Here is a 72,089-nt window from a genome sequence, read left to right on the forward strand (position 1 = left end):
CTGTTCGCTAGATCAAAATAATGCAAAATAGATGGGGATGAATGATCAATAAGAGAATAAGATTAGCACATCAGTACTTGGATCTGATATTCTAAAGAACTCTTCACAGGAGCCAAGCATCAAGCCACAAAGCAACTTGTATAAACTATAGTTAGCACCCATGAAAAATGTTATATTAAAGAAACTATATAGAAATTGATGAAACATCTCCCTGATTTTAAAAACATGGATTTCATTTATTTATTTGAATTTGTTAACTGATATATAGCACTGATTTCAAATGACCCATATGAATCTCAGCCTGGGGAAAAGTGCAGCAATAAAATTAATTTATACGATAATGTATACAACATGGTTATAGTAATTCAACAAGATAGCTAAGCATCCATTGTGAGCCATTGCTTACATTGTACAGCTGACTGAGTTAGAATGAGCTTATGGTTTATGGAGAAGTTGCAGAAATTATATACAAGAGTGTCATATGTTAACTGTTAGAGGGTTAGGTTATTAGACAGTGATAAAACATGACATGATTAAGTAAGGTGACCAGAAGCATAACATTTGCATTTACCCTTGATATTATTTTTCACTATGCTTTAAGGATTTGGCTGATCAATGTATCTACTAGCAGGGCCTTCTTTATGTAAGACAGCTGTTATTTGTGTAGCTGCTTTTTATGAGTGGATTTAAAACGTTTATTCCAGAGCACTTAGATGTAATATTGTTTTTTTGTACTTGTCTGCCAATTATGCCCTCTGTTCTTTTAAACAAATTACAATTTACTCTCCCAAAGAACTTCTCAGATTATTAAACACATCTTTGACTTTAAATTGTTTGAAGACAGTATGTCGCCATTACGTATGTAATGCAGAGTAGAGTGCAGTTGATATTTTCGACTTATTTGCCTCTTATCTTGCTTCATTTTCTGGTTTATGCTCATTACATTACTGGAGGCATCGGTTCCTAAATCAATGTATTCTGTTCTCAGAATATGAACAGCTGTACTATGTGGAGGTAGACATGAAGGATTTCTCAGGATACATGTCTGAGGCTGGTATGAACCTAGTCTTGAGAAGTATTCTGCCATCACCAAAAATGATGCTGTAGTATGAAACAAACAACGGGCTTAGTTCTTGGTGTCATTCAAAGTGGGTGCTAAATATACCCACAAGGGAAGAGATGACAGACAGTGACAAATACTTTGCCAAGGATATTGGCTAATTGCTTGTCTACTCCTATAGTGCCTTTTTTAGGTAATGTCAGTCTTCTAAAGCCTAAAGCATAACTAAACAGAATCTGGATAACATTAATGTATTGCTGCTCAATGTTAGGAGCCTCAACAAAAAAATCCTCTGCCTACAAGCACTCCTTGCCCTGAAAAGTAAATATACATGGATCCCCATGGATACCTGGTTCAAGACTATTGAAAGCACTCCATCAGCACAGGATTTCAATTTCTGTCACACATTTAGGCCCACCACATTAGATGAAGGCATTAAAGTTGTCAGTGTCTCCATATTCTTAAAAAACACTCTACAATACAATGCTTGGACCTGTCCTTGCCAAACGTAACACTCACCCCATCACCACCTCCCCCCACCACTTCATCTCTACCTTTCCTTAAACACCCCACCAACCTTCCTACTTCAACTCACAACTCTCTAAACACCACAGGCTAACACATATACCCTTCCTCCTATCTATTGCACTTCACTCAAACCTATCAATCTCTTCTAATATTATTCATATAAAGTATTTAATCCATTTCCCCACTAATCCCTACCAGATATTCTGTTTTAATTATTTCTTTGTGTAATATATACTTATAAAATATATACTCTTTAAATTGATGCATTGAAATATTGTATTCCCTAAACTATCTGATCGTATCTTGAAACAATGTCAGCATCATTTCTTGTATCTAATGCATTGTATCATTATACTGTATTATATGATAATGTTTGTACTGGAGCTTTTCTCCCCAGACCTCCAGTGAAAATGGGTCTCTTGACCCAGTTGGACATCCCTGGTTACCAAATGTCAATAAATAAATAAATAACGATCTCGAGACTTGTTAGACAGGATATTGAACTGAAACTCCTTCATGTCCAACTTACTGTTAACAAAACTGCTCATTATATCATAGTCAACTGGGTTCATATTAGAACGACGAAACACATTTTGTCAAATGCGTTTTTGTCGACACATGTAGGGCAAACAGGAAAAACAGCGAAGCGGCTGTTCAGTGAATATTTTCCCTGGGAAAGAAGTCGCTTGACTGCTTCATTGCTTTGTCTATTCTGGAGTGTAGTGTGGTCCCTTGTCCGGTATAGCTCCCGAGCGTGATTGTGCAACAGTTACTGAACTTAGGGTTAGGGTGCGGGTTAAGGTAAGTGCATATGTATGAAAGTGTTTAATGTTTTTTATTTTGCATTAGATGTATGGTTGAGTTACGTGTGTGTGTGTGTGTTTTAGCTGTTTACTTTTGTTTTGGGGGTAGGATTAGGGTTAAGGTAAGTGTGTATGTAACTGTTTATGTAAATGTGCAAGAGTTACTGACCTTAGGGTTAGGGTGCGGGTTACGGTAAATGCATATGTTTTAAAATGTTTACTGCTTTTTTTTTGTTAGATGTATGGTTGGATTATGTGGATATGTGTATTTAGTTGTTTTGTGTGGAGTCTGCATGTCCTCCCCACAGCTGAGTGGCCTCAGAAAGACATGCATGAATGGGCGTGCTTTCGATGAAGGTTGGGTATTTGGCTGTTAACCCGGCACCATAAAAATCTCCTGCCAATCATTAGCGGACCGGAGTTCCGCTGTGGTGACCCCTAACCGGGAAAAGTCGAAAAGACAAACAACTGTTTTTTTTGAGGGGTATAATTAGGGTTAGGGTATGTGTGCATGTCATTGGAAGTGTTTAATGTTTTTTTTTTTTGGGGGGGGGGGGTTGGAGCAGCAATTTCTTTCCCTAGGAAAGAAATCACTGTTCTGTGGTTTCGACATTTTCAGCATTCTCTGAATATGTGTCAGTGTAACACTGTTCACTGTTTTCAGCGTTCGGTGTTATAATATGAATGCAGTTAACTATAGGCCTCCTTCTATGTCCCTCTCAGTCTATGCCTCTTACCTAACTAGTGTGGAGTTTTATGTATTATGCCAAACACCAATCTCCTAGGAGATGTCAAATATCTCTCATTAAACTGGCAGATGTATATATCTTCAAACATGTATGCCCAGAGGATTTCTGGACTTCATCAATACAAACTTACTGTATCAATTACTCTGCACCACTACTCAGGCTTGATGAAATCCTGGACTTGATTCTTACCAATAAGGGGTAGGTTTGCTCCTAACCAGTTGTAACTTTTTCCCTGTTCAAATCAGACTACAAGTCACTCAAATTCAGCAAAAGACTGAAGAGTGAAACATTTCCAGTACCTTAGCATTCAAAGATTAAGCAAAGGCAAATTTACTAAAACTGAGTGATGAACTGGTTAAATTCAAGCACCCAGTGTTTATGTGGCATCCTTCACTGCCATATTCTATGCACTTGTAGGTAGCTGCATAGGCTCATCTGTCTACCTCAGAAAGAAATATTTAGCCAAATTCAAAAGTATCCACTATGGTGGAAGCCAAATATAAACATGCTCTATAGCAACAACAACAATAATAATAATAATAATAATAATAATAATAATAATAATAATAATAATAATACTCATTGCATGCAAAAATAATTCTAACTGTCAAGATGCCAAAATGTTCTTGATACTCTTCTGTATGCACCCCCCTTCTCTCTAATGTTAACAAGACTGTCATGAATAAACTCTCAATCTGTTATAACCACATTGCCAGGTTTGCCACTGGGCTGCCTTTTAGGACACATCACTCCATCAATCTAATCCAGCTTGGATGGCTTGAACTACCCAGTCTAATACTATATAACCAATTGGTTATGGCCCATAAAATCATATATAACCCTAACAATACCTCTGCACTTAAATATCTTGTCACCCTCTATAATAATCCTAGACCTCTGCACTCCTCCAACAGACTCCTTATTCAGATATGTAAAACTAATAACTCAGCTGGTGACTCACTCTTCGTAAATTCTGTAGGTAGATCGTGGAACTCTCTACCAGTTGATATCACCTTACTCTCTTCACTTGGTCAGTTCAAAACTCGGCTCAAACACCACCTGGGAACAAACTGGCTATGTCACTGTATCAAGCCTGGTTAACCTGTCTCTGGAATGTGTAAATCTGCTAGGTAGCCTACTATGTAATTTTATCTGATTTTCTCACTGAATAATACTACCTGACGATTTGTTATAATGTTTGCCCTTCTAATCACTGAAAATATTCTATATGTAATTTGTATTGTCTGCCCATCTAATCTCTGTAAATAATATATTTGTTATTTATTTGTAATATGTGACATGTTATGATGATTTGTTATTCCATGGAGCTTTTCTCCCCGGGTCTCCACTGAAAATGGACATGCATCCAGTCAGACTATACCGGTCAACAAATGTAAAATAAAATAAAATAAACAAATTAACTAAACAAGGAATTTCAGACCCTGATCAAATTAATCAAAGCCAGGCATGAGGTAAAAATAGCCACTTAGGTGAAGGATAACTGCAACATCTTCTTTAATTATGTTACAAATCTCAGAAACAATGCCCAGCACTTTGTAGCGCTACTAGTAAATGATATCACACACTGAGACATGAAGGACATAAACAATCTACTAGCAGACACATTTAACTCAATCTTTATCTCCTCTCCCCTTCAATATTCTCAAATAACATACCCACATGACACCCCCAAGTTCCCGAAGAACAACTTCTCAAGGCACCATCTAAGGCCAAGAACACTATATCTATGGGGCCAAATAACAAACCTGCTGGTCAGTCTGAAATATGGCCTGTGTAATTCCCTACAGAAGATATTAAATATCATCCTCAAAACAGACTTCAAGCTAAATGAATGGAGGACAGCAAAAGTCATTCACTTGCACAATTGTGGGGCTTCAGTGGACCCAGGTAATTATATAAGTCTGGCCAGTATCATCTGTAAGGTCATGTAAAAAATCATTATGGAGTTAATAAGGACATAGGTGACTCCCAGACTCTTGACCCAACTCAGTTCAGATTGGTCAAGGACAGCTCAACTTCTGCAAAGATGTAACTGAAGCAATGGACATGGGTAAAATATTGCAAACCACATATCTAGAACTTGCAATGGTGTTCAGCACCATTCCACACTTGGGTATCATAGAAAAAATTCTCCCAACTAGATGTCTCTCCATCCATAATCAATGTATAGCAAATGACCCACAAAACCCAGAAATTGAGGGTGGGTGGCTCTACCTACTAAAAAAGACCACTCATCTTTGGCATTTACTTCTCAGGGGTCAAAGTTAACGTTAACGGTTTGTGACTGACCAACTTTGCAGATGACTGCAATCTTGGTGCCATCATAAACACTCCAAAGGACATTAAGATCATCCCAGAGAGTTTGTACTGAGCACATAGCTGCTTTCAAAACCATGGCCTAAATTTAAATGCCAAGAAGTATATAATCATATCCTTTGGTGAGCATGACTCCCCTTTTAACTAGCACATTGACGATGCATCTCTGAAAATTGATCCCATAGTTAGTGATCTGGGTACCTATAGGGATAATGAACTGTTCTTGGATCGCCATGCATCACCATGCATTCACTGCTGTAAGGAATACATTTTTTCATTGCACAGCTTATATTTAAAGGTATTAGATCCAGGTCCTGAGATGTAATCATTCCACTATAATCGGCATCATTAGGCCAGTTATTGAATATAATGCCCCTCTAAATATGTTCCTATCCAAACATCTGTCACAACTATAATGACCACAATGCTTTCTCACTAAAAAGTAAAATATCTTTTGCCAAACTTCCAAACTCTGTCTAAAAGCCCAACTCAAAAATGAATGGCTTTGCTCCGGCTTTACACCGGGAAATTATCTATTGTTCTACTTGAAGCTCAGATCTACTTTTGACCCCTTATCCATGAAAACATTCCTATCAAATACCTTTTACTGATCTACAGACAATCTGTTTTCTTCATAATTCTACTAACTCTCCTTAAACTCTAATATAGCCACATAAACACTCAACCCTGTGCTTCATATTTCAATGAAAACTCTATATAAGAACCTCCATCTGTTACTAATACTTACTTAAGACCATGCTAGATAAAGTTTGGTTATTGTGTCACTGTATTTAGCATATCTCTCTTCTCAAAATACTTAGACATCATGTCTATCTTCACTAGTATATCTGAAACGAAATACCCCCGTAACAATATTAGACTTCCATATCAGCAACTTATTTCTTTCTATCCTACCTACCATACTGCTTCTCAGTTATGTAAATATTCGACTCTATGTACCCACTTTTTATGTACTTTTGTAAATATTTGACTCTATGCATTAGCTTTTGAAATGTAATTTTGTATTTACTGTTAGAAATATAAATTATCTATGTATTACAATGTGAAATGTGATATATACTTGGAGCGTTTCACCCAGGGCCTCTGCTGAAAATGGGTCCATACCCAGACAGACTATCCCAGTAAACAAATTTCCAATAAATAAATACATAAATAAAAATGCCTAAATCATAAAACCTATGCACACCATCTCAAAGTTTAAACAAACCCTATTCCTTCACACCTATTTCACATTTAGAAGTCTAGTGGTATCATAAACACCCACTGATGTGATTCCAATCTCTTTAGAAAATATGTATTAAAGAGAATACTGCTTCGATGGCATTGTATTCCTCAGCACATAAAGGAAAGTACTTCCCTTATTCTATTCAAATGCAGTTTGAATAAATTCATATTTAACTACAAATTCACCCACGGTTTAACATACCTCTCTGCCATGAAAGGAGAAATATACAAATGTCCTAATAGATTCTTATTCAGCCCATTTCTGAGTTGTTCATATGCAAAACATAAGGGCAAAAATGCTATAAAAATGTAAAGCTAGATTTCTTGAGGTCATCACAGATCAGTAGTCAAATGACCTATGAGATTACAAATCCATATTTTACCACTACAGGTCAAGCAAATTACTACTTTGTCTGCCTTTAGGACTAGTCTTAATAACTGGAAGGGTAGATGTAAATTTATACCACGCTTATCACCTATGCTCTACTTGATCTGAAGCACTATTAAAAGCTCATAAAGAGTGGCAACAACCTTAGGTGTGTTTCCTTAAAGATGTATATGGCTATACATCTTATGGTACCTGTAATGACTTGGTTAGTATTGTGCTTATGTTCCTAATTTATTTATTTGTTTACTTTCTTACTTGTTTAATATTTGTTTACTGGGAAAGTCTGACTGGGACAGAGACCATTTTCAGGGGAGGCCCAGGGAGAAACACTCAAGACGTATGCCTTTGGAATATTGTGTTTATTTTTGGATTTATGCTTTTTAAAGTGTCAAATGTGTTAAAAATGATATTAAGATTTGAACTGATCCTATGGAGTGTCATATGTTAATTACATTAATTAATGAATTAAAGGCTGCTATTATTTTCCCAGAGGAAGTTAAAAATAACATCTAGACATTGATAGTACATGCTAGTAAACTGAAAGAGTCAGAAGATACTTAGTTACAACATAAAATGGGGAGGTAACTTTATTCACTAAAGAAATGTTGGTGGGAATGCTTTTCAGTCTATTCAGTAATATGTTTGCAAATGGACCTTGGGAAATGATCATGCTTCTTCAGGTCCCTGTATCCTAAGATGTGTGTATGATCCTAATCATGATAGCTCCAAAATTTTTTAAATTTTTTTTATGGTTTTCTAATTCAGTGACAGTGATTTAAAAGTTACTTATTGGAATGATGTTAGATCCCCCTTTGGGATAGGTCAGAATCAATAAATAAGAAGCATATTGAGACCTACCTCAGAATGGGGGAATTTTATGAAGAATCAGGGTCTACTGAATGTGTTGAGATGTTTGCAGGTGGACAACTCCAGTAATACCTTTTAAATTAATTTCCTAAACAACTGTTATATAGTAAATTATTTTCTGAGAGTTTTCTGCATTTTAGCAATTTATTTTCAGACAGCAGAATATCCTTCCACCATTCCCTGCTCTCTCACACAGAGCCTGTGACAACCAAGCTCTCTGTTATTTTGGATGGTATAGGCAACTGTCAAGAATGTGAAGGGTGGGGCCACTGATTTTTCTGGGAGAATAGACATAATGGTGAACTGTTTAGATTCTTTCTGTTCCCCCCCATAGGTGAGAAAGTCTAAAAACAGAATGTCAAGTTTGTTGTAATGCTCCCAAAACCAAAGGTTACTGTAAAATACTAAACTCATTAGGGATCTGGTGTTTCAACTTGGCAGGTTTAATGACAAATAAATGCATTTCAAATTTGGAGATGAACAATATATAGCAGTGTACAATAGAAAGACAATCTCTGTCAGTGGATAAGAAATCTAAGGCAGTAATGTACATGAAAAATGTTTCATTACATTTCAAGGTGGGTAAGCATGGATAAGGAAAACCTTTGCCTCATATGCTAATGTGTTGGCAAACAGTAGAACTACTGATGCTGTCCATATGAATGAGATATCTTTAGTGAAAACAGTTGACATTCATGCTTTCTTTGGGGCTTCTATATCATATTAAAATATAATACAGAGCTTTCTAAAGGCATTGAAATGAAACCCTAATTAGTACATTTGTCAAACTCATTAATCTCCCCAGTGTACCAAAATACATATGTATTTATCTAAGCTCCTCTTTCTCAGGAAAATGAAATGTATCCTATTGCATTGTAATGCCTTGTCTGAGTTGCACCAGCTATTATTCTGATTTGTTTGTTATCCTGTTTTGAGTGCTGCTCTGGGATAAAACAAGCAAGACAGATATGTCATAGTCTGTTAAACAGTCCCTGATCATTAGCTTGTCAATATGTGGCAAAGTCATTTTGTAATTAAACGCACAGACCAAAGTCTTTAGTTAAGTGTGAAATAAAAGTGTATGCTAACATATAGGATAGCTGTTCCATCTCCTGTTGGAAAAAAGTGGTGGACATAGATCAAAATACTTCATTACAGGCAGGAGATAACCACCTGTGTGCATTACTCAGTATATTTCAGGAAGCCTAGACAATCTGCTGTCTGTTAATGGTAGTGCTGGCTGTCTTCAAGAAAGACTTTAGTTCAGTTGTGTCATGATACTTGGGGTGTGTGAGTGCCAGTCTGTGTTAATATCCACAGTGCAATAATTTAACTGCCTATTAACTAACACTGATACCTCATTATCCATATTTGCTTATCAGAGGTAAAAGGCATAGATGTTTTTTATTCCCATTGCTGTTTCTTTTGACAGATGAACTTCTGACCAGGTTGCCAGAACCATTGAAAGACTTGTAGAATTCATACTGGGCAGTACTGTCAGAGATTTAATATAGACTTGCAGAACTAGAACATGTAGGGGTAAAATTGTCAAAGTGTTATTGTAAACTTGCAGAACTAGAACATGTAGGGGTAAAATTGTCAAAGTGTTATTGTAGACTTACTGAACTAGAAAATGTAGGGGTAACATTGTCAAAGTTTTATTGCAATCTTGCAGAACTGGAACATACTGGGTAAAACAGCTGGCAAATCTATGATTTTTACTGCAATCCCAGTTAAAGAATTGACAGTAATATTTGAAGTTCAGACTATGCTATTTGTGTAGTCTGATTTGCGTGTAAATGCTTCCAAAAAAGAGTTGTCCCTGTGCACACTGTGGCCTAGAATCTCAGTGAGCATGAATAATATCCTAGTGCTTTTAACATTGGCCACCCAATATATGTATGTGTACACCTGCCTCCTTCTATAATGCAATGATAACATTAAACCACTGTTTCCAACCACTGTAGGAGAATATCTCTGTGTTTGTACTCAAGGAGAATTTTCAGCAATTACAATTTCAACACTGTTCATATCGGGGTGCACTATCTGACTAGACACATTCATCTACCTTGCTAGTGCAAGTGGCTGTGGAAGATGTACAGAACAACTCATCAATTTATTTTGGAAGGTAAGAGAGCAAAATTCACAAACAGTTAAGGTCAAACTACATCAACTGAAGGAGGGGGTTACTATCCAGTGACTTTTATCACTTTGGCAAGCCTCATATCCTGAAAACATTCATGACTGCTAACTGTGCTATCACATCCACAAGTCCAGTTGTCAGTCTCCTTGATAGAGGTTGTTTCTTATCATGCCATGACATGGTTTACCAATAACTTGAAATGTTAATTTCTCCAAGTTTTTTGGGTTCCTAATACCATGATGAGAATGGCCCCCAGTCCTAAGTCAAAGTATGATTACATTTCATAAAATTAGTGTTGTTTCAATTTTTGATGTTAGCCAGAAGTGCTCTTCACAGTGCCCACAATATGCCCAGTACTAACACTTTCTGCAATTCATATGGAATTATATGTATGAGTAACTTATCTAAGTATTATTGCAAATTCTTTTTTATAAAATCCATTGCTCTTACTGTTATTGAAACTGTCTGGGTATCCCTCTACCACACTGTTCTCATTTATGCTATTAAATCTTGGTATTTTATGACTTTGTGTCTCTCTGTACATAAGACACTGTAGTCATTGGGTGTAGCAATTTCAATGATCAATGCTACTTTTGCCTTCTTTTCATGGACTACTATATCTGGTTTTCTAGCATCTATTTTTGAACTTATGATAATGGATGATCCCATGTGATATAAACTTCATCACTTTCTATAATGTTTTGTGACTCATGTTTCCAATGTTTTTCAGCTACTTCAATATTAAAATTTTTGCACAATCTCCAATGCAACGGTCTTGCCCGATTATTATGCCTTTGAATATACAGTCTTTCTGCCATTAGTATATCACAACAAGCAACAAGATGTGCACTCATTTCCAATTCTGTTTTACAAAACCTACATCTGTCTGTTTCTCCCACATGTTCAATGGACTTTGTAAACCAACATGAACATATTCTACAGTCTTGGGCCACCAATATTAACCTTTTGTCTTTCGGTTTAAATTCACCTCTCCTTAACCATTTTTGCACTCGATCCTGCTCGACATGAGGTTGATCCAAGACTTTTCTAAAATTGCAACTATATTTATGCATTTTCAACTTTTCTTGCCTTCTCATCTGATCTTTCACCTTATATTCTTTCTTTTGTTTTTTTTGTCACATTCAGTTGCTGCCTGATTTTTATCTACTTCTGGTTTGATTTCCATTCCCACTTGACACAGATATACTTCTGCTAAACTAAGCAGGGAAGTCATCTTAGAATTATTCACCTCATGTTTTGAAACTTTAAACTATGCTTGGGTCTTGTGAGGTCAGCAGATATGTATGCAGTCCTATGACTGCAGATGTATACATGTAATCAGTTTCGAGGAGGCCCAATCCTCCTTCAGAATGGGGAATATATAGTCTTGTATGCACTGAGTTTTATAAATCATTTGATGAGTATGAAGCATCCTTCTTGTTTTCCTTTCCAACTGATGCAACACCTGTTAGGGCCAGTCAATCAATTTAAAACTGTAAGTTAGGACAGGAAGAGCAAATTGGTGTATAGTTTTGACTTTGTTCCTAGATGTCAATGCTGTTTTCAATATTAATTTTGATCTTCTAAAATATTCTTTATTTACATTTGTCCATGTTTTATTTTTGTCCTTTATCAAATTTTAAATATTTATACTCTCTGTCTTGCTCAGTTTCTTTTATATCACATTCCTGTCCCAGGCTGTTTTCTTGGTGCTACAGCTTTCCTGCATTAAAAGTTGCTTTTGCACATTTATCAAGATCAAATGCCATTCTATTATCTGAAAAAGTTTTGACCACTTGTAGTTTATCTTTCAGTTCCTTATCTAATGAATTATGCAGTTTTAAATCATCCAGAAAAAAATATGCAAAGTCTTTATACTTTGGTTTTTGGGAGCCAAATAGTATCCATTACCTAATCTGTTAAGCAGATAGCTTAATGGGTTAAAGGCAAGGCAAAAGAGCAGCGGTGACAAAGAATCACCCTGGGATATCCCCTTTTGAATTGTTATCCCTGGAATAATAATTTGTCCTTTCTCAAGGCTTAACTGCAATGTGACTTTCCCCTGTTTCAGGGTTGCTGTAATATTATTGATCAGTGTACAGTATATCTTATACGTTTTTAAGCACTCCTTTATCCATGAATGTGGGATGCTGTCAAATGCTTCTTTGTAGTCTATCCATGCCATACTTAGATTATTCCCCTTTTACAGTTCTACATTATGACTTTATTTAACAACAAATGATCCTTTGTTCCATATGACTCTCTTTTGTTACCCTTTTGCACTATTGCCATAATTGAGTTTTCTTCAAATGACTGTAAATTCTGCCAACATCAATTCCAGTGTATAGTTTATATGTCATGTGAAGGTGAGTTGTTGGTCTATAATTTTTAGGGTAGCTCGCAGGTTTGCTCTTAAGTAGGAATATTGTTTTTCTGGTTATTAACCAAGTTGGCATCTGTTCTGGGTATGCATATAAATAGTTCTTACTCATGACTAAATCTTTATGCAAACAAGTTATGTACTGTATCTGGGCCTGGGGTTTTCCCTTTAGGAGCTTTTCTTAACTTTGTTAAAATCTCTGTCACCATTAATGCATCCCATTCTGTATTCTGTACATTTGAACTTCTTATTCTTTTTTTTACTTCTTCTATCCATTCTGCATCAATTTTATGTTCCACATGATCTTTATAATTTTTTTTTCCAAAATGTATCTATTTCTTCTTTTTTTGGTGGCATTTCAATTCCTTTTGCTTTTTTTTTTTGCTAAGTCTCTATAAAACATTTTTGGTCATTAATAAATTGCTTATTTTGTACTTTTCCTTTATATTTATCTGCATATCTTTTAAGTTTTTCAGACTGTGCTGATATTTTTAGTTTATTACATGCATGGTAGATCCTGATCTGTTCTGATACTGCTCATTGTTTTTATCGTGTCTATCTTTCTGAGTATTTCTGCTTATCTGTTACCTCTTCTTTACTCTTCTAACAGTGACACTTCTTGTCTTAATTGCTTTATAGTTTTCTTTATTTGATACTTCCATGATGGCATTTGATTTCTCTCCTTCTTTTTTCTTTCGTCCCTATGTTTTTGTGGTAAGACATTATCTGTTATTAATTTAGCTACACAACAATATATCCTATTTACTTCTGTTATATTTCATGAATTTCTATGAACAATCCTAATTTCTGGGTTCATTTGTTTTATCAAACTTCTAATTTTTTTGAGTTTTATTGACTTTCTGCAGTCTATTTCTTTCATTGATCTTAATATGTCTGTCCATCTCTATTAGATCAAGCAACTCTTCTCTTAGATTATTTTCTTCTAAACTGAGGGCATATTCTTTGTTCTCCCTTTCCTGTGGGCATTCTACAGAAAGTTCCTGAGCATCTTCTTGTGCCACATTCTGTTCAGTTTCATCCTGTGTCATCCATTGCTCTTTCATATGGAAACTCACTGACCTATCACTCCTCAACATCAACTGCATCAGAACTACTACAGTTTCCTGTTCATTCCCTTTTTCTGCAACTCCAGCTGAACTTTTGTACAGGTTTACTATGGAATGATCCAAAGTATCTTGATATGGCAACTGACCAAATGATTCCTGCTCCACTGTTTACTTCTTAATTTGGGGAACCATTGCTCTATCCTGCTGTGGTGTTATCTGAGTTAGATTTCCTACATGAAATCCTTCACTTTGCAGGCAATCCATATCTTCAGTTTCAATTACTTTAACTTCTCCATTATTAGTTGTCTTTTCTACTTTTTCACTTTGTTTTTTTTTCTGTATTGTAACATTTTCCATATCTGGATGAGTTTGCCTGTGTCCAGAGGCTTGCAATGCACCTGAAGCAAAGCTTCACTTCACCGCAACTTCAAGCCTAAATTCCCTCCCTTTCAGTGAGGCAGCAGCCAGGAAAAGAACGGAGGGCAAACAGATAAAAAAAAAAAAAAAAAAAAAAAAACACCCAACATTCTGCCACAACAAGAGATAACACATTCTTCCAGCCTTCCCACCACTCACTCAGCAGATGTATAAACAAACTATTCTCTGCCAAAATATCCCAAATTGCAGTTTTATCCACCCCTTCCTCTGGATCCAGGCTAAAACACCAAATGTCTCCTCCTAATACACAAGCATCAGTAAACCTCGACCATAAGCCGCAACCCACAGCTTCCCAGAGATGAAAACGGCAACATACAACAGCTGCCAGACACAGCTGCATCCACACACACAATGTCAGGATTGATCAAACAGCACTCAAACCTATGATACCTGTCATAATTGATATTAACTATGTTTATAGAAAATAATAATGACATTTGTTCTAGCTGCCAGCCATGGCTGCATCCACGTACACCTTATCAGGATTGATCAAACAGCACTCGTAGCTGTGATACCTGCCATAATTAATATTAACTATATTTAGACAGAATAATGATGACATTTGTACTAAGAGCTTGCTACTATTATTTAACCAGGATATACATAACATTTCTAAATCATACCTTAACTGAAGAAGGCATTAGTCTCTATGACAGCATTTTTTTCCCAAAACATTCTACTGTTACTGCTATTATATATGATGTTCATTTGTTGCATTTGAGTCTGAACTCTGATGAAAGGTACCTTATTGAATTAGTTAATTAATTACTTAAATTATTACAAGTAAAAACAATGAAAAATTAACAAGATAAGTATTCATTGAGTTCAAGTAGGGGAATAGAAACCTTTATGTTTGTATTATATGATATATATGATATATATATATGATATATATGTTTGGCTTATATATAATGTAAATTCTAACCTATCTTTGTTGTGAAGAATTACTGGACTCTTTGAACATTCTGAATAAATTATTACTGTTTCTCAGTTGATTAAGAAACCCTCCTTTTTTTTAAAATAAAAACAGATGACAAGTGCTGTACCATATCATTTGATACTTTTTGAGAGAGATGTAGTTGTAAGAGTTATTTTTTGGGACAACTATCTTGGAATCAATTTGTTGTTTCTTCTTTCCAGCATCAGTCCAAGGATTTGTTTCTTTTATTCTTTTAAGAGTAAGGGCCATCCATTCCATTTCTTCTGGGACAGACACTATGTTGTTGTTTTTGATGAATATAGTAGCTTCTTCTAAGTCATTAAAGGTTCTCATCTCATTGGCAAAAGGTATTTTTATCTTGGCTGGAAAGGCCAGCTGTGCTTTAATGTTGTTTTGTTTAAACAGTTTTATTATTGGCCAGACTTTTTTTCCTTTGTTCTAGTATTCTGGACGAATAATCATTGTCAAACCTTATTAGGCTTTGATTGTATTTTAAGGGTGATTTTCTCCAAGCAGATTTTAATATTAGTTCCTTGTCCAGAAATGAAAGAAATTTTATAACTATGGATCTATATTTGTTGAGTTAGAAGCAAATTTCCTGTGTGCTGTATGTGCCCTTTCAATTCCAAATGAAAGTCTCTCTTTCAAGTCAAAAAATTCAGGAATCCAGGTTAAGAATGAAATAATGTCTTCTCTTTCAGTGTTTTCAGGCAGACCAAAGATCCTTATGTTGTTTCTCCTTTCCCTGTTTTCTAAGTCATCTAGTTTGTTAAGCAGCCATGTATTCTGTTTAAACAGAAATTCTTTTTGGAATTCTTCCTCTTTGAGTCTCCCTTAATGTATCATTTAGAGAAGTCTCTATATTTGTATTTTTGTATGGTGTTGCTGTAATAGTTCCTTAAGAGTATCAGTCTGTTTATGAGAATTTAATTTGAGGTTTTCTAAGTCAATTTTAAAGCCATCCAAATTCAAAGATAGTTCCTGTAAGGTAGATGTCATCAACTGCAGTTCTTTTTTCAAAGCAGCATCTGGATGAAACTTCCTTGAGTTGTTCATATTCAGTGACTCAATATATCTCCTAGTGACTTGACAGGAACATTTTTGTATATCGCCACCAACATTGATATTTACGTAGTTTTGTAGTTTATCTATAGATTTCTGATGTTTTAACCTTGAAAATAATAACATTTTCCTATATTATTATACTAGTTTATGGATCTCTCAAAATTCACTGCTCTCAGTTGGTCATCTAGGCTCCGTCCCTCGAGCTTTCTCTTGAAAGCAAGAAATACCTTTCTTAGTGCTTATTTACTGAGACATTCACAGAAATAAGAAATATTGTGCTCATTTGTATAATTAACAGTATTAATAACACTGAATCTCTTTGGGGTGGCCATGGTGGTGCAGCGGTCAGCATTGTCGCCTCACAGCAAGAGGTTCTCCGGTTCGATCTTTGGCTGGGGTGCCTTCTGTGCAGAGTCTGCTTGTCTTCCCTGTGGTCGTGTGGGTTTCCTCCGTGTGCTATGGTTTCTTCCCACATCCCAAAGACATGCTGCAGGCAGATTGGACACTCTAAATTGGCCCTAGGTGTGAGTGTGTCTGTGTGTGCCTTCTGTGGAAAGTTGGGTGCCGGGCTGGCAACTGGAAAATGTAAAACTCCACTGCCAATCATGAGCAGACAGGTGATCCACTGTGGCAACCCCTAACTGGGAAAAAACAAAAGAAGATTAACACTGAATCTCTTTCAATATGTACCACTTATAGTGCAAACACCAATGCCCCTTTATTTCAACATTTTAGTTATTTGATTTTGGAAGTATTAATATCGTATGGAATCACTTTATATATATATATATATATATATATATATATATATATATATATATATATATTGTGTGTGTGTGCATATACATCTCTCTCTCTCTCTCTCTCTCTCTACTCTCTAAATATAGATAGATAGATACACCAACATTTTTATATCCATCTGTATATCTATCTATCTATCTATCTATCTATCTATCTATCTATCTATCTATATTATTCATTCTTTTCTCATAGGCCACATAGATACTATACATAAATGCACACAAACACACACACACACACACACACACACACACACACACACACACACACACACACACACACACACATATTCTATGTATACCAATACACTGTGTTTTGCAGCACAATAAACCACTCCCTAGCCTGATAAAAAGTATATATATAGTTAGAAAGCTTGTGAGGAAACTACTATACTGTCATTTTTGTTTTACTTGGATCTCTTGTCTGTGTACTTAATAAAGGATTTTTGACTGGAAACAGACTGCCTACCCTGGTTGGATTACTTATGAATACTTACTAATTCTGCATATATATATTTTTTCAAATTATATATTTTTTATTATTTTTTTACTCTGGATGAGTTTAAGTTCACTACTTCTACTACCATTATCTGATCTGATTAATATATAGTGATTAACCATATATATATATATATATATATATATATATATATCTTGAAAATCTTCCACACAAAGAAGTTTGTTGCACTGTCCTGGTTTTGGAACCACAATACTTGTTTAGTGGGTTGTTTGAGACTTTGGGGATACTACGGAGATTACTTGTTTTTAAGTTTTAAATGAAGGCTACTACCCTCTTTGAAGAGAAAAATCCCTGTCAGACAACATGCATACTCCTTAACAAATAGTCAAGAAAATGATATCTCCTTGAGTATGCTCCTTTTCAAAACAGCTACAGGAGAATGCACCTTTTCTAGATTAGGTCCTCCCTGAAGTAGAGTTGAATTCTGGTCAAATGGGGACCTAGACAAGATAAAGAACAAGTCCCTTCCCTTCCCTCACTTAGCCATTCTAATGTCCCTTTACTTTGCTGCCTCTCCTTAATTACCACAAACACTGTTCAAACTTGATAATGTGCATGCATTTTTCTTCTTTAATTTTACAATGATTACAGATATTTGCATTTAATTTAAAACTTTTATTTCAAATTTTAAAGCACAGACACTGATTGTCATTTTGATAAACAAAACAAAACAGCCTCACATTGAAAACAGACTCAGCATGAGCAACCGTAAAATTCTTTGCCCTTGAAACGCACGTTCATTGAAAATGCATCTAGCCAGTAACAGATTGTGTAGGCCCCCTGCACATGTTTTTAGGATGATGCATAAACTCATGTGCTCTTTGATTCACCTTCCTGATTGTATTAAATTATATTCCCTGTTTAAAATAGCAACATTTAATAGAGTGTTTTTATTTTTTTAGTATTGAACATTTTTCCAGTAAGCAGTGAAACAAAATGTTTAAACCAATAATGACACAACTACCAATTTCAGAACATTTCAACCATAAAAGGATACTCAAACTGCTGTCATTATAATCCAGCAATATCGGTCAATATGTACAATCTCTGCAGAAGTAAAAGTAGAATGAATAATTCCACATTAAAGAGAAATATTACTAATAAAGAGGTTGCTACAGGCATATAACTTTGCATTGCAGTGCTTTATATACAAATCCAGTGCCTGCTGCCCTTGAATAAATTGTCTATGTTACATTAAAAAATGGTGTTCTAGTGATATTGTCATAGCATTTCCTGAACTAGACCAGCTATGCAGTATGGGAAATGGCTAGCAAATCACAACAAGTACATAGTTACTAGGCATCTACTCCAGGAGACCATTAAGTAGCTAACTCAAATTCACATTTGTTCTAAACACTGTTTGGTTAAATGACTTGCTCAGTTTCACAAAGCAGGTAAATGAAGGTGAGAAAGATTCAAACCATGCACCTTTGCCACAAAAAGTCAGTCATTAACAACTTGAAGCTTTAGTGCTCTTTGGTAACTGCCAGAGTAACAGTTTTTAACTAAACACTGAAGTTCTTTACAATCCAAAGACTGTATCACACTAATATGCAACAATAACTGCATAATGGACAGTTCTGATCATCACTTCAAATCCAGTCTGTACATTACGACAAATGTCAGTCCATCTGCATTTTCTGGAAGCTGTAAACAAGGCACTGCAAAAATATATTACTAAAATGCAGCATGTTTAGACTAGTAAAATGCAACATGTTTAGGCTATATTCCATAATCCAGGCCTATTAATGACTCAATAAATTCTTTAGTAGAATGAACCAAGAAAAAACAATTAAAGACAAAATAAATGTTGCCACTGATTTTGTTCAACAAACCACAGTTCATACAAAAACCTGAAATATTACTGCAGATAGCATACGATTTTTTTTTATTTGTGGAGGGGGGCTTACATGCCTGCATAGCACCTATATCTCATGTTTAATTCCCTATGTATTCTCTGAAATGCAGAATAGCTATCCCATCTGACATTGCTCAGTATAGGCCTGACCTACTTGAATGGCTAATAATACCATATTGTTGCAGTACATACCTCCAGAGTCAACAGATCCAGATTGTGGACAAATTATGCCCTCTGCAGGGTAATGAACCAGGTCCCTGCCAGCCATATCAATATCCTGTTACCTGGCTGCCTCTAAACAATTACCATAAACACTGTTCAAATTTGTCAGTGTACAAATTATCTTTTCTTTACTTTTGCAAACACCTCACAGATTTGGAGTTCATTTAAAACATTTTATTTTTTTCAAAAATTGACTGAAAAAAATAATGACAGCTATTTCCTAAACAAAACAAAACACTCTCATACTGAAAGCAAACTTAGCATGAAAATAGTAAACTTATTTTCCTTTGAAACTCATATTTAGTGAAAAATGCAACCATTTAAACCACAAGAAATATGTTGGGATTAATACGCAAAAACATTCTATGAAGAACTAATTCGTTTCTATGTGAAGAGCACAGGAATTCAAAAGACAAATGTATAATGCATTTGCTAACTTGAAACACCCCACTGAACACAAGGGTCCCTTTTCAGATGCAGACCAGGAGTACTGTCTGGGGAAGTAACTTGGCAGAGTCGCACAGAAGACAAATGAAGATTGAGGCATTCAAACCATGTATTACAGGAAGCCACTCATAGCTTTACACATTAAGTGCACTACAAGTCGATGTAGCCCAAACACTCTGCATTTTATACCTGTATGCCTGCAAAAGAACAAGTTAAATTAAAAAATGTATTCATAGTCGAAATATTAACATTGAACTCAGACCTCATGGTGTTCAGTTTATTCACAGCTAAATAATAGACACTGTCAACATTCAACAAAACATGGAAGTAAAGGATCACATCAAAATCAGTTCCTTCCTTTACTCTATAAGTACTCTGATTCATAGGTAGTTACTAGACTGGCACGTCAGGGGAAACAGTGAGGAGTCTATCCAAAATATCCAGTTGCCCAAAGCACTGTCTGTTTAAATGCCTTGTTCAATTACAGAGGATAATTATAAACTAAAGGCAGATAAGAGCAGAGTACTCTAAATTACTTAAAAAGTTAACAGAGTAACACATTTTTCATCAACATGTACTATTCATTTAACCCTTGTTAAGCAGGTTAGTCCCACTAGGCTAGTGGTCTCTTGTCAGGGGGGAGACCCAAGGTAGGATTCATACTACTAGGTGAAATTTGATTAGGGCATCAGAAAACTTTCACTATGCTTTTCAACAGGTGATGAAGGATCTTTTACATCCATCTAGCTAGCAACTACTCAAGATGATGGTAACTTGGTGTGGCATCTCAGCCAAAGGAAGACACACAATGGAGTACAACATCACCCTTATACTGCACTGCAGTGTCAGCAAGCAAACTACCTGGGTGGGAATAGAACCTATACCCTTCTGCACCAAAGCACTGCTGATATAAACTATGCAATGCAAACTATGAAACTCTGACTGGCACTAATAAACTGTAATTCTCAATAATTTACAAAAATCAATAAATAAATAAATAGATAAAATACACCAGGCAATTGATGTGAAGGAATAAGGTTCTTGACAAAATAATTAAGGGTCAGAGTTTATTTATTTATTTATTTATTTATTTGCAGTTGGTTTACCAGGATAGTCCATTGGGTCAAAAGAACCCGTTTTCAATGGAGTCCTGGGGAGAAAAGCTCCAAAAAAGCAATAACAAACTAGGTACAAACAGTGTCATGATAAATACAATAGTACAAGATACAGACATATGAGTTGAATCTTCAGGAAACAAACAAACAATACTCAAAATATTTAAAAAAAAAAATAAATTCAAACTTTAGGAATTCAAACAATACTATTTAGAGAAGAGTGATGTTGCTTTACCCATACAGAGTGGTTATTTTGTAAGGACAAAAGCTTATAAGGTACAATCAGGTAACATGAGTGTGAAGGGAGATGTAAATACCATATTTTTATGAGGGGTGGGAGCAAGAGCATTCCCATTTGGCCTTTTATGAGGGGTGGGAGCAAGAGCATTCCCACTGGGACCTTAGATACATATGAAGAGATTTTTTAAATATGTTATGATTGAGAGTAGTGAATTGATGGTGGAAGTGAGTTCCAGAGACGAGCTAGGTTAAAGGATAGTAAGTTTTGCCTGGAGGACGAGTTGGTTTGTGTACTTCTAATAGGTTTTGATTGTTAGACCTTAAAGCCCTATTGGGTAGGTGCATCCTGAAGGTGGAGGACAGGGAGGGACAGAGAGATGGGTTAAGAATGAGCTTGTGGGCTAAAGTTAACTGAGTGTAGTTGAGTTGATTAGGTAACTCAAGCCAGTTTAGTTTTTGGAGAGAGGTGCAGTGGTGGGTGGAGGACCTGTGACCGTTTGCGAACTTAGCGATTTTGTTATAGCATGAAGAAAGTTGTTTTTTTAGAGAGGACTGTAGATTTGTTAGCAAAGGAGCTCCATAGAGAAGGGAGGGGATAAGAAAAGAAGAGGAGAGAGTAATTTTAGAGGAGCATGTGAGGAATTGATTTTGACGATAGAGCATGCCTAGTTTTTGATGGGTTTTTTTGATATTTAGTTGTAGATGGGAGTTGAAGTTAAACTGGTTATCAATTTGGACACCAAGTAACTTGGTTTCAGTCACCAGTTCCAAGGATGAGTTATTTTCGCTAGTAATAGAGAATGTGTTCATATCGAAAGGGGTAGTTTTTGAGGGGGTAAATACCATAAGTTTAGTTTTGGAGGCATTGAGAGCTAGGTGGTTTATTTTCATCCAATGTTCAGTAATTGAAAAAGCTTCTTGTGTAAGCTTTTGGAGCATAGAGGAGATGTATCTGAGCAGATAATGGTAGAATCATCTGCATATTGGATGATGTTAGAGAATGGAATGGATTTTGGAAGTCATTTATAAATATATTGAAAAGAAGGGGACCAAGAATGGAGCCTTGGGGAACTCCGGTAGGGGTACTAAGAAAGGAGGAAGTGGCCTTTTTCCATTTTACAGCTTGGAATCTGTTTGATAAATAGCTAGAGAACCAGTTCATGGAGGAGGGAGAGAGGTGAAGTTGTGAAAGTTTAGTTAAGAGTAGGCTGTGTGAGATAGTATCAAGGCTTTAGAGAGGTCAAGTAGTAAGGTGGAAACAATTTGGCCAGAGTCACGTGCTTTATTAACAGTCTCTAGGTAGGAGAGTAGGGCTGTCATAGTGCTATGATTTGGTCTAAACCCGTGTTGAGTAGGGGTTAGAAGGTTATTATCTAAGAGATGTGGTAAGAGTTGGAGTTGGACACATTTTTCTAGGAGTTTAGAAATGGGGGACAGGATAGCAATGGGACGGAAATTGTTGACATTACAGTTGTTACCTCCTTTATGCAGAGGAATGATGAAGGCTTGTTTCCAGAGTTGGGGCACTGTACATTCATGGATGGAACGGTTTATTAGAATGCTTATAGGATAGGCAATTGCTTCAGCAGCTATACTTAGGAAGTAAGAGGGAATGTTATCAGGTGCATTTGTACATGGCTTCAATTTCTGAAGGAGTTTCTTTATAGTAGAAGTGGGTATTGGTTTTAGTGAAAATAGAGTTGAGTGTGAAGAAAGAGAGTTGGAGGAAGGTAAGGATGGTGTGGAAGTTGGGATAGGAGAAGAGCTGGAGGATAGACTGTGAGTAGATGGTAAGGGGGGAGGAGTGATAGTGGAAGGCTGAGAGTTTGCAGGAGAGTGTGGGGGTGAATTAGATGGTGAGGTGGGACTAAGGAAGGAGGAAGTTAGCTTGCTAATAGATTCAATGAAAAAGGAGTTGAATTGAGTAGCTAAGTCTAAATCAGGGACATTTGGGTCTGGGGTAGGGGTGTGTGGCTTACTGGGATTAAGGAGGGTAGAAATTCCTTTCCAAAACTTTTGAGGATTTGATTTATTATTGTTTTGGAGTGTAAAAAAGTATTTTTGTCTATCAGAGATAATAGACTTCTTTACTTTATTTCGAAGTGTTTTGTAATCAATATGGTGTTCAGGTGTTCAGGGTTTTGTTTTTCTGATATAGTCCCCAGGCTTTATCTCTGAGGCGCATGGTTGATAGTGTGTTTTTGGTAAGCCAGGGGGCAGAATTATTTCTTATTCTCTTTGTCTGCAGGGGGGCTTGGGAGTCTAGTATTTCTAAGAATGTTGAGTTAAAGTAAGTAACTGCATCATCTAAGGCTAATGTCCGTAGATTGTTCCAGTTTACTGCTTTTAGAGAATTTAAAAAGGTTGTTGAGTTAAAGTTTTTGTGGTTACGGGTAGTAATGTAATTGTGGGTGTGGTGTATCATACAGGGAAGTCGGTGAGTGAAGGTGGGCATGTGATCACCTAGAGGGTCGGGAAGAGTACCACTGTCTGAGAAATTATGGGGATGTGATACTAGAATCCAATCTAGAATGCTGCCACTAGAGAGTTTTTGATGGGTGTGTAACAGAGTTGATAAGCTGGGAAAAATTATATAGGTTGATGTTAAGGGGTAGTTGGTGACTGGATGGAGGCCCAGTTAATATTTACATCTCCTAAGATTATGGTTTCATTGCTGATGTTGTTGGAGAGCCAGGAGAGGATATCTTCAAGTGTGGAGATATTTTCTCCTGGGGGGATGTAAAGGATACTACACATATGTTTTTATGCTTATTAACTTGTAGGAGAGTTATGAGTAATTCAGCATTGTTAAATTGTGGGATAGGTTTGTTGTAGGGAGTAATTAGTAAGGAAGATGAGTAAAGGAGGGCTACTCCACCTCCTTTCTTGTGGGACCTGTCTTTTCTAAGAATTGAGTAGTTAGCTGGAACTATTTCAGAGTCTTTTATAGAGGGTTTTAGCCATGTTTCTGAGATAGCTAGGATGTCAGGTTTGTTATGCGTGAGCCAGGCATGGAGGGTTGCGACTTTGTTGACTATGCTTTGGGAGTTTATAGCAGTAAGTAATGTAGGTTTGTGTGTGGAGGTGGGGGTAGAGGGGCCTGGGTTGGGATGGATATCACCTGATAAAAGACTGGTAATCAGATGAAAGATAGGGTTGGAAAGGTAATGTAGTAGTTTGATACGAGGATTGTGTTTTATTGTGGTTAAAAAGGGGTTCTTGGTTGCTATGGGAATGAGGTTTTTCTGAGTGGTGAGCAGTTTGTATGAGAAGAATAGGAGATGTTTTATAGGGTAAAGATGGGGAGAAATAGAAGAGTGTGAATGTGTTAGAGGGAACTAAGAGGGTTAGTTAGGTGATAGAATTGTGTGTGGGGGGGGGTACAGGGTTGGGTGAGGTAGTGAAAATATGAAAGTTTAAGAAGTAGTAATAGTAAAATAGGGATGGATGAAGGTTTCAAGAGCATGTTGATTTTGGTTGTTTTGTTATATAGTATTGTAATGGTTCTGAATATGTTTATAGGAGTATTATGCAAGGTTAATATGGTAAAATTGTGAAAATAGTGGGGAGTATGGAGTATGTGGGGTGGAGGGTGTGGTAGTTGGAGAAGGTGTAGTGGAGCAAAGAGGTTCAAGTAGTAGAGTGAGAGTTTAAAGTTGTGGGTGAAACAATGAGGGAAAGAAGAGGGTGTGGAAAAAGAATGTAATAGGATGGAGTAGGGTGTGTCTAGGTTGTAGGTGGTTAATTGGTGTAGAGTGGAAGAGGGTGTGGTTACCAGAGGGATATAGGTAGAGGTGCTGGGGCGGTGGGATTTGGGGCAGGGTAGGGGAGCGGAGTGAGCCCGAAGGGCGAACGGAGCGGGAAGAAACAGAAGAAGATGAGAGCCAATCAGTGGAGCAAGGATTACAGAAGAGTAAGGTGAAGCAGGGTAAGTAGGGCTTCTGGATGTAGTATGTATATATGTATATAGTAGGTAGAGAAGGGTAGTAAGGTATAGGAGAGAGAGAGAGAGAGAAGTGAGAATAAAAACTGAGAAAGCAAAGAGTGAGTAAAGCAAAAGGCAAATAAGAGAGGGTGGGATGCCTTCTAGTGGCCAAATGCTGAATGCACTGGCCCACTAGGGAAGTCTATGGACTAAAATAGGGTTGAAGTAAGGAAGATCTAGAGAAACGCAGGGAGTTAGAAGCAAGTGAGAATGGAGAGGGAAAGTTAAGAGGGGTTTAGGCTGCTGGATGCCCTGGCAGGGAGGTAGCTTTCACAGACTACAAGCAGGAGTTACAGAATACTGAAGCTTAATTTAGCAGCAGATACACATACTTCTTCAAAATTCCTGTAGGAGACACCTGGTCCAACTTTCCAAAAGGGGGTCGAGGCAGCAGAGCAGTATACTGCTTGTGTATAAAATGGATGTAGTAGGTGACTTTGGTTAGGTGTTTGAGTCCACCCAGGCGAGGTCCCAAGGGGAAAATGCAGGGGAATGCAACTGGAGACGAGAGAAAAAGGTGGGAGAAGTTAGTAGCTGTAATATAGAAACACTCCTTGTGTCCTAGTAATGGTAGTAAGGCAGTTATCATAAGCACAGTACAAATAAAAAATGCAGAGAGAACTCAACACCCAAGAGCAAAATAGCTACTATCAATATAGGCAATGCACATTTGAAAAATACTACGGACCAAATTCACAGACGAGCCCACAGCTAAGTTCTACCAGCAATCAATATGAGAATCAATTGGAGTTTGACTCTAATCAAAGAAACCCAAGTAGACAGTGTCCTTAACTGAGACATCACATACACACACACACACACACACAACACTGTTCTGCAGTGCTGAAAGAAAACCATTCACTGGGACTAGATTTTTTTCCATTGCTGATAATAATAAATTCAAATCTCCTGATCTGTACAGTAGTCAAATCTCCCACACGTATTTTGCTTGATATGTGTGCTGCTTTCTCACAACTTTTTACACAATGTTACTCTCTTGTACGCCCTACATGCCACAGATATAGTTACATTCTATTTGGGGGTTTTAAAGATGTGGAAAAGTTCTGGGGCTAGCTATGAGATTTTGTTTTTTATTTGTTAAATATCTAAATAACATGTAAGTGCTGCAGAGATAATTGTTAGCAGCATCAAACTGTACAGACTAATCAAAAACCATCCAAAAGTATAACCCAGACTGTTAACAGATGTGCTGAATGGAGTGTGCACATTGTTATCATCTAACATACATATATAAATATATATATATTATGGAGTGAGTTGGATGAAGTGGTGATGACTGTACCCAAGGGTGAGAGAGTGATGATTGGAGCAGATTTCAATGGGCATGTTGGTGAAGGTAACAGAGGAGATGAGGAAGTTGTGGGTAGGTATGGTGTTAAGCAAAGGAATGCAGAAGATCAGATGGTAGTGGATTTTGAAAAAAGGATGGACATGGCTGTGGTGAATACGCATTTTAACAAGAGGAAGGAGCATAGGGTGACATACAAGAGTGGAGGAAGATGCACAAAGGTGGATTATATCTTATGTAGGAGGGCCAGTTTGAAGGAGATTGGAGACTGTAAAGTAGTGACCAGGGAAAGTGTAGTTAGGCAGCATAGGATGGTAGTTTGTAGGATGATGTTGGAAAGCAAGAAGAGGAGGAGTGTAAGGGCTGCACCAGGGATCAAATGGTGGAAATTGAAAAAGGGTAATTGTGAGGCAGAGTTCAGGGAAGAGTTAAGGCAGACACTGGGTGGTAGTGAAGAGCTACCAAATAGCTGGATAACTACAGCAGAGCTAGCAAGGGAGATGGCTAGAAAGGTGCTTGGTATGACATCTGAACAGAGGAAGGACAACAAGGAGACATGGTGGTGGAATGAGGAAGTACAGGAGAGTATACAGAGAAAGACGTTTTCAAAGAAGAAGTGGGATTGCCAGAGAGATGAAGAAAGTAGACAGGAGTATAAGGAGGTGAGGTGCATAGCAAAGAGAGAGGTGGCGAAGGCTAAGGATAAGGCGTATGAAGAGTTGAATGAAAGGTTGGACACCAAGGAGGGAGAAAAGGACCTGTACAGATTGGCTAGACAGAGGGACAGAGCTAGGAAAGATGTTCAGCAGGTAAAAGTAATAAAGGATAATGAGGGAAATATACTCACAAGTGAGGAGAGTGTGTTAAGCAGATGGAAAGAGTACTTTGAGGGGCTGATGAATGAAGAGAATGAGAGGGAGAGAAGGTTGGATGATGTGGGGATAGTGAATCATGAAGTGCAGTGGATTGCCAAGGAGGAAGTAAGGATAGCTATGAAGAGGATGAAAAATGGAAAGGCTCTTGGTCCAGATGACATACCTGTGGAAGCATGGAGATGTTTAGATGAAATGGCAGTGGAGTTTCTAACCAGATTGTTAATGAAATCTTGGAAAGTGAGAGGATGACTGAGGAATGGAGAAAAAGTGTTTTGGTACCAATTTTTAAGAATAAGGGTGATGTGCAGAGCTGTAGTAACTACGGAGGGATTAAATTGATCAGTCACAGCATGAAGTTATGGGAAAGAGTAGTGACAGCTAGGTAAAGAAGGGATGCGATGATTAGCGATCAGCGGTATGGTTTCATGCAGGAAAAGAGCACTACAGATGCGATGTTTGCTCTGAGAGTGTTGATGAAGAAGTACAGAGAAGGCCAGAATGAGTTGCATTGTGTTTTTGTAGACTTAGAGAAAGCATATGACAGGGTGCCTAGAGAGGAGTTGTGGTATTGTATGAGGACCAGGGTAGTGACACCAGTGAGGTCTGTAGTGGGAGTGATGGATGCATTTAAGGTAGAGGTGGGATTACATCAAGGATCAGCTCTGAGCCCTTTCTTATTTGCAATGGTGATGGACAGATTGACAGACGAGATCAGATAGGAGTCCCCGTGGACTATGTTGTTTGCAGATGACATTGTGATCTGTAGTGAGAGTAGGGAACAGGTGGAGTAGACCCTGGAGAGATGGAGATATGCTCTAGAGAGAAGAGGAGTGAAGGTCAGCAGGGCTAAGACAGAATATATGTGTGTGAATGAGAGGGAAAATAGAGGAGTGGTAAGGATGCAAGGAGTAGAGATGGCAAAGGTGGATGAGTTTAAATACTTGGGATCGATAGTTCAGAGTAATGGTGAGTGTGGAAGAGAGGTGAAGAAGAGAGTACATGCAGGATGGATTGGGTGGAGAAGAGTGTCAGGAGTGATTTGTGACAGACGAGTACCAGTCAGAGTGAAAGGGAAGGTCTGCAATAGGGTAGTGAGACCAGCTATGTTATATGGGTTGGAGACAGTGGCATTGACAAAAAAGCAGGAATTAGAGCTGGATGTGGCAGAGTTAAAGATGTTAAGATTTGCACTGGGTGTGATGAGGGTAGACAGGATTAGGAATAAGTATATTAGAGGGTCAGCCCAGGTTGGAAGGTTTGGAGACAAATCCAGAGAGGCAAGATTACGTTGGTTTGGACATGTGCTGAGGAGGGATGCTGAATATATTGGCAAAAAGATGCTAAGGATGAAGCTACCAGGTAACAGGAAAAGAGGAAGGCGTAAGATAAGGTTTATGGATGTGGTGAGAGAGGACATGCAGGTGGTTGGTGTGACAGAGCAAGATGCAGAGGACAGGAAGAAATGGAAACAGATGATCCACTGTGGTGACCCCTAATGGGAACAGCCGAAAGAAGATGATGATGACATATATATTGACTGAAAGCTCACTTGTTCGAAGTTCATTTGGTCAAAAATGGAATATAACCCCTGCCCCACTGCAGTGCAACCCTGGAGAGAAAATATTAAATAAGGGGGGGGGGCATAGCCCCCCACATTATGCCAATACTTTTCACTAAAGACGTATATATCAATGCATTTCTAATGGATATACCTTCTTATAATAGTGAATACATTAACATTTTGTGGGGGGCTACACCCCCACACCCCCCATTGTGGGGGCTGTGCCCCCCCACACCCCCAATTTAATACTCTCACTCCAGGGTTGCACTGCAGTGGGACAGGGGCTATATTCCATTTTCGACCAAATGAACTTCGATCTAGTGAGCTTTTAGTGAAGTGAGCTTTCAGTGAAGTGCAATGCCTGGTATCATTTTCGACCAAAATGTAATTCGACCAAATGTATGGAATCCATATATATAATATATATATATATAGATATATACAGATATATATATATATATATATATATATATATATATATATACATATATATATCATATTTTAACAGAAGTTCTGAATGAAGTTTAACAAATATGTTATATGATGCATATAATGTATATAAGTCATGCAAACATTGTTAAATTGTGCATTACTTTCTTTGTATTGCTATATGTTAATATGGTTTCTGTTTCCTACTATTATGACAATGTGATTTATTCTCAAATTTCAACTGTACTCATTCAAAATCTACAATTTTAAACAAGTGTACATATGTACAAATTGAAGTCTCTGTACTTTTGTCTTATGTGCCCAGGTCATAACTGAAAAAGGTCTTTGCACCAACTCACCCACCTGGTTAATAAACAGCAAATAGGAAAATCACTAAATTTGTCCTGCTTTTACGTCTGGCCCACTTTATGCAGTTTATTGTCTTTCATGATGCTTGCTACTATGTACTACATGCACTTCCCATGTGTTCTCCTTCTTGTATGATTGATGGTCATCACTCTTTTGTGCATGTACTGTCATTGCTGTTTGTTTTATTTTCCCCAAGTCTTCAGAGTTTCTAATACCATGACAGGAATGGACCCGATTCCTAAGTCAAAGTATGATTAAAGTTCATGAAATTAGTATTGTTTCAATCTTTGATGTCAGCCAGAAGTGCTCTTCACAGCACCCGCAATGTGCCCAGTAATGACTCCTTCTGCAGTTCGTATGGAGTTACATGTATTGGTAACATATCTAAATACAATTGTAAATTCTTTTTTATAAGACCCGTTGCTCCTACTACTATTGGAACTGTCTGGGTATCTTTCTTCCACGTTGCTTTCATTTCTGCCTGCAGATCCTGGTATTTTATGATTTTGTGTCTCTCTGTACACAAGACATTATAGTCAGTGGGTGTGGCGATTTCAATGATCAGTGCTACTTTTGTCTTCTTTTCTTGAACCACTATATCTGGTTTCTAGCATCTATGTTTTGAACTGTTGGTATTGGGTGATCCCATGTGATATAAACGTCATCATTTTCTATAATTCATTGTGGCTCATGTTGCCAGTGTTTTTCAACCACTTCAATACTATAATGTTTGCACAATCTCCAGTGCAACAGTCTCGCCACATTATTATGCCTATCAGTATACAGTCCTTCTGCCATTAGTGTGTCACAACCAGCAACAAGGTGTGTAACTGTTTCCAATTTGGTTTTACAAAACCTGTATTTGTCTGTTTCTCCCACATGTTCAATGGACTTTGCAAACTAACATGTATGTAGCCCACTGTCTTGGGCTGCCAATATTAGCCTTTCATTTCTTGATGTGAATTCACCCCTCCTTAACCATTCCTGTGTTCGTTCTTGATCAGCATGAGGCTCTTCCAGAAGTTTTGTATACTTGCAACTATATTTATGGTTTTTCTGCTTTTCTTGCCTTCTCATCTGGTCCTTCACCTTATATTCTTTCTTTTGTTTTTTTGAACATTCGGTTGCTGCCTGGTTTTTATCTACTTCTGGTTTAATTTCCATTCCTGCTTGACGTCAGTATGCTTCTGCTAAATTAAGCAGAGAAGTCATCTTAGATTTATAATCCTCATGTTTCAAAACTTTCACTACATTTGAATTTTGTGAGGTCAGTAGATATGTGTAGAGTCCCCCCCTCCCCCCCAAAAGGAGAGATATCTATACCAAACGATTGCAGCCCCCCAAACATCTCCAGCGCCCAAGTGAGAACTGCTCTCTCCAAAGCAAAAAACACAGCATCCATGGGACCTGATGGTGTCCCCGGCTGTGTGCTCTATGAACTCAATGAGGAATTAAACCCACAGCTAGGACAGCTGTTTAATCAAAGTCTTACCTCTGGATACGCATTCCAGGAGTGGCGCACTGCAACTGTGGTCCCACTTCACAAAGGCGGTGCCTCCACCGACCCTGGAAATTACCGACCCATTAGCTTGACAAGCCTTATCTGCAAAGCCATGGAGAGGATCATAATGGACCTCATAAATAAAGACATAGGGAATTTGCAGACTTTGGATCCAACCCAGTTTGGCTTTGTCAAAGGCAGATCATGCCTTTTAAACTTGGTTGACTTTTGAAACAGTCACCAAAGCCATTGATGAGGAAAGGCAGTCCATACAGCCTACCTCGATCTGGCTAAGGCCTTCGATACAATACCCCACTCGGGTATCATTGAAAAACTCATCAGCTTAAATGTCAACCCATACATCACAAGATGGGTTGCAAACTGGCTGAGTGACAGAACCCACAGGGTCAGAGCTGCTGGCGCCATGTCAGACTCAAAGCCTGTCACAAGTGGTGTCCCACAGGGCTCAGTCCTGGGCCCACTCTTGTTTGGCATCTACTTTTCCGAAGTACAAGCAAACACAGGAGGGTTATGGCTGACAAAGTTTGCAGATGACTGCAAACTGGGCGCCATAGTAGAAAACACATCTGACACAGATATCCTTCAGAAGGGTCTCACAGAAACGGATAACTGGTGCCAGAGCCACGGCCTAAAGTTAAATGCCAAAAAATGCATAGTCATACCCTTCGGGAAAAACAAGGTTACCCCTAGCTACCAAATAGGTGGCAATCCACTGAGCACAGAAGAAGTTATCAGGGACCTGGGGACCCAGGTTGATAGTAGTCTGTCATTCGACACCCATGTAGCTAAAGTAGTTAGGAAGACCTTCTACATTGCCCACCTTATCATGAAGGGATTCTCATCTAGATCAAGGGAGGTCATAGTCTCCCTTTACTCATCACTCATCAGACCAATGATTGAGTACAATGCCCCATTCGAATGTATCTGACCCGACACTTGCAGCAGCTGGAGGCCACAAAAGTTCCTCACCAAAAGGATAAAGGGTCTCAAAAATCTGTCCTATGCTGCCCGACTGAAAGAACTCCAGCTCTATTCAGTCACTTACCGCTTGCTCAGAGGTGACCTTTGCCTAACATACAAGGCCATGTCAAACCCAGATTTGATGAATATGCTTCACCTCAAAAAATCTAGATCCATCAGAGCCACAAGGGCAGGAGACTTAAACCTTGACACGGCTATTAATAGGACGTGCTGGAGGGATAGATTCATCACCCAAAGACTCCCTATGCTGTGGAACAAAATCCCGGTACATGTGAGGCAGAGCACCTCGCTGGCCTTGTTCAAGAGAAATCTTGACCAATGGATGGGAGATCGCAGATATACCCCAGGGATTACCTCAGTGTCACTGCTCGACAGAGGCACAGCAAAATAATGGGTATAGTTCCCCATACTAAAGGGGTGGCGTAAGCCACAAAATGATGGGCTAGGCTTGTAAATGCCCTCGGGCAGATAGCCTAGTATGAACCTATGAACCTATGAACCTATGAACATGTAATTAATTTCAAGGAGGCCCATCCCTCCTTCAGAATGGGGGATATATAATCTTGGTATGCACTGACTTTTATAAATCATTTAGTGAGCATAAAGCATCCTTCTTGTTTTAATATCTAATCTATCCAACACTTTTGCTGTTCTTTGCAGGTACCTACATGGCCATCCATAATTTTCCAGTTAACTTGCCTGCACTGTCATCTGCATTTATACTATGATTGCATTTTAGCGGCAGCTTGTTACAGTACTACATTCCTCTGCAAGTTTATACCTCCATCTAATCACAGTAAACAAAATATGTAGTTTTGTGCTTCAGGCTGATGGTGATTTCCACCAAAGTGAGCTGTTGGGAAATTTAATTCAGTCTTAATAGGTAGTAGAATGGCATTCCTGTTAGAAATCCTCCTACTCAAAAATATCACCCTGCACAAGTTTCCTTCTCTACTTACAAAGCTTTATAAAAAAACCTCATGCATACAGCACCGGAAACAATACAAATGAGGCAATTTCCCTGATTAGACAGATATTTAGCCTTTCAGTGAAAGCGAAAATCTTTCCCAAAACTGGGACTGTGCATTAGAATTGACTGCCAAATGCCATAAGTAAATTTATCAACAGTAAAAGGCTTCAAGACAAGTTTAACAAGAATTCCTTTTCAAAGAAAAATGTGCAGATGTTTTAGCAAGAATGAATTAGAAATAATCCTACAATTCATTCCGCTTTAATTCAGCAGTATACCTAACAATCAAGTTCTAATCAACTTGCAGGACATGCTGCACTGTGAAACATGTTACATATAAAATAAACATGTTCTTTATGTTTAATTTTAATCTGCATTTTGAATGCATTGTAGAGAAGGGCACTGTAAATGTAGATACACTCTTTACATTTGATTTGTGCCATGTAATAGTGTAAACATAATGCTTTGTTAGCTTTTAACAATGTTAAGGTTCTGGATTTCTACTTATGCTATCCAATTTTTATTGAACTTCAAAAAAAAAATAAACATATTGTTCATTGTGAACCTAGGAGACAGCTGGAAAGGGTCAGAAATGAAGTCCACCCATCCAGTCAACAAACAAACCCCCAGATTTACTAATCCTCTGTGTAAGACTTAATAAGTCTTACTCGGAGGCTGCAGTTGAACAGATTGATGTCAGCGTGCCATGAATATTCATGAGGGCACGTTGACTCATCTGTAACTCTTACACGGACTGAGTAGGAAAGCAGGGGGCGTGTCTGACTGTCGAGCAGTCTAAAAGTCCACGCCCCTGCAAGGTTTTAAAAAGCATAGTGTCAACAGACAAGAGCAAGTTCGTTTAAATGTACTTGCACCCAACACCACACTCCCTGACACTGTAAACCCCCATCACAGTTATAAAACGTAACAAATAAATTTTATTTTTTTTAAATCCACGATATAGCTGCCCGTATTTGCGCTTGATTGCACGGGTGTGCCCATTGCTTAACCACAGTTAGCAATTGTGACATTGAGGAGCATATAAGAACTACTTATGCAAATTAACCCGAATAGCAATAGCGTAATGGTAGAGCGTATGCCCAAAGAGGAGGCATTCACGGTTCGATTCCCACCACTCCCCTTCAAATCAGTATTTGAAATAATACCAGACATATATGATTAAAATATTACTAAAAGCAGTGAAATGGCTAATGTATCAGTGAACAAAATATATATTTTTAAAGGATCCAGATATATAATAGCCTGCTCTTAAGCAGCGCTTTACCCAGCTAAACAGAGGTGCCCATAGTTTAATAGCGCTTTACCCAGCTAAACAGAGGTGCCCATAGTTTAATAGCGCTTTACCCAGCTAAACAGAGTTGCCCATAGTTTAATAGCGCTTTACCCAGCACAATGTGTTTGCGCAGATGTGTGCGCTGCGCCAACCAGGGCACTGTAGGGTACCGGGGAGCAACGTAGAGCTAAGTTGCTTAAATGCAGCCACACCACCTAGCCTGTCTAGACAGTAATAAAATAAAAGAATAACAAGGTTCGAACCCAGGACCCTGTACCTCTTAATCAAAGTACAGAGCCACTAAGCCATGACAACATAGGGGAAGCAGCCACTATTAACATTGATATACTTACAAATGGTAGTTTAACCATTACTAAGTAGGTCTGCAATCAGCCGAGAATTTAACAAAATGGGCAATCACAAAAAAGTGCAGGAAATACGGCATATTTAAGCCCCATAGGTGGGAATACTCACCATAATTGATTGTAGCACACATTTGCAGTCAGAATGACAGGTGTAGGAGAGGGTTCACGCTTCCGAGCGCAACATTGGGGCATCAAGGAGTCCAAATACATGGTTTGGCTCCTTGTCCACCGTCAAAAGTCAAGACTCCTGCAGGGCCAGTTCCAAGGGATGGAGTATAAGGCAGAGGCTTGGAATCGGTTAGCTCGTGACCTCACCAGTGCCACAGATGTTCTCCGGACTGGTGAGCAGGTCTGTCGCCACCATGCAGACCTGAAGAGACAAAAGCAGGACCACCTGAAACAGTGGATACAGGAGGCCCGTGGGATGCAGGATGCCCCACAACTGAGTATGTAGCCATGGAATGCAGTATGTAAGAATTGATAATGGAGTATGTATAACAGATAGGTATGTTTCAATATCCCTTCATTTACTTTGCAGCTGCAGGTGACCGTTTTACGAATCAGCAAGCCTATGCTGATAGGCTGCTAAGGTTGCGCCACCAGGCAGGTTAGTGATAATTCTGCATGTATTGTTATATAAAATATGTTTTGAGAGCATGAAAGAATGTGTTGTAGTCCAATAAAACAGCCATAGAATTGCCTGAATAAGTCCTCTGCATGTACTGCCAGATAAAAACGTCAGAGAGGCAGAAAAAGTGTGTAGTAACCCATTAAGAAAGGTAACATATGTCTGGAATAATATCTCTGCAGGCACTTTCATATAACATAAGTGAGTGAGCCTGAAAAAAGATTGTTCTAACCTATTAATAAAGGTATAATATGTCTTGAACATGTCTGCCATAAACACCGTTAAAACAAATAAAGGAATGAGCCTGTGGAAAAGTGTGCAATGTCATTAATAAAGGTCTAAAACCCAGAGTGTGTCTGTGTCACAGAGTCTGAAATGTTGTAGTACCCTTGCATTATACAAACAGTACTGTTTGAAAATGTGCTGGCAACCCAGAGTTATGCAGCCCCATATAAAGTGGGTGATGGAAGTGCTAGTAGCTGTGAAACATATATACAGTCCACGATAGTCAGTTACTGGCTGGCATGAATAAGTAAACCTGGCACACATGTAGCATGTAATTATTGACCAGAAATGTGAGTGTGTGTTAAGAAATGCAGGGTTCTGTACAGATCGAAGTGAAAATGTCATGTGAAAACATCCCAGATATGTAGATAAAGAAATATAAATGCAAACAAGAAATATGTAGCAGTAACACCTGAATCCTGGACAGTTAGTATGCCAGATATGTGTCAGGCATATATTGAACTAGCCAAACCCATGACACAACCTAATGTATGGTGGCAAGTGTAATAATACAGGTAGGGGATATACAACTGCAGTCACTGGGAATGTAGTGCAGAATAAAAGGTCATTATAAGATGTTAACTGAGGTTTTTTTCTACACCCTACGGTATGTGCATAAACCATGCAATTCCACACCTCAGTGGGTATGTGTAACCTTAAATATTTGTTGGGACATATGTCCTGTTGTTTTATAAATACTTGCATTGATTTTGATGCATGTGCCCTGTTCAAACACCATGTTCATGGTGGCCTGTTGCTACCAAACATCCCTGCATGCTGTTGGAATATCCACTGTCGTTCAATATATGCATGTGTTATGCTTGCTGTTCAACTGTTGGAACCTTGATGTGTTGGGTTAATGGGAATATTACTGCATGCTGTTACAACTAATCTGGAATGCTGTTGTTTATGTTGTAATTAAACACACCTAATCACAGAACGTATGGGAAGGCCGGTCCCAGCTGACCCACCTGTCCCTCCTCAGTTGGTGAGTGCACCTGGCACCAGCAGCTCCGGTGCCCAGCCCGGGCTCCCCTCCTCCATTGGTTCTGTGCCACCTTCGGGTGGAAGCACTGCAGGGGATGGGGCTCATCCCCCCGTGCAAGCGTGGGCAGAGAAGGCCTATGCGTCACCCTTCGAAGGGTCTGGCTGAGGTGCTTAGGGAGATCCAGCATTCAGTCATTGATCCCCTACACCAGCTTGAGGCGAGAGTGGCACGTCTCTCGGGTGAGCCTGCCCATCCTACTCAGCTGCCAGCACAACCACCCTCGGGGCTGTGAAGGTGCAGTGGTGACTGCCCATGGGTGGGGATCTCAGTTCCACTGTTACCATCTGTGGGCTCATGGGCTTGCGATTTCCAAACACCCTTCCCCATCAATTGTGTTCACCCACCCCGTGTGTCAAACTCTGCCCCTGTATGCGTCTTGTTTGTCTTGTCTGTTTACCTCCACAACCTACTTCCTCTACCTCACATTCCACTCTCACCTGAAAAAAAAAATGAAAAAAAGGACAATCTGTTCCCACAAAAAAATTACGCCCCATACATAGCTGCCCAATTCGCACACATGTCCACTGGACATGTAAACTGATAATTCTAATTGGCAGTACAACATATTTTGTTGTCCTCACCCCTCTCTCAGGGGTGGAAGATTTCAAATTTCACACCAAATTTCATACATATGCACAGCTGTTGCTGGTAAAGAAATGGGCAGCTATGGACCTTCCCTACACCCATCCTGCACATCCCGAGCTGGTTTCCCTACTGTCTTTCCCTCTTTGTGCCCACTTTTTCACCACTTTCCTATCTCCCCATTTTCTTTTCTTTAAAAGAAATTAGCGTGGGGGTTAGCGAGAATAAGCACTTTTAAGCAGTAGTTAGCGGGTATGCGTGAGTGTGAGCTTGTGTGCACTTAGCTAAGCATCGCTAAGCATCACGCAAACCCGCACAAACCCGTTTACAACTGCTTAAAAGTGCCTTAGTCACTCTGTATGACAAGGCCCTTGTGCTGCTCAGCAGCAAAATAAAATACCCTTGTCAGTCTTGAACCCGGGACCTTGGACACACCAGTCTGCATGAAGTATCACTACACCACAGCAGATATACAATAAATCAGTGCTGAAAGCAATATATCATGCATTGCCATGAGTGAATGTAAAGGGAAAATAGGAATGGCATAACACAAATCTTGTTCTGTTGGCCTTAACAACCAGGTGTTGTGGAATTACATGACATGACTATGAAAAGAGAATCAGCCATGCTAGTATGGAATAAGGTTACAGTAGCAGCTTACAAACCCCACACAGTATCAGAGCAGGATAAACACTGGCATATTTGCATAGGTCACAGGCCAGACCTCCCAACAGTGACTGATCTACAGTGATGACCCTGATTTCTAAACAAATGTTAGCTGTGCCCCTCTGACTCCCTGTGAAATGTACTAACAGTAGGCAGACAAGTGTTGAATCTCATTGAATGACAAATGTCAATAAGTGAGAGTAGACACTGCTTGCACGTCAGAAAATGTGTAATAATACATATGCTCTGAATCCCCCAAAGTCTGAACTGCAAAATGTCTGAACTATATCACAGGTGTAACCCAGTTATATGTACCTTTCCCTGAGGCTGTTCAAATATATACGTGAGAGTATCTGAGGCCTGGAAGAGTCAGAAACACACAGGCATATCAGCTTGTCTGCTGTTACACACTCTGCAAATAGCTGTAGAATGAATCCCACAAGCATGAATTTATGTAGAAGTACAACACAGAAATATCAAAGGATGTAGCCATGTACTGCTAGCAACCACCTGTGACAATGCTATTGTTCAGGTGCTGAAAAGACTGCTGTGGTGCACAGTCAAAGAATACTAGGCTGACCTCTGTCTACCATCTGGATATGTCCACAGGTCGGAGCTACTCAGACAGACTACAAGCCATCATAGACTTACAGGTACACAGCAACTCTGCATGTTCAGTAAGATAAATATCACGCAATAATAAATAATGCACTCTGCAGTTCTGCACACCTACCCAAAAGTACTATATACCCATGTAGTCAGGCACAACCAAGGGTGTAGGTAGGCATACACAGTACAGAAATATGTCCAGTTGTCCTGAGCAGACTGTGCTAATGTCAACACAAACCACAAACTGTTCAGAAGTGAGTAACGTACTAATGACAGTATAACAGTTCACAAACAGTGCATGTGCCTGATATTCATAATTGGTAGTGCAACATACTTAGTTGTCCTCACCCCTCTCTCAGGGGTGGAAGGTTTCAAATATCCCATCTAATATATTGCATATGCACAGCTGTTGCTGGTAAAGAAATGGGCACCTATGGACCTTCTCCACACCCATCGTGTACATCCCAAGCTGGTTTCCCTACTGTCTTCCCCTCTTTGTGCACCCTTTATCACCACATTCCTATCTCCCCATTTACTTTTCTGTCAATGACATGAGTGCGGGGGTTAGCGGGAGTGAGCACTTTTAAACAGTAGTAAGCAGGTTTGCACCACTGTGCGCATATGTGCGCTTAGCTTAGCATTGCTAAGATATGATAAGCTATGCCAAGCTTAGCTTAGTATTGCTTAGTATTAGTATTGCTAACAATAAGCTAAGCTAAGCATCGCGCAAACCCATGCAAACCCGCTCACAACTGCTTAAAAGTTCCTTAGTCACTCTGTATGAAAGGCCCTTGTACTGCTCAGCAGCAAAATAAAATACCCTTGTCAGTCTCAAACACCATACCTTGGACTCACCACTCTGCATGATGTACCACTAAGCCACAGCAGATATACAATAACTTGATGCTGAAAGAAATATAACATGCATTACAAGGAGTGAATGTAAAGGGAAAATAGGAAAGCCATAAGAATACATTGCAATAAAGAAATATAACATGCATTACAAGGAGTGAATGTAAAGGGAAAATAGGAAAGCCATAGGAATACATTGCAATAATGAAATATAACATGCATTACAAGGAGTGAATGTAAAGGGAAAATAGGAAAGCCATAGGAATACATTTCAATAACTACTGTTGTATGCCAGCTAATTCCCTAATCCCAAAAGAAAGTACATACTCCCATGTATCCAGTGTTAGCATTAGGAGATGTGAGTAAACTTACACACTGAGAAGAGTGTACTGGAAGAAGCAACAGTCAGGTTTCAGTACAACATGCATTTCACTGGGTACAACCCAGACTCAGACATGAGACATATACCAACCTTCTGACTGACACAGCAGTGTCCACTGCAAACAAGCATGGTCCCTGTCTTGCTAAACTGAAAGGCCTATGCCTACCTAACCTATCATTTTATAGCAGTGTCCTGAAATCACAGTGAGAACTACAATTACCACACAGCAGGCTGCATGCAATTACTAAATGGTGGGCACCAGTTGATGCAGAGGCCATCACATGCACATGTGCAGATACCTACAAAAGCAGCCTGTACTTGCTGTCCACACATGCGATAATATCATTGCAGCAACTGGAGAGAGAGAGAGTGAGAGAGACAGACAGACAGACAAACAAACAGAGGCAGTTGGAGACACCAACCAGAATAAAAGAAAACAAACAGAGGCAGTTGGAGACACCAACCCCCCCCCCCAAAAAAAAAAAACAGAGGCAGTTGGAGACACCAACCAGAATAAAAAAAACAGAGGCAGTTGGAGACACCAACCAAAAAAATAAATAAATAAAACAAACAGAGGCAACTGGAGACACCAACAAAAAAAAAACAGAGGCAGTTGGAGACACCAACCAAAAAAAAAAAAAAAAAACCTCAACAGGTACAACAGACAGAGGTGAGAAATACAAAGGTAAGGTATGTAACAGAGATGTATTTGCTGGCATCCGAATGATGTGTCTGAAGGGTACTCTACATACTGTGATCCCTCCATATGTGGTAGCAGTCCATATCTATATGTATATGCAGATGTGCATAGGGCAAGGGACATACTGGAACTGTTAGTGAAGGCTGGACATATATATGTATGTGAAGGTTGCTATGTGCACATATCTATGTAGGTTGTAGTGTGTGGCATTGAAAACAGCAAGCAGTGCGGGTATATGTCATGTGGTGGTTAAATGCTGTGGGACTGAGTTACAGCCAGTGAGGTCTGCTACAGCTATACGGCCTGAGGACAGCGAAATGCATTCTGCACAACACTGTGCAATATTATTACATAATTGTATGTCTCACAACTATTTCATAATTGATATTCCCACCATGAAGGGTTAGCAGTATATGTTGCTATATGTGCATGTATATGTACATATATATATATATATATATATATATACATTTAGATATATATTTGTATGTGTATTTATACATATATATATATATATATATATATATATATATATATATATAATATATATATATATATATATATATATATATATATATATATATATATATATATATATATATATATATATATATATATATATAAATGTATATACATATATATATATATATATATATATATATATATATATATGTGTGTGTGTGTGTATTTATACATATATATATATATATATATATATATATATATATAGATATATATATATATATATATATATATATATATATATATATATATATATATATATATATATATATATATATATATATATATATATATATACATATATATATAGATATGTAGATATATAGATATATGCATATATAGATATATATACATATATACATATATAGATATATATATAGAGATATATAGATATATACATATATATATGGACAGCACAGTATGGTGTATGTTCACATTCCCTGGTAACACTGTCTTGTGTGCTTCCTGTAGTCTGCACAGACTACATACCTCAGGGATAGGTATATGTAAGTAGGGGCACACAGTACTGTAAGGTACACAGGAAATGCTCATCTGTGTCAGCATACATTTGTGTGTTGTATGAATGTCTGATGTGTGTGTAATGATGCCTGTATCATGTCCACAATCACATTGGTGTTGCAGGGTTTACGTGTGTACCTAGCAACATATGTACTCTGTTACAGCAGTATGCCAGCTATATTAACAACTGTGAACATATGTTAGGTAGGGGTATGGCATCAATAACTAGGGTGGGTTACTGGTTATACTGTAACTGTACTTCACATTCATTGCAATGGATGACATATTTCTTCATGCATTAACTTGATATGTACCCCCGTGGCAAGGCTGTGCATTGGATCCCAAATACTGTGCCGAGTACTGGTGTATATTGGTTTGTTATATGGAGTGTGGCAGGCACTGTCAGCCAGTTGTGGGCTGAGCACTGATATGTGGTATTGAATGTGTGTATCCTCTGACAGATGAACAGATGCTATATATGGCAGTTAACTGATATCTGTACTCTATAATATTAAGTGTGTCACATGACTTGCTCACACATATTGTTTACTTGTCTTCCAGGCTAATGGCTTATCAAAGGAATCCCTCCTACACAGCCACAGAGGAACAGGAAATCCACCACAGCCTGGTTCAGCACTATACCCTGCTGTTTTCCAGGGCCACCCAGCATCAGAAGGAGCGTACTGCACTGTGGCAAGATCTTGTTCGTCGGGTAAATGACATAGGCATGCATAACTGGACATATGAGCAGGTATGCCATCACTGCAGTGATTTAATTAGACATGTCCAGTGGCGTGCGTCTGATATCCATAGACAGCAGCTTGCCACAGGTGGTGGGGTGGCCATACATCCCTCCCTCACCAGAGTGGAGAAACTGCTCCTAAGTGTGGTGGCTCCTGGCCTACAGCAGCAATAACATCACACATGTGTCATCATGGAGGCCAGAGCCACCCAGCATGGTGACATGGAGCATGCAGGTAACATGCCCTAGCTGTAGACTACTGTTACCTGCATTGTTAGATTATGCATATATGAGATGTGTACTGTGTTTAGCAGTTGTGCTGCCTATTGTGTGCAATACTGATATTGTGAATAGTATCTGCACACCTATGCCTGTTGTTCTACTGTAGTTTAACACACTCACAGTAGCAATGCCACAGTTGTGGCCACTGACAAACTGTGTCATATTCTTGTAGGTCCCTCTGGTGTGACAGCAGGGCAGACGACACATGCTGATGAGTGTGTTAACACTTTAAAGTTGGTATTGAAATATGCATGTCATAGGTGAGGTGTAGGCCATGTACACATAACACACCTATGCATAATGCATGCTGTGCATGTTTGCTGTGAGACGTTAAACATCTCAGTAAAGTCAGTAGCTGCCTCAATCACATGCAATGCACAGAGCATCAGACACAAATGTGACAACACTGCACTGCACATTGGATAGGCATAGTTGACACACATGTACACAACATAACACGTTGTCATACACAGTAGAACCTCAACATGCTACACATGTTGTAACAGGACACCCGCTGCCAGGTCAAACTTCAGTATCCCACATGTCATCCACACACCACACATATTATACCTGAGGGGTAGGGGCCAAGCATGGGGCTGTGCAACACTCTTCAACACATAACACAGTCATGTTAGGCAATGCTCCCTATTGAGCACCTCACACACCCTTGTGCAATGTGTCTGTGTAATTGTGAACTTTACCATGGTACTGCAGTTCAGGTACAGCATGCTAGGCAGTGGTCTAGCACACGTTAGTGGCCTTGAGTGACCACATCATGCATGATGATGATGGCTAATGGTACTACACCCCATACAGTTACAATAGCCATGTCCAGGATTGGTATTCCATCACGTACACATGCACCACTCATCCCGTGTGTGTACACAGCATGCATGTGCTACACCTGTGTCCACAATTATCTGCTACAGACACAGACACTGCAATCAGACATGAAAATCTATGTGACACACAGATAACACATGCAGCCACGGTATGTATACCTGTGAGTGATGGTGCACAGGACATTGCAGAGCTTATAATACTTGCACAGAAATGTCGTGTCCTTGTACACATTGTGTTCCAGGGTGTAGACAATCACTGAACATGTACACACATGCACCACAGCCATGTACACTGTCATTAACTATGGCTGTCTACACTCACACTGCATGGACTTGATGTTAAATAAATTTGTTAGAGTCAGACTGTAAAAATCATTGAGTTATTCAAAAACAATGTCAATCAATAACAAACAGTAATGCAGGAGAACTTGAGCATCTTAAACTCTAATGTACATTAGGAGGCAAAAAACCATACACAAACTTGTACAGAATTTTGTCTAACTTTATTGACAGAGGGCACCATTTTTATATATGTCATTATCAGTTTTGCCCACCTCACTGGCGTGGTCAGTGACAGGGTCTTTACATCATAGTAAAAGTGCTGAGATTGTGTTTTTCAAAAGTCTTTTCCCATGAGAATGTTACAGCCTTGCAAGCACCTGGTCAGTCACAATGACCTCCTGAGGATGTAGCCAATTCAAGGCTCTTAGATTAGTTCGAATACAATAGATGTATGTCTTCTTTAATGCCTCTCTTTGTCTTTCTTGTTCACCAGCGCACTATCAGAGATAGTGCACAAGGCTATTCTCCTGGTGGAAGCAGGAAAGAAGATACACATGCGAACAGATTTATTATTTTCTAACTTTGCAAAATAATCTTTACTTGAAAGACATGAGCCAGGCTGTGCTTGCATGCTGCCAAGGCCAAATTTCTGATAACACTGCAGCTTGTGCTTCAAGCAATAATATGCAAGTTTATTTCTACTATCATTCTAGCAAGACAGAATTAAATGCATTATATACTACTTTTCAAACTTTGTTCTCTATTATGGATTTAAGTACATTTATTCCTAACTAAAGCATACATTTCTCTATATATTTGACCACACAACTTATATGTGTTTGAATGTTTGAATACACATTTTCCCAAGCAGCATATATTGTAAATATATTTTCTAAGCAGCATACATTGTAAATATATTTTCTAAGCAGCATGTATAGATTTTTCTAACATTCTCCCTCCTGTTAATGCATTTTATTCTATTTGAAACATAAACAATATTATTTCATTCCTCAGCCTTTCCTTTCAAGGGCTTTCAGCTAAGTAAGTCATTTGTTTTATATTTCAGATAGGCTTTCACTTGGTATCAACAAATTCAATTCCATATCTTGGTACATAGTTTCAGTCACTGATACATCAACTAAGTCTTTAACTAATTTTTTCACACAGGGTATCCCGCAGCAGACACATGCTCCAATTATGAGCAGTACTACACAAATTGCAATCAGAATGTTCATAAGGACCACCCCACCCCCAAACAGATTCTGGAAAAGTTCGTCAGTGGGTTTGGGCCTGGTTCTGCCATTGCTGACACCTGCTGTATTACCTCCAGGTGATCATTGATTTCATGCTGGTTGTCTGGAATGTACGCACAGCATTCTTCTTTGATAAGCGCCGCACGACCTCGCCGCTAGGGTGAAGTCGAGAGCCATTCGGTTCTGTAATACAACTGTTCTCATTGCATTCATTTCATCAGTCACAAGTTCAAGAGCGGAAAAAGTCGCATTGCTCATTACTTGAGGAGTTTTGACAATTTCCTCAGTTCCCAAATTGATTTGACTGCTCCGTAGGCTGGGAATATCCCAGCCCAGGATATAACACTGTCACCAAGTCCATATGGGTCAACTTTTCTTTGTCCTTCACGGCCGAATGATCCTTCCAGCTTGCTTCAATCTTACCCACTGGATTAGTAGGTTTTCTGACTGTATTTTCGGCTTGCTGAGCTACATCTCTCACATTACGTATTTTACCCAGGGCAATTCTGCAGTATGTCTTATGGCTGGAACCAGATAACCCAAAAAACAACTGCCGGACCAATTCTCAGGTAACCATTTATAGGCCTTTTTCCCACAAACAAAATAACAGTTTTCTACTTTTGTACTGATGCGAGTTAACCCTGAATGAAACATTTTCTTATCTATAACAGATAATTGTCTATATATTTCAGGAGTTTTTTGCACATCTCTCAATGTTGTTTTCATCAAGCTTAAATATGAACCATTATTGCTACAACTAGTACCTTGATCTACAGGTTTTATATAACATTTGTAAGACACAGTTATGTTACAGTTACTCCAACCAACCTGGAGTGTATCATTTTTAACAAAACAAACAATTCCTTTCTGAGTAACAGGCAAATATAATGCCACTTTGTCTTGTGATCTCACAGTGCCTGTATCAAATAACAGGTTTTCCCAAGTTTCGTTTATCCCCAAGGGGACAGCAGACATCAAAAGTCCTCCATATGCTGTGGGTATCGCAGTACAAACCCAGCAATTTGAAACGTTCATAGTCTCTACATAGACTCGTTTCATAGCCAGGTATGTGTTAAAGTTTGGGTGCCAGTCTATAGCCAGTCCTTCATCACGTTTTATTAATTTCACTTCTGTAGTTATATGCAAGAAAAACCATAACAACAAAAAGTTTACTACAAACATAGTTAATAAGTGTATGATCAGTAGGCCAGTGAACCAATGTCTCTGGGGTTGTTTCACATTTTTATTCATTCTGCCTCTGGCCATCCTGTTCCTGTGGTATGTCAAAACTAAATTTCTTAACAGGTTTGCAGTGTGTCAAATGAACCCAAGATGATCTCTCAGCAATTTTTACTGCAGTAGGTGTTGCCAATAGTACCTGGTATGGACCTTCCCACTTTGGGCTCGCCCAGTTCTTTTTCTTTATGATTTTCAGCCAAATCCAGGACCCCGCGGTCAGCACGGCCTCCGGTTTTGCTTCTTGTTTATCTGAAAAGAGTTCAACTGCAAAACAGTCTTATTTGTTAACAATTTCTTCATATAACTAGCTAATGAGCCATCGGCCTCCAGCTCTGCAGGCATGAGGGCCTTCCATTGTGGCACACAATATGCCCTACCAAACACTATTTCAAAAGGGGTCAAGCCCTTTACATTTGGGACAGTTCTCATGCTCAGCAGTGCTAAAGGCAGACAGCAAATCCAAGTTTTCTGAGTCTCACTCATTAATTTTCTCAACTTGTTTTTCAAAATTCCATTGTACCTCTCCACCAGTCCTGCTGACTGAGGGTGATAAGCACAATGGTTCTTCAAAGAAATCCCAAAAAATCTCCCAAGCTGCTGAATTGTCTGGTTTACAAAATGTGTTCCATTGTCACTATAAATTCTTTCCGGTATGCCAAATCTAGGAATGATTTCTTTCACTAGGGCTTTTGCTACTGTTGCTGCATCCGGATTCCTGGTTGGAAAAGCTTCTACCCATTTTGAAAACATATCTATGATCACTAAACAGTATTTTTTCCCTTCACATTTATTCAGTTCTATGAAATCCATACAAATAGTATGGAACGGATAGGGTGGTGTTGGAAAGCTCCCTCGCTTTGGTTTAAATGCTCCTGTGCATGATGCTTGCTACAAATATGACATGTTGCACAAAATTTTTGTGTATAATTCAAATCCGTATGTTTGGAATGTTTTGTTAACTAACTGTACCATCCCCCCTGTTGAGACATGGCTCTGCCCATGACTCAACAAAGCTGCATATCTAAATAAATTAGATGGCAATATGGGCTTTTTCTCTTTGGAGATGTACAGTCCCTCTTTAAGGATTGCTCCTCGTTTAATCCACTTTTGCTTTTCTGCTTTTGTAGCTAATGTCTGCATTGTTTTTAACATTTCTAAATCTAGAGTCTCAGAGGGTTGTAGTTCTTCATTTAAAAGCACAGTTTCTGGGTCTGAGGCAGCTTGCTTTGCAGCTGCATCAGCCCGAGCATTTCCTTTTGAAATTCTATCTTGTTGTTTGGTATGGGCTGCACATTTACAGATAGCTATTCTAGTGGGTAACTGAATAGAATCTAACAGGTTCAAAATCAATTGTGCATGATTAATCGGCTTGCCAGTAGATGTTATCATTCCCCTGTTTTTCCATTGTTGGGCAAAGACATGCACTGTAGAGAAAGCATACTGACTGTCAGTATATATGTTAACACATTTGTCTTTCGCTAGAGTGCAAGCACGTGTCAAAGCTATTAATTCTGCTGCTTGAGCTGACAGGCTATGTTGCAGGGGTTGTGCTTCTATGATTTCGTCATCAGTCACTACTGCATAACCCACTAGGTTTTTTCCTGTAGGACCTCGTCTACAGGACCCATCCACAAAAATGTCACCTCTGCGTCAGCCAAAGGTACATCAGTAAGATCTTGTCTGGGTGTGGTTATTTGTTCCATTTCCTGTAGGCAGCTGTGTGGTGTGCCATCCACAGGAATCGGAAGTAATGTCGATGGATTTAATGTCGTGCAATGTTCAATTGTCATATGGGGTTGACTCAATAGTATGGTCATGCAAGAAAGATGTCTGGCAGGGGATAAAATGCTATTTTTTCTTGCAGTAAAATTATTGCAACTGCATGAGGTACTCTCAACGTGAGAGGATGAAACAATACCACTGAGGCCGAAGCTTGCACTGCCATAGCTGCTGCGACTACTGCTTGTACGCAGGGTGGTAATGATCGTGCCACCGGATCTAACTGTGATGAATAGTAAGCTATGGGGCGTTGCTTGCCGCCATGTTGTTGCGTCAGTACTGACGTCATATATCCCTGCCTACAATCTACAGTCTGGAAAAATCTCTTATGGTAATTCGGAAGCCCTAAAACTAACGATGAGACTATTAGTTTTTTTAGTCTGCAAAAGGCTGCTTCTGCTTCCGTGTCCAATGTAGTGTTTTGTGCTGCCATTGGTGTTTTAAATATTAAATCAGCCAATGGAGCCGTTCTAAAGCATAATTGCATCCAACTTCGACAAAATTATCGCTCCCAAAAGGACATCATTTCCTTTTTGGTAGTTGGTCTTGGTGCTTGTAAGATAGCTGTTTTCCGATCTTCATCTAATGTTCTACCTTCTTTGGATATCACATATCCCAGGTATTTAACCTGTTCTTTCCAAAGTTGCAATTTATGCTTGTTCACTTTATGCCCTTGCTCAGCTAAGAATTTCAACAATGCTATTGTATCTTCCCTACACTGCTGCTGGGTAGGGGCTGCAAGCAGGATGTCATCTACATAAAGTAGTACTTGGCTGCCCCCTGGTGGAGAAAACCCCGCCAGGTTGCTAGCCATCTCTTGTGCGAATATTGTTGGACTTTCACTATATCCCTGTGGTAGTCGGGTGTACGTATACCTTTTGCCCTGAAATGTAAATGCAAACCAATGCTGGCTGTCAGGGTGGATAGGTATTGAAAAAAACGCATTGCTAATATCTACCACGGTAAAGTATTTTGTTGCGGCTTCAAATCATTTAACAAAGTATGTGGATCTGGCACCGTAGGTGCTCTTGGTATTACCGCATCATTTACAGCTTGTAAATCTTGTACCATCCGCCATTCCCCGTTTGCTTTTTTCACAGGAAATAGGGGAGTATTACATGGTGAATCTAAGGATTCTACCAGTATCCCTTCCTTAAGTAATGCCATTATGATAGGTTTGATTCCCTGTTCCGCATCCTTGCTCAAAGGATATTGTCTTTTCCTTGGTCTAAAGGCCGATTTTGGTGTAATAACTACTGGCCCTGCTGTTCGAATAAGTCCTACATCTGATTTTCCTGTTGACCAAAGAACATTTGGTATGTCACTCAAAGCTCTTTCTTCTTCTTCTATCAGGAACGCCAGTCAGCTGTTTTCACTCTGTTGTAAGTGTACAGCTGGGCGTGCTTGCGTTAACCAATTCAGTTTTTGTTTCTGTACTCCTAAGTCCGATAACTCTAAGTCAGTTAGTTTCTCCCATTTTGTCACTTTGTCACCCAAGTCTACCCACCTAACATTCCTGTTTTTGGTTAGGCTAACATGTGGTAGTTTATTGGATTTGTACAATTCCAAGAACTCCTGAGGTAACGAACAACTCACTACACTGTTGCCCTCAGTGTCCCAGTATAGGGTCCGTAGTATTAGTCTATTTGCGGGATTCCTGAACAACTTTTGTTCATATTCTTTATCAGGTCCTGATGTGCTACAATAATATAGGGTACAATGTAATAAATGTTGCTGGTCAACATCGAGGGGAAGCACCTTACTGGTGGCTACATTCATCAGTTCCTTGGTCACTGCCCTGGACCGGTTGTAACCAGGTCCTGGCTGTACCAATAATAAGCCTCACCCTCGATCGCATTACAAAAGTATCGGTTTGCCTCTGTGCCTCCATACCGTTCATGGTAGGGACTACTGCTATGCCAAAAAGTTGCATAAGATCTCTACCTAATAAGTTCATAGGGCATTTGGCAGAAAGTACTATTTTACTTCTTTGGGTCATGCCTGAGACGGGTCAGTTATTGCTATATCATGGGAAAGTGGTTCCCTGTACAGCTGTCCGCTTGCTGCTTTCACTAATATGTAATCAGGTGACTCAGAATGTTCCGTAACTTTGAAGGATGTATCAAAGTTCGTGATGCTCCTGAATCACACAAAATTTGACTTCTCTCCTTCTACCAGAAGTGTAACTTCCGGTTTCATGTCTGCTAAATAGAGCTCTAAGCTCAGTAATGCCAAATCCAAAACTTCACTCTCCCCAACTTCTACATCCAGTTGCATGTCATTTGTTTCTTCTAAGGTATTTACATTATTCCCCTGCTCATTAGTCTCTCCTGGTGACTGCTGAGCAGCATAACTGTCATATAGTCAATCCTCATCTTCCTTATTCTTTTTTTCCGCAGGTGCCTTGCTCCTGCAATCCCTTGCCAAATGTCCCTTCTTACCGCAATTGAAGCACTCACCTCTTTTCTTCCTGTCCTCATAAATTTCTGAGTTTCTGTCAGAGCGTTTGTTACCCTGAGTGTTTCGCTTACCCTTCTTGGCCGTTTGTACTACAAAAACTTCCGCACCGTCTTCAGCTGTGAAGACCTGCGTCTTCTTTTTCTTTTTATTGTTAAAATGTTTTTCGGCATGTCTAGCATACTCTAACAAGGCTTGAAGCCTACTTGTTCGGTGATCTATCATGTGCTTCGTGATGAAGCTATTGATAGGGGCAATACAACCTTTCAAAAATGCATTCTTCAATTGTTGTTCATATGAGCTATCATTCTTTTGATTTTCGGGAACAGGCATGCCACTATGGTTATTAAAACATTCTAACAATCTACCATAGTATGCATCTACTGTTTCATTATCTTGTTGTACACATTGGTTAATGCAAGTCCAGTCTGCCCTAGGTTTCCATTTTTCAGTAATGCGGTCTGTAAGACCCTTCAATCTAGCATCTAGTTCTGCGTCACTATGTGGGAGTGGCCTGTGTTGCGCATCACGGGCATTCCAGGCGCCACAAATCATGTGCCAGTCCGGACCTAAAATTTGTCTAACTACTCTTTCTACCTCTTCCCCATTTAAGTGGTAACTCAATCTCATGCCCTGTAAATCCTGTAGAAATTTCTCAAAGTTAATTTTGGATGGGGAATTCCTTCTGTAGCTTTTCGGATGTCTTCCGTGTCCATGGTCTATACACTAAGAGAGTTGAGGCCTGGCCCTCCTGTCCTGCCTGTGGGTTAGGTACTTCTATTAATGGACAGATTTCCTCACTCTCATCTAATAAACTTCCGCTTGGTTGAACATCTATAAGTGTTTGACGTGTTCGGGATCTAGTCCCGATAGGTTCTCTTACAAATGGTTGTCTTAATATCCCTGTTGTCTCTGGGTAACGTGGGGTCCAGCCCGCCTCCCGCTTCATATTCTGAGTAAGGCATCGGTGGAGGTGGTAGGAGGGACCGATGCTACTATTATGTTATTATCCTCTTTGTCTAAAAATAATGCCTTTGCATTTTTATTTTTCTGTTCCCTTCGGTTCACTTCCTCAATCCACCTATGTGCTTGAGGAACACCCAACTGTTGTTGTTTTTTGCCTGACCTTCTGTCAGATTTTAACTGTTTCAAAAGTTTTACTAATGACATTTTATCTAATTTACCATCAAAGTCATACTTGTTAACCCATTTTGAAAAATATCTCACATTATCTGCTCTCTGTAATTGCATATATTTTGCATCTTCTGTTAGGGCGGTCACGTGACCCTTTAGTGCATTCATTTCCCATGTCTCTGAAAGAGAAAAAAGAAGAGAGAGAGAGAAAAAAAGAACTGTTACGTAACCCTTTCTCTTGTACCACGTGGTATCTTATTCCCCGTATTCACAGTAGTGTCTAGAATGACTGTTTACTTTGCTTTGTTTTAGTTCCTGATCTGTGACTCAAGATACAATACTGCGACTACCTCTCTCCTTGGTATCACAGAGCTTAGCAATAGCACAGTGTAACCTGGTCCCCGATCTAAAACAAAACAAAGAGAGGAATTCTGCTTACCCGAGCCTCCTGCTTATGTTTGATATGCTTTTAGGACCCAGTTTTCCGCTTTTCGCCACAGATCAGACAAGTGGACAGCCTCTTTGGGCACGACAATTCAGTCGGAGGTCTTTCCTTCTTCTGCGCAGATTTCGTGCCACCTATATATTCTGACCTGCAGCTTACCAAGGAATTCGCACGATTAGGACCAAAATGTTAAATAAATTTGTTAGAGTCAGACTGTAAAATCATTGAGTTATTCAAAACAATGTCAATCAATAACAAACAGTAATGCAGGAGAACTTGAGCATCTTAAACTCTAATGTACATTAGGAGGCAAAAAACCATACACAAACTTGTACAGAATTTTGTCTAACTTTATTGACAGAGGGCACCATTTTTATATATGTCATTATCAGTTTTGCCCACCTCACTGGCGTGGTCAGTGACAGGGTCTTTACATCATAGTAAAAGTGCTGAGATTGTGTTTTTCAAAAAGTCTTTTTCCCATGAGAATGTTACAGCCTTGCAAGCACCTGGTCAGTCACGATGACCTCCTGAGGATGTAGCCAATTCAAGGCTCTTAGATTAGTTCGAATACAATAGATGTATGTCTTCTTTAATGCCTCTCTTTGTCTTTCTTGTTCACCAGCTGCGCACTATCAGAGATAGTGCGCACAAGGCTATTCTCCTGGTGGAAGCAGGAAAGAAGATACACATGCGAACAGATTTATTATTTTCTAACTTTGCAAAATAATCTTTACTTGAAAGACATGAGCCAGGCTGTGCTTGCATGCTGCCAAGGCCAAATTTCTGATAACACTGCAGCTTGTGCTTCAAGCAATAATATGCAAGTTTATTTCTACTATCATTCTAGCAAGACAGAATTAAATGCATTATATACTACTTTTCAAACTTTGTTCTCTATTATGGATTTAAGTACATTTATTCCTAACTAAAGCATACATTTCTCTATATATTTGACCACACAACTTATATGTGTTTGAATGTTTGAATACACATTTTCCCAAGCAGCATATATTGTAAATATATTTTCTAAGCAGCATACATTGTAAATATATTTTCTAAGCAGCATGTATAGATTTTTCTAACACTTGATCAACACTTATTCTGCATGCTGACACTTGTGACGCTACTATTTGCCTTGTGATAATGTCACCCACCTTCAACCACTATTGAGTATGTTTTGGATTGCTGTTGTGTGTGTGTGTATCTGCTGTAATGAGGAGTGTGCATGTGTTCCTGTGTTCCTGTTTGCATGTGTCCATGTGTGCATGTGTTCATGTGTGCATGTGTTCTTGTGTGCATGTGTGCATGCGTTCATGTGTGCATGTGTGCATATGTTCATGTGTGCATGTGTGCATGTGCAGACTGTAAAGTGTGTTTCCATTCTTCCTCTCACAGGTACTGAGTTAGGGGTTGGTGAAACCAGCAGGCAACCTGAAGCCACTGCTACGGATAGTGGTGAAGATGACACATGTATTGCGGCACAGGGAGATTTGACAGGGTCTATCTTTGGTCCACCAATCGACAGTACACAGCGTTCAACCCCATCTATGCGCACACTCATACTGCCATTACATCCCTCACTACCAATGGCGATAGGCGAGGGACAGCATACAGTTGGCATTGACCAGGAGAGTGTGGTACCCCATGGCACTTGCATCACCTCACAGCAGCCATAGCCGTAGACCCAGAACGGTACCACATAGGCGGAGGTCCAGGGGTTCTCGGGGGAGCACCACTGGTCATATTGCCCCTGGCAGGCGTGCCCTCGCAGGTCTTATGATGACCACTATGTTCCGGGCTGTAATGCAGGCTCAGGCATGTATAGAATGGTACACTAGGCAGGGACTTAGGGTGCAGAGGGCACATTACACTACTATCAATGACAGCATCCGTGACCTTGCCGGTGACATCCGGACTTACACTGAGGTCATTGATAGACACTGGGGGACACAATAGATGCCCTCCACATCATGTCTTCCTTGAGCCAGGACCGTGCGGGACGATTGCGACATCGACGCGGACACATGCCAGCAACAGCAACAGCTGGCAGTGGTCACGGATGGCCCACAGTTCACAGTCGCTCCCGTAGTGGCAGTACCAGCCCCAGCAATGCTGGTGCTGGCCTGTCCATTGACCATCCCAGTAGACCACGTGCACATGGCTCTGGCCAGTCCCAGCAGGGACATGGGTCCAATCGTCATGCCTCTGCCTCTGATGACAGTAACCAGTCAGGGATGGTACCTGATACTGTCCGTAGCACCCCTGCCAGGCACAGGTACTGTGTCCATGGCCAGAGACAGTGATCAGTACAGCCTAGCAGGTACAGTCTGTGGCTGTCCCACAAACCACTGTATATGGCAGCCACATGGTGGAGCTGTGTGCATGCAGACACACACACATTAAGCAAACAACTAGGGCTCACACATACACACACCCATTACATCAACATTGGCCCATGCTGTACTGTTGTCCCACACACACACACACACACACACACACACACACACACACACACACACACACACACACACACACACACACACACACACAAAGACATGTCGATTGGATGGGTCAATGTCAGGCTCTGGCAAACAACAAAACACCCTGTGCATATGATGATACCTGTGCCGCCTCCTGTCATCTGCATTATTGATGGAGAGAAAGGCTAACATGGTGCTGATGCACAGGGTGACACTATAGCAGTGTAGCAATAATAGCAAGTTGTCAACAAGGAAGTGTAACTACATCCAGGTATATCTGAGCAGACATTATGCACCAAAGCTCTGATTGTCAATGTAGCATTGTTTACACCACTGTTAGGTCTGAGTATATATTATCCACCCATGTGCCACTTGGCTGATGTGTGATGTGTTACCAGCATGTGTTAGTAAGTGGACAGTATGTGTGTGATGTGTGCAGTACAGATTAGAAAGTGTACATCTGTGAACATGGTGGGTGCACACTGTCTGGATGTACATGCATAGTGGACCCATGGGACATGTGGCATACCCTGTTGTACACATTGTTAACATCTCATAGCATCTTTCAATGGCCAGTATGCATTCTACTACAGTTATGTACTAACATGGGTAGACGTGTGTATGACAGGGGTTGACACTATGCTGTGGGTGATACCGTTAATATCTGTCAATGATTTGTGGTCTGGTAGTATACACAACCTCAACAGCATGACTATAAGTAATCATTGGATGATGTCCGGACAAATGACACACAGTAGTAGGGAACCCAGTATCAATTGGATCCTTCCGGTGCTACACTATAACACTAACCAGTGGTAATGACCACCACCCATTACTGTGACCACACCTGTGTGTCATATAGCCCCCTTAGGTACATGCAGACACACCAGGGATGTGTCCATCCAAATCTGGGAAAGCATGGATTGGCCTACAATGCATTCCTTGGATGGGGCGCATATCCTACACGAGGGTATCATACAGACAGATACCTGTTGTCTGATATATGCTGTATAGCAGTAAGCCGACTATGGCATAGTCATCCTTATGTACTATACATACTATCCCGTCAGTACCACACAGGTGGTACCCTCAACATGTATGTTGGGTACCATTGTGTACATACAGACCCACGTTATGTCATGTGTCCCTTGATATCCACATATCCATAGGTATTGTGGAGTCCCAAGGTGTATCACATAAGACATTAGAGGCCCGAATGCATATCCACAAGGTAGTCGTACACTTATAAAGACTGTCCATTCTTGGCAGACTTTGTTGTGTATGACCATGTCTGACATATACCCCAGACATATACCCTCACTCACACTACTCTTAAGTAATTGTCATGGGTGTGTGTGCCACAGATGACCTTGGCCACAGAACATGACAGTGGACAGCTGTGTCACATACATACATATGTGACCTACGATCTGAGAAGCAGCGGCACAACCTGTCAATGGAAACAAATGTATTCATGTAGTATGCAGGCTTCACTCCTATGCACTGATTGAGGGGACATGTACACATATATATTTCCCACGCAGATACCTGATGTGTGCAATGCACTTACTGTTGTCATCATACTATGTCATACCATGGTAAAAGCAAAACCCACACCACATTGACCAACAGTGTAATACACAGTCAGCATTTGCAGGATTCAAACCCCTACCTAACTATGTTATGATACTAGAGAGAAATGCATTAACACGGTGCACTGTTTGCTTTACGGGCTCATTTCTCTTCTCCTGCTGTATTTGTAGGATGGTGACATCATCAAACTTTCCAAAGAGGAATGTACCTCTTTTAGTGTGTTTTCACAGTCTCCAAAAAGGATACTCTTTTCAAGGACTATTGCACACATACACACACCAACCCACAAACACACTGTTTACAGGATTCAAACCCTTACCTAACTATGTTATGATACTAGTGAGAGACGCATTAACACAGCACGCTATTTGTTTTACTAGCGGTTTTACTAGCTGGTTTCCCTTTTCCTGCTGTATTTGTAGGATGGTGACATCATCAAACTTTCCAAAGAGGAATGTACCTCTTTTAGTGAGTTTTCACAGTCCACAAAAAGGGAACACCTCTCAAAGGAAACTTCATACAAACACCCCCCCCCCCACACACACACAGCTTGTAAGATTCAAACCCCTATCTAACCATGTTATGAAAATGGAAAGAGGCGCATTAACACGGCGCACTACTTGCTTTACTGGCTGGTTTCTCCTGCTGTATTTATAGGATGGTGACATCATCAGACTGGACATGGTGATGTGTGTACACTTTGTTTTATGCCATTCCAGGAATGGTCCATGTGGGTCAGCAGGTGTCAACAGCTTGAACAAGACCTCAGAATCCTTACCTTGTGTGATATATCTGTGGACACATTGACATTCCGTCATATGTCAACACATATTTATGCACAGCTTGTTGGTTTTGTGGATACCACATGTGTCTGGGATGTTGATAAAGGGCTATTCAAAGTCTATGTGACACATGTGTATATGTGTTCATTGATGTATGTCCTGGGTGGCTGCCTTGCAAAGACAGTCTAGCATGTTTGGGAACCATGATCCGCACATAAACATATCACAGTTGGTAGGGTTGTGTGTTTGTCAGCTTCCAATACCTCTGTTTATGACTGCAACCATGATGGACTCCATGACCTTGCAGATCAGACCTCATAGGTGTACTGGACTTGACTTCCCATGGTGTGTTCTGCACCAACACTTGTGGGGAGTGCCATATGTAGCTGTGACACATTCAACGGTTCCACATCCTGTGTAGGGGGTGAGGCTCAGCTGACTGTTCAGGTGCATGATCTGTTTGTTCTGTAGTTTGTGCATGACACATATTGGGAATCAATGTATTCCACCTGCTGCCATGCTTTTGGCAGAGGGGGTAGCTGCTCATCAATTCTACATGTGATAACTATTGTCAGTGGGGGATGGGTATGTACACATGGGCCTGTCTATCATGATGTCGGCATTGTCACTCAGGTACAGTTGGCCCTGACTCAGGACATATATGGGTGTACATTGATATTTATGACATAGCTGAAGGAGGTGTCATGATTCAGTCTGGACTCCTTCTCAGCTACTCTACAAAACACCAACGAATATGAGCACTAATCCCTGTTATACTCTTTTACACACTTAACACCCTACTGATCCTTTGTGATCAGGCTACAGAGTATGTCATGATAATATCCTGGCATGTCCAGGGGTCGGTTTTGTGTGTACTCTTCAGTCCAGCTGGTGGTTATTGTGATACTGACACAATGTCACATCTGCCTCATGTACACAGACAACCCTCTCCTCCTCCTGACAAACTCAAATATATGTGTGAGATGCACCTACATAGATATACAGGGAGCTGAACTCTCTCAACCCATGACTGGCACAGTCTATCAGGTGGTGAAGGTCACCACACACACCACATATCAGTCTCACATATCCTCTAGCAACAGCACTCAAACCACATTAGCACACATAGACATACTCGGATGCTGTAAATGTACTCTACTTAAGCAGCAGACACCTCCAAAGCAGACACACACACACCTGCTACCCCACTACAATACCTACATATTACAATGTTCACAATGTCAGTGTGCCACACAGTCACTGCCCTTCGGGCTAAACAACACACCTAATACTCTTGTAATAGGCGGCACGTATTGTCAGACACACTGACATACCACTCACCAGCCCTAACAAGGGAATAGTCACTTTGGGCTGTCTGTTAGGTGCCAGGATCTGCCGCATAACACAGGCAGTCAGGTCACTCCAAAGCAAGTACAAGACTGGCACCATCATTGTCCATGCTGGTGTGTATAACCTCAGACGTTACTCCCTGGACCACATGACATGATACATGGAGGAACACTTTGATCATGTAGCCCAGGCCAGTATGACCCTGACATGTTCTAGCATCTTACACCCACCAATTATGATGTCACAGTACATGGACATACATATCACATTTAAAAGTTGCCTAACAAATTTGTTTCATTCATAGGGGATACAGTATCTGTTAGCGTATGGTGACATGCTCAACATGCCACGTAGCTTCACTATGGATAGCTTGCACCTATCACCCTTGGACTTTGGAATGCTGGCTAAGGCTCTTGCTACCACCATAGTGCCTTTGCTAAGCAGGGCTCAGAAGACAAACCCACCTCCATAGACATTACAGGTTAAATTAAACTAAGGGTAATGCTGCTCAACAACAGTTGTGTTAACCTCATATTGTGGCCGCTCAGGACTCTCCTCAGTATGGAGGATAGCAATATCTGTGCACTAACAGACACCTGGTTCAGGCTTGCTTATGCACACCAGCACTACCAGGTTATGTTTCATACCATGCTGTCTGACAACAAGACTTGGAACAGACAAAACAACTAGGGGGAGTATCCATATACATCACAGATAAACACACCTCCAGGTTAGTAGCACTGCACAAAGCATCACAGACCATACATATACAACTACCATTGTGCAATACTGCCTTTCAGTTTGTTGCCTGCTACAAAACACACTCCCAAACTCAGGAACCACACCTGGCTTTCGTGGGAACTATGGAGAATATGAAGGTCTGCACAAACACCATTGTATTGTGTGACTTCATATACAAAAATATTGACTGGGGATACTACTCAAGCCCCTACACCCTCACCCAACAGTCGCTACAATTTGTGGACTCATATGCTATGGCACAACCAGTCAGCACAGCCACAAGGGGGAATACATACTGGACCTGATCATCACCAACATGGGGACTCTATGTCCCACACCAGCGATATACCCCTCATTGGTATGGTCAGAACATACATGTATCTCACAGGACATACATATACCCTCCACACACCCATCCTGGATAATCTTGGTGAACTTCTCATGAGCCAACATCTCACTTCACCGAAGCAAGGTGGTATCCTTCAGAGATCCTGAGACAGTGGCATATATGGCTCACACTGCTGCATCCTTTACATACACATTCTATGGACACCTAGTGGACTGCATGGATTGTGCTATCCCAATTAACAACAGGACCCACTACTACAATGGCAGGGGACCTGTCTGGTAGACCCCAGCCATTTATAAATTGTACAACATCAGGAGGAAGCTAATACATGGTAGAGCACAATCCCAGACTGGGAAGGCATCTGTGATCTGTTCTAGCAGACAGCTACAATCACTCATGGACTTTTCTAAGGGCACTTCTACCAGACAATTGCAGCAAACACGTAGGACTATCACACGGCCTTCTTCAGTTATTTCAGGAACCTGGGTGGACACTCACTGATATGCTGTGAGTTACTGCATACTGACTAAACCTACCCTGAACCCACTGGCATTGCCTACATCCTGGCAAACAGGTTCAGTGCAGATGTCTCCCACCCATCCCCCCTAAGGAGCAACTATCCATCCCAACAGAGTATAACCTCACTGACATCACACAGTAACAGGTGAGTGCTGCCCTCCCCACAGCGTACATCACAGTATCAATGTGACCAGATGGTGTCCCAGCCTGCATCCTACACGAGCATCATGACAAACACAACCCTCACATTACATCACTGTTCAATATCGGAGTTACCACAGGATATGTACCCAAGGAATGGCATACTGCGACAGTGGTCCCGCTCCACAGAGTTGGTGCCACAACAGACCACAGACAATATTGCCCTATAAGCCTATGTAGCCTGTTCTGCAATGCTATGGAGCATATTGTCATAGGACTCATACACATAGACATTTGAAACCTACAGACACTGCGTCCTACACATTTCAACATTGTTGTGGGCAGATCTTGCCTCTTGAACCTATTTGTATTCGTTAAATGGCTAACAGGTTCATTGACATAGGGATGGCTGTCCACACAGCCTACCTGAACCTTGCAAAACCCTTCAACACAATAACCCACCGGGCCATTATGCATAGGCTCACCAGCATCAATATGGACACACATCTCACACAATGGATTGATACCTAGACCAGGGATAGCACCCACATGGTCAGAATTGCAGGTGCCATGTCTGACTATACACCAGTTACACATGGCATCCCACACGCTTGGTCCTGGGACCTCTCTTGTTCAGTATATATTTGTCTTATGCACAGGCTACCACAGGGGGAATATGGCTGAACATGTTTGCACTTGACTGCAAACTGGGTGCCATGATCAACTCTCCAGCTGCCGCATGCATACTCAATCAGGGTCTCACAGAGATGGATGACTGGTGCCTGAGCCATGGCCTACAGCTAAATGCCATTAGTTGCATAGTCATCACCTTTGGGAGTAACAACATGCCCACACATTACCACATAGGTAGTACTCCATTACATACGGTAGGAGTTGTTAAGGGTTTGGGGACATGACTTGTTCGTACTGTCACCTTTAACATTCATGTTGCCAAAGTGGTTGGACACACCTTCTATGTGGGCCACCTTATCCCATATGGTTTCACATCTAGATCGAGTGAGGTCATTGTGCCCCTATACTCATCACATCCATGCTTGGTTACAATGCCACATTTGGGGTGTACCTTACCTGATACCTGCAGCAACTGTACTGGCCACAGAAGGTCCTCACCAAGCAGATCTAGGGGCTCACACAGATGCCCTGCATAGTTCAGATGCAGTAACTCCAGCTCTATTCAGTCGCTTACCACCTACTCAGATATGATGTGTGCCTGTTGCTTACAGATATACTCAACCCATAATTACTGGACATGCTCCACCTCAGGATATCCGACTCCCTAGGAGCTACACACTCCTGGGATGTATAGATCAGCACAGATGTTAATAGGACATTGTGGAGGGACAGATTCTTATCCCAGAGGCTCCACTCACTACAGAATGTAATCCCAGTTTCACATAGGCAGAGCCACCCACTGACCACCTACTGGAGACATCTTGATGACTGTATGGGTGATTGTATATTTACCCCTGGGATATCTTCTGTATCCCTGCTAGACAGAGGCACACTAGCCTAAATGTACATGGGATATCTTGTGTGACCTACTATTCACACACACAGTGTAGTAATCTGACAGTGTTGCGAATGCCAAACACACTCTGGCTAGGCTTGTACATGCCCTAGGGCAGATAGCCTAGTATCGACCTCTGAACCTATGCTAATGTTCAAGATGCACAATGTTTATTGCTGATACTGTTTGCAGGTCTTTATCATCTTTGCTTTACCAGTTTCCATGAACAACTTTGGTATCTGCAGAACATATTTGATTATGACAGGGTTCCACTATATTATAGATGTGTCTGTTGTCAGATAACTGTGTGCACAGGGCGGATTGCTGTATAGTGACAGTTTCCTGGGTTAACACATGCAACTGCCAGATATGCGTGGCCCACTGCTGTACTCAGACATCGCCTAAGTGTGTGAGCATGCCCAGTTCTGCCATTCCATGTTTTGTTGCCTGACATTTGTCTCATTTATTCAAGTGTATGAGCATGCCCAGTGTGACCCTTCAGTATGTTGCTATCTGAGGTCCAGTACATTTGTTGATGTGTGCTAACATGACCAATATTAACATTTATACTGTGTGTGTTGGAAGTCAGGTTCTGTTCTCACTGCAGGACTCACCTTTGTGTCATAACTCAACAAGGATTATGCTGTGCCTGCAGGGTTTCCATGGAATACTTTGCATAGACTTATCAACATTCCATCATACAGGTGGACCACTCCAATACTGTCATGGTTTAGGGGTTCAGTACTTTAGCTATAGTGCACAGTATCCTGGGTTCAAGGCCCATCACTTCTTTATATTTTCATACTGAGCAGACCAGACTGCTTAAGGGCCTGTTAAGCAAATATGAGCATGTTGGCTTTTGTTCAGCTATGCCCTACTTATACCAGGCTTGTCCGACATTGCTCAATATTCACCATCATTGCTGGACGTTGCCCAATATTACTGAACATTGACCACAGTTGTGCTAGCTGGTGTGTGCGATTTTGTTTGCATATACTACATGGTGGTAATTGCTGTTTAGCACTGCTTTGTATTGCTTAACACATGGCATTCATGCCTTAGGTGGTGCTGCAGGGCTGCCTATGTCAGATGCACATACTACACTCCCTGCACATGTTTGGAAGCAGGTAGTGTCAATTTAGGCACCCCTTTTACTTTATGTGCGAGTTGGAGAGAGGTATCATTTCCAGAGTTCCTACTGAGTCAGTGTATGTGCTATACGTTGCCTCTTTGCCAAGGCCAAAGCATACTGGGCACGCCTCCTTCTGCCTACTGGGGCAGGCTCAGGTTGTTCCTCCTCCGAGTCACGCTCTGCCTGTGATGGCCTTGGCAATGGTGGGGGGCTGTTTGGCCCGGCCGTATGCTGGTCTTGCTGCAGCTGTTTTCGCAGGATCATATTATGTAGCATAGCACATACCATGACAATTTGGGTATAGCCAGCATCCCCCACTAGGTGACCATGTGGGATGTCCCCATTGGCAAATGTCTGGTACAGCTGTGTCAGATGCCAGATATGGGAATCATGGTAGCTTCCAGGGCAGCCTGCACACACATTCAGTATTATGCCCTGGGCATCGCACATGACCTGGCAGTTGATGGAGGGGAAGCCCTTACAGTTGAAGTAGACCCTACCTCGCTTGCTGGCTGGTGCTTTGATGTGTATGTGCGTGCAGTCTATTGCAGCCACTACCTCAGAGTATTCCGCTATTTGCTGGAAGAGACGCATATTGCTGGCCAATACCTCACAGGAATTGGGGAAATTTACATGATCACCGACATGTGCTGACATGGCATCCAGATACTGGTGTAGTATCCTGGATGCTGATGAATGTGATATCCCCATCATATCACCAGTTGGTCTCTGGAAGGTACCTGTTGCTAGTATTCTTAGGCCAACACATACCTTGGTTTCCACTGGGATGGGTTCCCCTCTGTTGGTTCTGTGTGTGAGGCGTGGCCTGCACAGCTCAACAATTTGCTGCAGGAGGTCTCTGTCCACTCTATAGCTCTCCACTATCTCCAGCACATGTAGCCCCTGGTAGGTTACCCTGGGCCTGTACAGTCTTCTCCGTGTCCTCACTGTGGGTTGTCCTGCAGCATTTCCATTGTCGCCACCCTCAGCATGTTGCACGTCACCTTATAATAGCAATGGCAGCCCCTAACATTTCTTTGCCTCAGTAAAGCTTTTTCAGTTTTCACTTCTATTAGCTTACTGCAGTGTCTCTTGTGAGAAACATAATGGACTGTTGTTTGCAGAGTTTTAAGTGCTAGGCTGGGCTGGGCTAGTGTACTGCCTGTGTAATTGCCTGATTCTGATTGTTTTCACCTGCTAGCTCTGCTAGTACTCCCTGGTAGCTTCCTACTATTTGTTGTGCTTCCTTTTTCCTTTCTGTTTCCTCAGGGGGGAGCGCCACGCACACAAGCGCAAACACGAGCACAGCTGCAAACACGCGTGCACACATGCTTACACGGACTAAAACTTGCTTATTCAGGTAAAAATGCGCACACTCCAGCGCAAACGCGCTTACAACACCTTAAACAGCCTTATACATGCTTACTCCGGCTTAAATACGTGCACTCACGCTTACACGTGCGCACACTGTCTTACCTTGGTTTACACGAGCACATACGCTCGCATACCCGCTCAACAAGAAACTTTGGTGTTATCCACGACATACACCTTCCATGTCTTGCCTTTCCCTAGCATACCTGTTGACACACCTCTTTCCATGATGTATAAATGACAGCTGACACATGCCACTCTGCTCCAATGAGCTTCACTTCTTTCATACATACCCCCCTCGTGATGTCACCTATCTTCTACTCTGTTACTCCCCATATCCTACTCCTACACTCCACTGACTGTCCTCAATTGCTATGTAAACTTGCGATTCACTTTCCTAACACTCATTTACATAGGATTGCCTACTAATGCTTGGTTACATGTCTTAGACTGAGCTTCCCCCCTTAGCAACCACTACTCGGTGGCCATGTTGTCTTCAACCTGCCATTCCCTTGCATTGTACATTAACAGTTTCTATAAATTCCACATTTGTGGGTTTTAATTTTTAGTATTCTGGGTTTTAGAGCGCAGCCCATTTGCGCAGCGCTGTGCTACGCTTAAACGTCGGAAATCGGTGGAAAATTTTTTTTTATTTTTATATTGCATCAGGAAACATTTACAATGGCCGTATATTTGGCCATTGGCATGCTTCCTGCACTGGATGCAATCTTTATTTGGAGCTGTCATGGCTCGATTTTGCTATTTGCAGAACGGTACTCAGTTGTCAACTGAGTACATTTCTACAAATAAAACTGCTCTTATTCGGACAGGTGCAGGTTTCCTGAATCGCAAATCTACCTCATTTGCATGCCTTTTGCCTGCAGTTGAGGTAATTTGCATATCCCTGCCCTGTCCTTGTAAGAGCCATTTTAGGAGCTCTCTTACACGCCCCTACAGGCTGTCCCTGGATCGCTCGTCGGACATGATGGCTGCATGGAGTCTTACTCTACTCTTAGACTCCATGCAAGCCATCGTGAATCCGGCCCAAATAAATAAAATAGTTGTTTCATTACATATGTATTTGTATTAATTTGTACTTTACAGAGTCAAATACATTTACAGAACTTGGGAGTAAGGATGGTGCCCCTTAACTAAAAAGAAAGAACATCATTCCATTCCATAGAAGAATTTAGGCGAATTGTATCAAGGTTCAGAATTAATATATAACATGCACAAATGTTAAAACTGGAATACATGTGTGTTTATCATACCCATGTCTGAGAAAAAGATAGGCTCTTGTTGATGACACAAAATTAAATTCAGCAATTGACATGGGTCATCTAAGAACAGATGTTTAATGGTTGACGGTCTGTGTTGCATGGTGGCAGTTCAGGTTCAGTGCAGGCAAATGCAAAGCACTTCTCCTGAGACTCAGCTAATCTTCTATGAAGAATTAGCTGGGAATACTAACTTGAAGACAGTATGAAAAGGTGATGGGGAGTTAATTCCATATGGGCTGGACCACTGTAATCAGGGTGAGAGGGCAGTAGCACCAGACAATTGATGTTGGGGTGTATTCTCAGGGATATAGACTTCAGAGGCAAATAAGTAATGCTTCTACACTATCAGGCTTTCATTAGGACACACCCAAAATACTACATGTAGATCTGTAGGCTATAGAAGTGAGAGACATCAGAGGAAAACTCCAAATGGATTTATAAGTGTGTTAACTGGGTAAGTCCACTGGACACAAATGTCCCTTTTCATGGGAAACATGGGATCATTGTCAGGTTAAGTGACTGCTCAGAGTCACAAAACTGGCAAAGGAATATGGCACTAATCAAACCCTATACCTCTGACTAAAGAAATTAGATTTTTGATAGTTCCAAGCTATAACCTTTTAAGCTTATGCATTGGATGGAGGAGAAAATGTATAACTAGAAACTAAAGGGTAAGATGTCTTGTCTTGGGATATCAAAAGAAACAAGGTGTGTATGTTATGGGTAAAATAGATCCTGTCAGGTGGATGTGGACAGGTCATCCTGAGCAAGAAGGAAACAAGAAATTATACAGGCAGCAGAATGTAGTGACTAAGTACTTCCCAAATCTATGAAGGTATTTCTTCAAGGAAAGGGACATTGAGTTATGGAAATGATTACCAACTGGGGATAAGGAATCCACAGAACATTCAGGACAGCATGGGACAGGTAGTCATATGGGTAAAAGAGAAACAAAATGTTAAATACAATTAAAAATTAGAATAGATTAGCTTATTGTTTCTTTCTACCATTAAACAATTGCAATGTTGTATAATGCAATTGTGTCTGATCTATGAGAACTAGTTCAATATTTCTCATCCACTGTACACTGAGATATGATTCATAATATCCTCTTCTGTCTACACTTTTTGCATCCTGTTCTCTGTAGTACAGGCTTTCTTTGATTTCCTCAACAATCATCTTGGGCTGCATCTTTGGTATAAATAATCATGCTGCTGTCCACATGTGTACGCACTAGTTTGTTACTCACCCAGTGCTCTTTCGTATTGTATTCTGGAAGTCAGAATTAAATTGCTAGACCAGATTCTTAAAAAACAAAATTCAGAACAAGTGATTTCTGCTTGCCATAGCAGAAATCTAATGCATTGCTTGAGAAATTATGGTGGTTCAGCCCAAGAGGTCACACAAAGTAGTCTGTATATTTAGTTGCTTTTACTGCTAACTGGGTCATGTATGGTATTCAATAAATCTCTATTGATATATACCACCATGCTTTTGACTGCTATTATCAGCTTGTGCTGCATTCAGTTATTTGATAACGTGTTATGCAGCTTTCTCTGAATGATTGTCAGCGTACTGGTATTAAGTGCACTTGTACTATATACAAAGAGGTTATGTACTTAAAATGTTGCCTTCACAGCCACATTCCATGAGGCAGTTACTTATTCTTTATGTATTCTTGCTATTGTATGCCATACTGTTTTGTCAATGAGATGCACTGGTTCAAGACATGCATGTAATCAGCTGTACCTAAGATTCCCAGCATTTCAAAAGGTTTCTGTATGGCAGCTGCTGTCTGTAACCTGCATTCTGCTGTGTATATAAATTGTACCTGTTCTTGTGTAGGTTGTTGGGATGTGTGAGGATTGTATTATTATGCCTCTTTAATACAAACATCTGAAGAAGTCTCCGGAGGGAGACGAAAGCGCTTAATCTACGTTCTGTTTTTATACATCTTATTTTATTTAGTGTACGTTCATCAGTGCAATAAACGTTTTTTAATTTTACCTTTCATCGGACCTTTGGGATTATTTTAGGACCAGTCCGGTCCTTGAACACTGAGACAGCCTTTATTGTTCCGGAACTGCGCGTTGTGTGGGTGTTTTGTGCTTACTTCTTTTTTGGTTATCAGTTGACATTTTTTGCTGCTGTTCCGGGTACGGGGAGTCTGGTTCGATGGAGAATAGCACTATGCTTAATGAGCTTCTCAGGGTTATTCAAACCCATTCCCAGACCAATTTAGTACTTTCAGGACCTGCTAACGAAATCCCCTGTGCACAGAGCAGCCCGAGAGGGGTGGCTGCTACACCGATGATGTCAGACGCTCGGAGTGAGTGTGCTGGGGGTGAAATACTGGGCATACAAGACCTAATGGTGGTCAGGGACATATTAATCAACAAAAGGGTAACTTTGGATACAAAGCAACAGAATCCTACAAGGACATTGATTTTCAAATGTGGTTGAATCAATCATTTAGATTCACACCAAGGAGAAGAAGAATGAAGAAACGATCAACTTGACATATAAGGAAAAGTGTAAGACTTTTAAATCATTGTTACTTAAATACAAATTCCTGACAGTAGAGAACTGGTACTTTGAGAAATGTTTAAAAGATAAGATAGTACCAAAAGGAATAAGGCTTAATACATTTCTGAACAATGTGTATGAGGATAAAATGTTTTTTAAAGCAGTATGTGACATTTTTAATGATTGTGGGCTGGCATTGTTAAAATTGATGATGAAACGTAATGTTGAGGTCATGGAACAAACTAAAAAAGAAATTGATGGACTGTACAATGAAATTAGTACAGATTTATTGTTTTCAATAGATGAATATAAAAATATTTATTTTAGGGTGTTGCATGACGTTGACCATACTATTAATGTGAACACTAACAGGAAGCTTAGGAAACTGGAAAGAGATTTTAATGAGTATGAAAGGGGTTTTGCTTATTGTAATGAAATTAAAAATAAAAGCAATACATGGGGCAGAACTTTCAATGTCCATTACAATGTTAGGAACAATAGAAATAATAGAATGAATATGTATAGGGACAATTATGAGTTCAGACAAGATGGTATGGATAGACAAGGGAAGCAAGGTTATTATGAGTACAGTTTCTATGGACATGAACAACAGTTTTTTAATGGTAGCGATGGAGAAAACAATGAAAGAGTGATTGTCCCTTTAGAAATGGAGGAGCCGAGGAGGTCAGAGGGGTTAAGGAATCTGGCCCAACAATCCTCGTATGCACAAGTTACGATGAACAACAATACCCAACATTTGGGGAGGATACGCAGATAAGGGAAGATGTCAATGAAAATACTACTGTAGACAGTAATGAAGTAGGTCAAATGGTTGAAGTAGATGAACAACATGATGACATCATTAGTTCATTTAACAATTTCAATATTTTTAACTATACTGATATACCCATCAATAAAAACTATTTTAACCTTTTTATAAAAGGTTTTAGCTTCGTCCCTATTAAAAAATGTAGGATTGAAAATATTCTACTGGATATTAAAATTTTCACACATAAATTAAATTTTATGCACATGTACAAGGATAGGGAGTTCCAGGATAGGGAAAATGTACTAATTAGATCTAGTACTTACAACCCCCCCCCCCCGCTCCAGTATGAAATTTTGAATTTTGAGAGATGTGTTATTAATAGAATACGTAATGAACACAAAACATAAATTGATATAGGCAAAAATTTGACTAAGGTTGAAATGCATCTGCTAAATGAATTAAGTGGCAGCGATAGAATTCGTGTGATGAAACCAGACAAGGGTGGAGGGGTGGTATTAATTGATAGATGGGACTATATCAAAAGAATGAAAGATATTTTGGACAAGGAAAATTATTACAGGTTAGTGACTAGGAATGAGATTAATATCTCCTACAAGAAGATAGACTGAATATTGGAAGACAAAGTGTTACAAGGATTGATTGACATTGATTTGCATAAATTTCTAAAAGTCCCTAAGCCTGTTATACCTGTTATTTTTGGTATACCGAAAGTACATAAGTCACTTTATAATCCACCCATGAGGCCTATAGTTTTATCACAAGGGTGCAAGACACAACCTTTAGCTATTTATGTAGATACTAAGTTAAAAAAAGTTTTATAATAAATATGAACATATTTTAGTTGATTCGTGGGATTTTTTTAAACAAAATTGGTAAGAGTATATATACAGATGATATAATATTTATTACGATAGATGTAAGGGACTTATTTTCAGTGATACCTCAGACTGAAGGTTTGGAATGGTTTGAAGAAATGTTGACTGAAATGAATTTTTTAACAGGAGATGAATTTAAAGTGGTCTTAGAGTGCATGGAATTAGTTTTAAAATATAATTATGTTTATTTTCAGGGTGATTATTACCACCAAAAAGAAGGAGTTGCTATGGGATCAGCATGTGCCCCCATATACGCAAATATTATTATGTTATTCTGCGAGCGTAAACATGTTTTTAGGTCAGAATATAGCCAGCATATAGCAAAATACTTTTGTTTTCTGTACGATATTTTTGTTTTATGGACAGGTCCTTTTGATTCTATAAAGGAGTTTATTTATTACATTAATTACACAACCACATTTTTACAATTCACATATCAAGTGGGAAGAGATGAAATTCACTTCCTAGATGTCAAATTAAATAAAGACCATCAAAAGAAATGTTACAGGTCAAATATTTACAGGAAGGAGCATTTTTCAAATGCTTACTTACATTTTGAAAGTGACCATCCTTATCAATTAAAGAAAAATATTGTAAAAGGACAAATGATCAGGATGGCTAGAATGATTTCTGATTAGGATGATTTTGTGAATGAAATCAGTAATGTAGAGAGAATGCTCCTAGAGAGAGGATATCTGATGGAACTCACTAATTCCATCAAATAATATGCCCTTATAGGCAGGGGTAACAGATATATTCCCCTTTTAACCAGTGGAGACATTTTAGATTCTAGTTTTGAATCAAATACCATAACGAACACTCACAATGAGCAGGGGGGGTGACAATACTGATAACTTAAGCACAATACCATATTTGACATGAACATATTATAGAGGCATGAGATGGCTAAAAAAATTTATTAATGAGACTTGGGATTTGTTCAGAAATATATCGACCAGAACCAATGTGTTTCAGTGCAATATAAAATATAGTTTTAGGAGAAACAAGAATATCAAAAACATGATTGAAAGAGAAAAAATAAACACAGGAGGGACCAGTAAGAAGTATGGCACCTTTAGATATGTTAGATGCGCACAGTGCTCTTATATTGCTGGATTAAAGGAAGTGAGAATACCTAGCCTGGACTTGACACTTAGGGCTAGAAGGTACAATAGTTGCTACTCAATAGGGGTAGTTTACTTAGTATTCTGTCAAGCATGTTGGAGTTACTATACAGGGAAAACCAAGCGTCATCTCAGATCTAGAATTTATGAACATATCAGGGACATTAACAAGCATAATGAGAATAATGCCCTGTATAGGCATGCCTTGACTTGTAAAGTGGCTGATTTTAAATTCTGGGTAATAGAGGAGGTTGCTTACCCAGATAGGGGTAGTGACTGGGAGACACTTTTGGAGTATAGGGAAATGTTTTGGCAATTGAAGCTCGATGCATGTTGTGGCAAGGGTCTCAATGACCATATTTCTATTACCCCAGCACTATAATTGTTAGCAGCAGACCCAAGGATAAACAATAAAGTTAAAACAAGATGATAGTATTATATTCAACCTCCTTTCCTTTAAAAAGTTTTAGAATTTTTTTAGAATTTGACACTAAATTTCATATTTTATACATATTTTATATATATTTATGTATTTTTTCATTTTTCATACATATACATATTTATACATATCTAATTATTTATTTATTTACTCATATTTATATTGATAGGTAAATATATTTATATTTATATTTATATTGTGTAGCATAGAAACAAATTTGTTCTTCAACCATTCTGAAACAGACTGAATTATACATAATTATATAGTTATATATTTTTTTTATATCATATATTATATACTTTAAGTATGTTGGTTTTGCCTCCATTTTATTGTACTGCTTTTGGTGTATTGTTTTTTGTTGTTGTATATGCGAGCCCTTTTCATATGTTAGCCCTTTAATGATTAATTAGGTAATTCATGATGAAACTGCTAGCCAATGATTTTGGAGCAATATGTATAAAACAAGGAATATTTGAAAATGGTGTTAGATTCTGAAGAAGTCTCCGGAGGGAGACAAAAGCGCTTAATCTACGTTCTGTTTTCATACATCTTATTTTATTTAGTGTACGTTCATCAGTGCAACAAACGTTTTTTAATTTTACCTTTAATCGGACTTTTGGGATTATTTTTAGGACCAGTCCGGTCCTTGAACACTGAGACAGCCTTTATTGTTCCGGAACTGCACGTTGTGTGGGTGTTTTGTGCTTACTTCCTTTTTGGGTCATGTATGGTTTTCAATAAATCTCTATTGATATATACCACCATGCTTTTGACTGCTATTATTAGCTTGTGCTGCATTCAGTTATTTGATAATGTGTCATGCAGCTTTCTCTGAATGATTGTCAGTGTACTGGTATTAAGTGCACTTGTACTATATACTAAGAGGTTACATACTTAAAATGTTGCCTTCACAGCCACATTCCATGAGGCAGTTACTTATTCTTTA

This window comes from Protopterus annectens, chromosome 2.part0 (assembly GCF_019279795.1).
Source record: "Protopterus annectens isolate FY-2018-M chromosome 2.part0, PAN1.0, whole genome shotgun sequence".
NCBI lineage: Eukaryota > Metazoa > Chordata > Ceratodontiformes > Protopteridae > Protopterus > Protopterus annectens.